Below are 71,643 nucleotides of genomic sequence, written 5' to 3'. Positions count from 1 at the left end.
GTAAGGATTAATTTTGTGTTTTGTTCGAGATGTGGTTCGTGTGCGTCATCTAAAACCACGTAGTTAGACCTTTTGTTAGGTGTTAAAAAAGTAGCTATTCGTGATCGCACACAGCGTAAGGTAATTGCAAAATTTTGTGTTCGTTGGAGAAGTGGTTAATGTTCGTGATTTACGCCGCGTAATGTAGGCGAAATCTGCCTATAAGTATTTATTTTGTCTCATCCTGATGGAGTGTACGAAGTTGTATATAAACACCGAAAGTAGGTTCGTTTAGTACTACGTGTTTATAGTCACTTTTTGTATATTGCGGCACTTGTATATGCCAGTTTGGTTGTCTTGCGTAATGTGTCGCCCAACTCAATTTTATGCTTCAGTGTAAAGAAGGGAAGCTACAGATTATTGTTGATTGACGTAGCCGAGCTCTGTGAGCTAGCTATCTCTAGGTTATCTTTCAGATAAGTGTTCGTATATCTGTGCACTTCCATGTTATCACAGCCTTCATTTTCGCAAGTTTACGTGCGAAATGTTATGCTTTTCAAAGAGTCGTATAAAGATAATATGTTTTGCTGTGCCGTCGTATCGGTCTCGTAGTTTTGACTTTATGCTGTAGACTGTGGCGAAAGATATGTGTTGGCTCGGTTGCCTCGTACGGAAGTTGTAGCTGAGTAGTTTTGACAAATGGTCATGGGAAAAAAGGGGAATTCCTTTTGAGTTCCTGTTGGCTTCGTCGCTCGTTTGCGCCATCTGCCTCATAGAGCTCCTATGGTGCATTCATGATTCTTTTGCACTGCTGTAGTTGTTGTTTCAACAACACCCGAAATTGAGGCCTGATTCTGAACTTGTGCCACGAGACGAGTGCTTCGAATCGCTTCAATGGTGTAATGTTTTAGCAGGCAGGTTGGTTTTGTTTGTTACCAAGGTCTGGTATCCCGAGTGGTGTTCAGAGGGCGCTTTCCGCATCGAGTGTGGTTCGACAATGGTTGTCCTGCCGAGTTCGTCATTTCTGCAGGAGCCTTGTGTTCATGCCTTCTGTGGGTTCACGGAGGAGACCAGAGAAAGAAAGCAACACTTCGGAGAACTCCGCCTCAAGCACTGGACGGACCTATTGACTACCCGCATCATTCCAGCGGAGCCGCGATGAGCCGCTCGTCATCCTGATGCATTGTCTGGCGGCAGGGGTGTTCTTGCGACGCTTTTACGCAACCCGTTTTCTGCGTTCGGGTGAATCACGGAAAACCTGCCGTCGACCCTCCCTCATCCACTTTCCACTATCCGGCGTATTCACAGTGGCAAACTATACGGCTACTTGACAATAGCCTTTCAGTGACCTCGTGGCCCCTCAAGCGCCAATCGGCCAGCGGCGGTGCTAACAATAGCATTGCTTGGCGTCCCGCACTGCAAGCACTTCGGAGGCGTGCCCGCGCCTCATTGTCATGCCCTTTTGTGGGGTGTCCGACGATGCTGGAGCGGTGTTCTACAAGCCACCCGACGAATATCCCGACAGAGGGATGCAAGACATCTTCATGGTTGTGCAACATCCCCAGGACAAAGGGGTCTCCGACCCTAGGCGGATTGTCACGGCAGCGGCAACCTAGCGCTCACCTGCGCAGGAGAGGAGCGGGTCTCTCGTGCGTGTGCGTGTGTGTGTGTGTGTGTGTGTGTGTGTGTTTGTGCGTGGGGGCGCTACTATCAGTGCCATGAATGAGTGGTGCGTCCTGACGTCAGCCGAGAAAAAGGGTGAAGGGGAAGGGACCCATCGCGCCTATTCAATCTCTCGCGCGCAGGAGCACACTGCCCGTTCTCGGATACCGAGAGGTAAATACTTGTATATAAAGTTTTCTTCTCCGTCACCTTCGCCATCATGACTGCCCCGGCACTACACCAACCTCGGTCCACATTGACCACGCTACCGTGGTTCGCAACAGTGGAGACAGCGGTGGAATTCGCAACACGCATTTCACAGCTAAAGAAGACCTTTCCACAGGGCCCACAGGTCTCCGTCTTGGTCGTCGTCTTGGTTACAAAGTCATGCTGCTTCGGCATCAGCTTCCCCGCAGAGTTGGTCCTCCGCGCTGGGTCGAGGGGGTGGATTCACTTGGGGGCGGCGAGTGGCTGCCTCGCTGGCACGCAGGCGTGTTGGGCGCTGACTCTGCGACGATGTGTAACAAGATAACACAACACACACAATAAAAGCAACTGCGCCATTCCCAAAACCATCGCTCTTCGCGGACCACTTCGGGGTTATGAAAACGAACCGGTTGCCTTCAGAGCCCTGTGCAACTTACCGCTAGTGAATCGGGGCGTGTGTGAGGATGCCTCCTTTGTTGTTTCCAACGCCGGTGTTTCTTATAGGGCTCTGCACGGGTGCACGTGCGGGTTGCGGAGGTGCTGATGGGCCAGGTACTGGGTGCGGCTGAGACGTGTACACCCGGGAGGTGGCCAGCAAGTCCTCATTCATGGGAGTCACCGGTGGCAACCCCGCTGGCACAGCCTCCGTCACCGTCGTCCTCCTGCATTCCCAGAAACACCACGGGGTTTTACGAGGAAGAGAGTGAGCGAATCTTCAGTATTCACAACAAGAAAATAACAAGGTGCAGCTAAGACCTTCTACCTGTGAGAAGCTGACGCTTGGTCTCCAACCTTCTGGCTTCAAAACAAGCATAGCACTTACACCTCGGCAAAAACTCATTACATTTATGGATTTGGTTTCCAAGGTTGCCTAAAACAAGGGCTGACCAGTTCGCAAAGCGTGCCTCTAAAAGCATCAGTCAAAAGGAAAGATTTATAACATTGCTTTGAGTTATACCTAATATTTAAGAAGCAATAAAAGTGACATGCATAATCTGTATCATCACCCATTCAAACGTTAAGGATATGGTGCTGTGAATCGACAAATACCACTAAAATGATCCAAATGTGCATTGTTGATGGGCAAACAGAAACAACGCAAATACATTGCCTTCTCTGGTTAACCAGTACAAAAGGGAACGAATCGGTTCACAAGGACTAAGCAGGAACTACTTACAACCAATCCCCGTTTCCAGAGCACACGGAAAATGCATACAATACGCCAAAAAACATGCGACAAGGATGTTTTCCTATCGTTGAGAAAATCATAGACACTAGAAATTGATGAAACGGTGGTTCTGTCATGCTGGTCACTACTCCGTGGTTATTGGCCAATATTCCCAAGTGAGTGAAGAATCGCCACCTGCCCTCTTCATTATGAGCTTCACTGCACAGCACTCTGTTATGTATGAGTAGCATCTGCCGCTTCTCACTCCTTGCGCACGTTCCTTATATGAATTTCTTTCCAACGCAATGATGCAGCTTCGCCCTAATTTGCAACCTTGATTCTGCAATTACTTTCACAACAACCCTTTGGTTTAACAAAACACAAAGGAAAACACAATGCAAGTTTGGTTCAGTCGAAAGGTCGCCATGTGAGATGCCAACTTTAACAGACTTCAGACTCCTCAGCGAGATAAACAAGGGCAGATGAATGACGATTGATCAGCTACTCTCTCAGACTGCGCCACGTTGTCAAGGGGAAATGTTATATATGTGCAACTGACAAGAGCTCATTCCGATGAATGCCATTGTGCAATTGTATTGGTCCCCGTAATTGAACGTGATTGATGAGCTTCCGCACTTCATGGCGTTACAACGCTCATTACTCGTTGGTACCACTGATTACATAACTGCTTACATTGCTTAGCATGAAAGGTGAAAAGGTAGTAAAGTTAGGAATTTCCTGTAGCTGTGTGAAAACAATGCCTTTCGGGGTTATAAATAAGTTGAGCGAGTAGTGAAATACGTCCAACTGAAGCAAGTTGTTTGTTGTAGTGTGGCCCTTCCAAAAACATAGGCATTACACTCTCCTACCTGTCGACAAAGATCGAAGAGGTTTCCCCAGTGCACAGTTGAACTAGGTTAAAATAAAAGCTCCCTCATTCCCTCAAAAGCTAATCAAAAATTTATATTATAGGGTTTATAGCGCACCCAGCATTTTTCTCGGGGGGGGGGTTGAAATTTTGAGAGCAAATATGAAATATAATATATGGAAATATAAATATAAAAAATAAATAAAAATAAATACGAAATAAATAATATTTTGAATAAATAAAAATACATCAAAATAAAAATATAGCGACAATTAAAGAGTAGCTGTCGAGTTTTTTTACATTTTCTCATACAAAAATTAACGTCAAAGCACCCGCTATAACATTTAAAACTCACCTGCAGGACTAATATAATAATGGACACACGTTTACATAACAACAAGAAACGACACGAGAAGCTTTTTTGCTATTTTCGGAGCTTCGGACCCGAATTTAGAAGTGGAATGAGAAGGAAGGGGTGATGGGAGATCAGCGTGGGAAGGAACTACAGATAAGGCATTCCTCAATGCTTTCTTTTATGATGAAGTCACGAAAATCGTAGAGCACGTGCAGCCTCCTCGTTACCATTCTTTTTTTCAAGAATGTAGACAGAAAAACTTCGTAGTACACTTTACGATCATTCGCTGGTATAGCAGGTACAAAAAGGGCTTTTCACCTGTCTACAAATTGTAAAATGTGGTTTTCACAGCGAAGAAGGTTTCGAGAAGCAACGCCAGAGCTAAAACGTGAAATCTGTCTGAATGCGCAAGTTTACCCAAACTCTATCGGCCTTCATGTGAACAAAACCTCTTAGTATACGTTGGCAAAACTTGCGCTGTGTTGTAAAATTAACCCATGCTTCTGGAGGCCTATTCAGCACGACATCATTGCCATCCGTGTTCACTGGTTTACCTAACGTTTCACGCAACATCGCCGCTTTCGTCGCTAGGATGTTTTCAACTGAGGCAGTATATATATGAAGGAAAACGGAACCTTTCCATTTAAGGGGAGAGGGGGTATTTCTGCTCGTACAGAGCTTAGCATTACAAAATAAAGTTGTTTTGGCGTCCAAATAAAATAAAATAAATTCTATCTGATCTTCTTAAATTTTATTTGACGTCAGAAGGCAAGCTCGGCCGTACTGAGCCCAACATAAAAAGAATTAGGGCCCTTTTTTTAGATGTCGACTAATAATTCAAATCTGGTGACAGCAGTTGCGCACAAAAATTCAGGAAGCGGTGTGACCCTACAAAAGTTGTAAGAGCCGTATATTTACGTGGGCTACGAGGCGCACCTTGGGGGGTGGGGTGCGGGTGCGGGTTAATTTAAACCCCCAGAGTTCTTGAGAGAAATGAGAAATGTTCTACCCACGGACACTTTTTCTGTCACTAAGAAACTTTCTCGATCTTTTTTTTAAACTGCTTCAAGTGATACTCAAAGTTTGCCGGGGAGACTTAAGAGCACATAGTCTTTAAAACTTGGGCTCCTGCTTTCTTTGTCTTATTTGTTAATACCAGTAAAACAACTTTATTTTTCCAGACTTAGCTTAAAATTTCCAACGATAAAGGTTTCGCAACTATAAACTTAGCTCGGATTGCCTCTTCGTAGGAAGAGGGGGAAGGGGGTTGGGTCAACGGACTTCAGGGGAGGGGGTCACAACCCCCCTGTAGGTGCGCCACTCACAAGGTTTAACATGGCAATGTTACGCCTGAGCTATGAGGCATGCTGTAGTGACGGGCTCTGGAATAATTTCGAGCTGCCGGGGATGTTTAGCGTAAGCCAAAATGTTGACACCCTGAAGAGTTAACCCGGATCTGTGTTTGTAAAACGTTACAGCGCCAATGATGAGGCTTACAAACAAAGGAAGATTGATGGAGCATTGCACCATACACCAACTCGCTAAGCGTTCACTCCTGCCACATTCTGCCTGCTCACAGCACAGACATGTCATAAACAAGACTCGCAACTTCTAAAGCTTAATACTGAATTAGAGTAAACTGGAGGCCCTTTTATACCAAATTCTGGAGACGATTGATTGATTGATTGATTGATTGATTGATTGATTGATTGATTGATTGATTGATTGATTGATTATGAGGTTTAACACGCCGACGATACACAGGCGATGAGGCGCGCCGTAGTGGAGGTCTCCGGATTAATTTTGACCCCCTGGGGATCTAACGTGCGCCGAAATCTCGATCACACTGCAGTTTTCGCTTTTCGCCTCCATCATAAAATCGGCCGCAGCAACTTATGGAGACGAAAGGAGAGACCAAGCGGAATTTTGTGTACAAAACACAAGGAACAAGCTGTCGATCGCACAAGCAAATAAATGGGTGTTTACACGTAATTCACAATCGAAAAAGAAAAGGGAGACCTGGACAGTACTCGAAGACGCTCAGAGCATAAACAACGGTCGAAAGACGGAGAGAGACGGAAGCTAAGCATCCGACTGTTGTTCCTCTCTGTCCGTTTGCTGTGCTGTGAGCGTCGTGGGAGAAATAGAATCCAGCTGCAGAAGTGCCCCACCTTAGACTCTGTGGTGAAGCGTGCTCTTGTAGGTGACCCCTGCTCGAACGGCGTTTCCCACGCGAGCTCCTCTTCCTCATCGCTGGGATTGGAGGCAGAGACAGTGCAGGATTAGGAAACTTTGGGACCTGGGGCTACTGCCTCCTTGGGGCCCTAATGATGATGATAAAATTTATGATGATAATGATTCCGCTTTATTATGCTTAAATTTTCGAAACCCATGTTATGATTTCTGATCAGTGATAACATACATTACATAACCTTTCAGTCACAAATTATTATATTCACTGCAGAAAAATTCCGTATTTGGAGGTTTAGCAGTGTCAAGTGTCTAGACGTAAGAAAAAAAAGTTACGTCTCTCTAAAATACTTATTATGCAAATGGCGTCGCGTCCTCATACGGAGACATCATTACTCAATCTCGCTTTTTCCTGTACAAAATAATAAATATCCTGAGGCCGTTTACAAACACGGAGGTGAAATAATAATTTCTGCGCATGAAAGAGGTGTTTTAAAGCAAAGCTTTTTACCTCTACCCCCCAAGGGTTCTTTCGCGACCGTTGGTGTCACCAGAAAACTCCAGCGAACAAATAAAAGAATTTACTGGCACCGCCGGGAATCGAACCTGGAACTAATAGACTAACAAAGCGAGAGCCCGTTGTCTTACCAATTTAGCTACGAGCATTTTTTTTTCTTTATTGCCGGTCTTCGACAGTGCAACACAACATAAAGGTACTACAGAAAACACACAATCTACAAAAAGGCCGCCATGCCATGATGGACTGGCGTTGTCATTTAAAATTCCCTAAGCCTGGCGAGGGGTTCCACCCTTGGCAACCACTCAGGAACAGAAAACTTCGCTGTCTGAATTTCAATGAACTTGGAAACAGTTTCGCGGAAATATTGTCTCGTCGGCCGCGCGTCTACATCACAGTTGAGCCATGCCATGCGCGACCGCCAAATACTGTGCAGGCCCAACAACATGATGAGATCGTACGGCACCCCATCCTCTCTCTCGATACATAAAAACCGTATTCCATGGGGGTTCAGTGGAAAGTCCTTTCGCAGTGTCCTTTGGAGGACATCCCATAAAAACACTGCTGCCCAACAATGGAGAAAGACATGCTCCACCGTTTCCGGTTGTTTGCAAATAGAGCAGTCAGTTCCCCATGGCATAGAAATCCCCTTACCCTCCATCCATGTAGCAACTGAAAGCGTACCCGTGTGTAGTTTAAAGAAGAAATATTTCGCTCCTGGTGATACTTCCATTCTCTTTACCCTTTTTAGAACATCTTGTCCTGAGCCTGCACAGTATAAAACTCTATACATTGGTACAGGTATGACCACATCGCATACATCCTTACATAATTTTTTCCGCGTGACATTAGCCAAATAGTGCATCGAAAATCGAGCAAACAAAAAACGGGATGACACAACAATTTCTTCAAAGTATCCATAGATGCCCCCTGTCATACTACTCGTAGAAACTACGAATTCGGGCGAAGCCCGCATTAGCCGCACTTGAAGTACTGTGCGCAGAAAAGGGTCTTGAACGTCCCGCAAAAACAGAAATCGATTCACAAGCTGTCTTACAAAGAGGTGCGTCAGCCCTAAGCCACCATCGCGGGTTTGTCGAAACAAATTCATTCGACTGGTCCTCTCCCAAGTAGAAGCCCACACAAATACAGCGAACACGCGGGGAAGTCGTTGCATATTCACCCGAGAACAATGCAGCGCTTGCATAACATACCATAATTTGCTAGCCAGAAAAATGTTGCACAACGTTGCCCTAGCAAACATAGACAAACCATTGGCTCTCCATCTGAGCTTGCGCACGCCAGTAGGGCTCACTGTCTCTGTAAAACTCCAGTGGAATACCAAAGTATTTCACTGGATGGGTGACCCAAGTGACATTGGCGAAAATGTCTGGGGTTGTCAGCCACGCAAAGACGGGGAAGACAGTTGGTGTACTCACCAAGCACATCTACGGGTTTACCCCCTGCGTTCTCGCTGAATGCCACGTGAAAGCGTCACGCGACCACTCACGCCCATCTAGCGGCCCTGTGCGCACCTTGCTCATTTGCTAAGAGTTACAAAAATTAAAGCAAGCTCACACCAGTGCAAAGCATCTCACTTCTAGTGCGCCACTGTGCTAAAGCCTGTGGCCTCCAGTGTTCACGTAAAAAATCACAGCTCCTTGTCGTCCGCCCTCACGCGAAATCAAAGAATACATTCAAATACTCCTTGATGGCCAGGCCATCACTCCAAGCACCAGCGTCAACATCCTGGCCCTACATCTCGAGGCTAACACCAAGAGTGACGTCTCCTTGCAGCGCCTCAAAAACAGCATTAATCAAACCATACACATGATCGGGCGAGCTGCCACCAAGAAGAGAGGCCTAAAATATTCCGGCACCTTTCGATTAATTGAACCTTTTGTCCTCTCGAGAGTCACTTACATCAACCCCCTGTCTTCTTCTCAACAAGAAAGCCATAGAGATGCTTTATATAATGAGTAAAAAGGCGGTCGAGCAGGCCATTGGTCTTTTCATGAGTGCGTCCACCTGAGGCTGCTTAGCACGGGGCTCCACAACACGGTGGAAGAGCTGATAGAAGGCTATCTTTCTAACCAGAAAATCCGACTCACAACTGCGGTGGGTAACCGCATGCTTCACCAGATTGGCTGGGCAGCCCAGAATGTCACTCCGATTGACGTACTTCCAGACTCTTGGCGCCTAAAACTAAAGAAGCTCCCTTTGCTTAGAAATATGAACCCCTCACATGACGAGAGTCACCGAAAAGCACGGGCTCAAGCGCTAAACACCACACTCGGTGGGGATCATGCAGTTATCTACACAGACGCCTCCAAACATCGAGGGCAGCAATACGCCATCATAGTGGCTACCTCCAGAACCAACCTACTTGCGTCTACCTCACTTAGGACCCCAGAAATGACGGCAGCAGAAGAGGCAGCCATCACCCTGGCTCTCACTCAACCAGGGGTTCGGAGGGCAGTCACCGATTCCCAGCAAGCCTACTGGAATTATCAGTCGCGTTTGGTGTCCTGACCTGCACTGTGTGTTCTAATAAACCACTCCCCAAATGGCTCCCTTCAGCTCATCTGGACACGCCCTCTCGCTTCAATGGAGGGAAACAAATGCGCCCACCCAACAAGCCTGCGCTCTTACCTCCCGTGCTATGGAGCTGCACGAGGACAGTCACCCGCTTGCCACGTTCAGGTAGATAACCCAGCATTATCGCCTTCTGAGACAGACCGTACCTTTGCCTTAGCCTGACGTTTCCAGAGAACAACAAACTACCCTACGGCTCATACAATCCGGGCTCCTTCCCACAGCCTACGTGTCTTCACTTAATGCATCCGAATCGCTACGACGCTGAATGTAAATTTTGCTCAGAAGTAGGAACACTCCACCCCGTAATCGCGATGTGCGACTTTAGCCCCGAGCACGCTCCTCTCTTTCCGTCAACTACCCAACATGAGCAATGGGAGATGCTGCTGTCCAGGCCCTCTCAACCTACCCACCTTCAGCGGATGGACAGAACACAGGCCGCGCGGACTGCATATGGGCCCCACAGAAGAAGGAATCACTCCCCAGGTCTTTACACTGGGCCGTTCAGAAATCTGAATAGAAGTATTTCTTCCTCCTCCGCCTCCTCCTTCTCTGCCGCAAATCTCGTCGCCTCCGTCCACGGCGCAGAGACGGAGAAGTCAGATCGTCTAACACTGGGTTGGAGCTTACTTCAATTTTATGAAAAAAGTTTCAACGCTTGTGCTACACCAATACAACTCAACCACACACCGTCATGCATCATGCATTGATTTAACCTTACCAAGAATATCTCTTTGAAGTAATAAATGGCGTGGTTAAGTGCATTTCACTTCTCCCTGGTTTTACTATTTGTAGAGCGATGTGGGTGAATTTAAGTGACGTCGCATGGGGAATCGTTATAGGTGCCGTTTACTGCTTTGCTTTCCAACCACATTCACGGGATGGATTGGCGGGATTTTTTTAGTCTTTATAAATGATTTACGCCGCAGTAAAAGAGAACTTAGGACGCCAACACACCGGAGCTCCCACAAAACTTGGTAGTGTCCATTTTGATACGATGTTTAGGAGAGCGGTTCCACCATTCCACATCCCATGGTGCTATCTTTCACTTCCGTAGGTTTCGAACACCAGCCGCACCGCTCTGCAGCATGAACGCTTTTCGTTTTCACACGGCAAACGACGAAGAAATTCGCGTCTCCTTATGGAGACACCACACGGTGACTAAAATAGATAATTTTACATTTTCCGGCAAATAATTTCCTTGGCTTGATGTGTAGTATTTTACAAGGGATATTATCAGGCGTAAATGTTAGTATTATTTCATTACCGGTCCATCATAAAGTCACAATTTATCGGAGTGACACGTCGGCCTGCACACGCCATTGTACAGAAAAGTTTTTTTTTTTGCAAGAAGCACACTTTTTTAGGCCGTCAAGGTTTTAGTTTCATGCGCATAAAAATCAAGAGGAGGTAGGTACTGTTGCAAACTGTAACCAGTAAAGTTATTTCCCGGAAGTTCGGCATCCATAAAAAAAACCAAATCGCCCCGCTCTGGCTGATTGGCATGGGGCTCGGCATGGAGATGGTGTTGAAAATTTTGGAAATTGAGGCCGAAGTGGCGAACTCGAGATGCTGGTAGGATATTGTCACGTGACCAAAGACGACGCAGTTTTCTTCAAGGAAAACAAGTTTATTGGAGCGAACTTGTGCTCCCTTAACAACTCCAAGATAACACAGGCGGCGAAACAGCAGTCAACAAAGTGACGTGCGTAGACTGGTGTCGACGATTCGAATGCCGCGGCATATGCTCAGCGGGAATTTATCACTCGGTCGAGCGTTTCTGGAATAGTCGAATTGTATCCAGAACACTGTAGATCAACGAAGATTATTCTAGGCTGTTCACTTGTCTGCTACTCTTCTTGAACATACTCATCATCATTCTACCAACTGGTAGATTCTTCTACTTCTTCATCGCCGTATCATCGTCATCAGAGATTCGGACTGGGGAAGATCGGTCGCGGTTGCTGGAATAAACGGTTCTGTGCCTCTTCCGTGCCTTCGCCTCACAATACAACTGTGTATGTTTACAAAGCTGAGTACAGGAGTTATAAAAGAAAAACTTCAAAAGTGCTATTAGACTCTAGCTTCGCGTGCGTGAAGACCCCTTGAGCGCCCCGAACTCAAACTCTACTCTCGTATGTTCCGAGTGCACACAAACCACTTGAGCGAAAACTGCCGGGACCCTTTTTCCCGCCGCGAGAATCTCAAATTGGCCGCCGTAACACAGCTGTATCCTTAACTTCCGATGCCATCCTCAATCTGCATCTCTCTTTGGTGGATTATAAATTCCAAGCCTAACATGCACAGTCGCGACCCCAAACACGAGAAGGTGTCTAGCTCGAATTCTCAGCCAAGACCCTTCTTTATGGCAAAACCTTGCATTTCGTTGTCTCAACAATGCCCCTCCAGTTCTCCTCCTGCATACATGGGAGGGCTCAAAGTCCGCGCAGGTAGCTGTCACATACAGACATCCGCCAAACAGGTAGCCGCCACGGCATACGGGCCAAAATCCTGTACGTGACGAGAAAGCACGCGACGTTTAGACTTCGCGCGCCGCCTGTGAAGGACTGGGGGGCAACGCAGCTCAGACGTGCCGCGCAAGGCAACCTTCCCATCACAGCACAATTAGAACAAATACGACAAGCGGAGAAATGTGGCTTTTTATTTTTTGGGCTGGGAAGCGGTCCGCTTCGGACGTGAGTTTGCGCATGGCCGTCGAGCATTCAGCGGTGATGGACTCCTGTTGCGGTGCTGTCATGGTCTTGCTACTCAGCAATAGTTACGCATTAACGGGTGCTCTTTGGGTTTGGAAGCGACAGTGAGTACGAGAAATAGCGTCAGACAACAGTTAAATTGGGGTAGAATGCCATTGCTAACCCTTCCGCGGCTGCTGCTCCTGTCGGTGCCGTACAACAGTTACAGTAGCCAGTAGTTCGATGTCGATCGGTCGGGTGGTCGTTCGGTCGTCACTGCCAGTGGAACCACGCTGAAACTCCTTGTCTGTATTTGGGCTCTACGACGAAGGCCAGTCTGGGTCGACCTCTCGATTTCGAGTCGTCACCAGGTCTGCCGCGTCCACTGTATTCCCCGGGCTCCTTCGTCGGTTCCTCCCCTCCTGCCGCCGGGCCCAAGCGACACCAGATCTGCGGGACGCCCTGTGTTCCGCGCCCTCCGCTGGCTCATTCCAAAGTGAAAAGCGCCTACTACAGCAAACAGCCTACCGTCCCCGAGTAGCGGCAGAGGTCCGTTTCGAAGACGGTATCGAAGGGGCCGCACGGAAGATGCGTTTTATGGGCGAAGCCCTTTATGACCTTGCAAAGTCCGTGACGATGTCTGGAGTTGTCCGTGCGCAAAGGGATTTACGTGCGCACAGCATTGTACGCCATCTATCAAGAGCGGCGCACATGATGATGATGATGATGATGATCTTGCGGTTATACCCTTTACGGCGGGCGGGTGAGAGACCTCTACCCTGACCATTAAAAAAAGAAAAGAAAAGGAAAAAAAAAGTTAAACACTCCGCATGCACGCACACACTGTAGTACTATACGCGCCATCTGGGGAGAGCGCCGGTAACTACAGTAAAAAAGAGCGCGAATTTCGAAGGGTACGAAAGCATAAATAAAGCAAATAATTACGTCATCTTCCCACAGGGGAACCCTGAGTAGTATGTAAAGCAGCCATGGGGTCGACTAAAGTTCCCATTAGCAGTGTGTCGAACCGAAAAAAAAAATACGGGTTAGGTTACGGTTCGGGTTCAGGTAAATTTATTTTGTTCCGGTTCAGTTCCGGTTCGACTCATTCGATCCGCGAACCGGTTCAGAACTGAATTACCCTCAACTCTCGGTACAACGAACACCACATTAACGAACTTTTCAGATTAACGAGCATTTAAGAAATTCCACGCGGGCTGCCTATAGTTTCAATGTAAAATTATTTCACTACTGCGTACTTCAGAATAGCGAACTTTTCAAAATAACGATCATTTTATTTATTTCCGTGCCATGTTAAGAACGCCTCAGTACAACGAACTCATATTTCCAAGGCAGGAGATTCTTAGATTTCCGTTAAACAATTGTGGCAACCGGAGCCGTATGCTAGCAGCTTACACGGCAAAGCGCAGCCCAGAAGAGGACATCTTGCAACTTGCTCCGCGAAAGCGCGAGCCGATGCGAGAGATAGAAAAAAGATGAGGACAAGAAAAAATTAAGCATGGGTCCCCTCCTCCGTTCAGAAAGCCGATACGCGCTATTCGCGCACCACAAGTATTTCTACGTTCCGCCGCTGCTCGGGTTGCTTGCTGGATCTTCACGGACATCAGCGGAGCTGACCCCAAAGGACAATCTTCAGAGCATGAGCGTTCAGGATGAAGAAGGCAGCGAGGACGGCATCAACGACGATGCCTCTGAGGGTGCCACGTCAGCACTCGAAGACTGCGACCAGCACGTGACGACTGCGGATGTGCTGGACAGGGTACTAAATTCGCACATTTCCGGAGAAAACCGCGCGGCCACGGAGTCAGCCCACAGGAATATGGAAGAGTTGGAGTCCTTCGTGCTAGCAAGCTTGGGCTGCCCGCACCAGAAGAAAATTGCCATTTACGTTAAATAAATGTGCTTTGTTTCATGATCACTTGCGCATTTCTTGTGAAAAATTACTTCAAGGATGCACTCCTGTACAGGTAAGTCGTTTTAGGCATTGAAATATTATTTGTTCTCTTAAATTTTGCGATTTTCGTTACAACGACGTTTCAGAAAAACGAGCAATTTTCCGCGGTCCCCTGAAGTTCGTTATATCGAGATTTCACTGTATTAGCAAGGTGCGAAAAATCAGTTTTGTATGCTTTAAATTCATCATAAAACTGAAGTATTTTTTTCTTTACTAGAACTAGTGTTTTTTTAATGAGCTGCAATACTACTGTCAAATTTGAAAATCTAGGCCAGGGGTAACAGAAAATACACCAGCCTCTTTTGCACTACCCGTACTGTCGTCCTAGAAACTACACAAAGCCACCGCCAAGAGACATGAGTGTGTCATTTATTGGTGCCCCTTGCTTCGTTTTATGGTACACTGCTTGGTTGCTGATAAGTCATTGCCCACTTTGCTTGAATTACTTCTTTCTTACGCCACGGTTTATGCTGGGTGGCAGAAAATCTGAAAGTTTTTTTGCTGTTTCTCGCCACTTCTTATGAAAACAACGTCCTTAACGAGTCACCAAAGGCACATATTTCAAATAAGGCAAGGTAGGGCTTCGTTTTCAAGGTCCATTTAGTATTGTGGGGATCCTGGCGCCCGAGCCATTGTGTGTTCGCTAGGTTTGTGCCGTTTCGCGGCGCTTTTCCCCTCTCTCCCCGAAATGCCGGCTCGTCTCGGCGCCACTGTGCACAGCCGAGCCGTCTTAAACTCCTGCCTGAGGTGAAGGCTGCAGCGACCAATGCGGCAATAAAACACTGTCGCGCAGCAGGTGCTCCGCCCTGGTATAGTGGAGCTGACCTCACCCCCATTGGCCCGTTTGAAGGATTCCCGAACTCCCCCTCTTACCGGGACGCGAACGCGCGCACTGCGCGGGGGTCCGTTCGGGGAGACGCTTATAGGACGCCGAAGCCTTTGGCCGAAGGTATGTGACGCTTTCTTTACCAGCCGGCTGCAACTCTGTTGCGCCGGCGAAAGCCCACCAGCCCTCCCGGCTGCCGGCCCTTGCCTTTGGCCGCTCCTGTTGACCCTAGATCCCATATAGTAAGGCCGTACCTAACACTTGACAATCACGCCGTGCGGTACGCGCCTGTGAGCGAACGGGCCGCGTCTCCCTCGCTGCTGCGAGCCGATCTGGCCAGCACGGCGATGCGGGCGCACAACGGTTGCGCTGCGCCTCGGATTTTGCCCTGACCGAAGAGCCCACTGGCTTTGCGCCGAGGACGCGCACACTTGCGCGTGGCACCCCATCGCCCCTCTCAACTAAAGGGAAGTACGTACCTGTACCTTAGATCATATAACTGGGACGTTGGTGTGAAATAAACGTATTCCCTTCGTACCCTGGGTATATTCCTTTGTCGCCCCTATTCCACCTGCCCAATAGAGGCGGTGTTGAGTAGACGCGACAGCGTTTCAGTATCGGGAGCGTGCTCAACTAGCTCGAACCCACGGTGGTTCCTCGCAGTTTGCATGAGTGCCTTGTGCAAAGCTAGGGTTATGTATACTGTGAGGTATAGTGACCACAGTATCCTTGGCCAAGCATGTTAGAAGACGCGGCGGAAAAATATCGCCGACCATGGGCCGCGGCCCCTTCGTTATCAGGCTTACTGCGACAATCAAGAGCGAATGCTGCCTGCATCCCCACTGCAAAAGAATGAACGAAGGAAACTTCCACGTAAAGCGCGCAAACACACGCCCACGCACACACCATGGCGTTTTATTCGCCTGTGAAGAGCAGCTTTACCTGTACAGGAGACTACCAAAGACGCTAGTGGAAAACAGCGAAACCAAACGTAAGGTGCCCAACGCTGGGTACACCTGTTAATTCAAAAGAACACAATCTCTAGAATTTTGAATAGACGCGTATCTTCGCTTACCTCTCCCGCCTCGGTGGCTCAGTGGCTAAGACGCCGTGCTGCTAAGCCTAAAAACGCGGTTTCTATTCCCGGCCGAGGAGGCCGCTTTTCTGATGGAGGCGAAACGCGAAAATGTCCGTGTGTTCGAGACTTCGGCCCACGTTAAAGATCTTCAGGTGGCCGAATTTCATCCGGATCCCTCCAATGCGCCGCACCTCCTCACCTGTGTAGCGTCGGCGCGTTAAACCTCATAATCAATCAATCTTCTCTTATTCCCGTGTATTACGTTTAGAATCTTATTTCTCCGGCCACTTCGCCCTGTTTTCCTCTCTTTCTCGATTCGTGAGGATCGCCTCGCTTTTATAAAGCCGATGTCCTGAACCAATGACAAACATATGTGTGTCCCTTTCTTCCTACGTCCCGTTTGTGGCGCTGTTCTAATTCTTGTGATTATGCATGTACCTAAAAGCCAACATTTCAACACTCTTTAGGTGCTGCAAATAGGCATAAGCAAATGTAAGGCTTCAACCTTGGCTGGTACACAGTGCAACAGTCTCGTGGACTGATTGCACTTGCACCGTCCCAATGAGAGAGCGAGAGAGAGAGAGAGAGATAGAGAGAGAGAGAGAGAGAGAGAGAGAGAGAGAGAGAGAGAGAGAGAGAGAGAGAGAGAGAGAGAGAGAGAGAGAGAGAGAGAGAGAGAGAGAGAGCGATAAATGTTTTATTCAGCCTTTAAAGGCCCCTTGTGGGGGCGTGGTGACAGGCGAACCGGCGACAGCGGGAGGAGGAATTCGGTGCTTCAAACATCGCGCAGGCTACCAAGTGTTTGACATTTCTTCTTCCCAACCCTGCGCCCTGCTTGCTGGACCACCAGCAACATACCGTTGCAACTAGGGGCCTTAATTGCTATACTGGTGTGCAGTGGTTTCACCACGTTGTGGCTACGGCGTTGTGCTGCTGAGCCGAAGGACGGGGGCTCGATTTCCGGCAGCGGCGGCCGCTTTTCTGATGGAGGCGAAAAGCGAGAACGCTTGTGCGTTCGAGATTTCGGGGCGCGCGGTAAAGATCCCCAGGTGGTCAAAATTAATACTGAGCCCTCCACTGCGGTGGTCCTCATCGCCTCCGTTGCGTCGGCGCATTAACAAGCGTCACAATGAATCAAATAATCAAATTGTCACCATGTTATCGTAATAAGCGCGGTAGGAGTGTTTATTTATTTTGTAGCGTTACTGCTAGCCTCTTAGTGAAGGCTTTTGCAAGGATTGGGTGATACATTCAGAACAGTGACATAGCACACGTCAATTAAACTTTCATAGCACACTTCGCGTTTAAAACAGAGCAATGACGTAGCACATACCAGAAAGAAATTCAAAGCACACTTCGCGTTTACAATAATCTATTTGCAGAAGAGAAACGTGAAACATGAAAAATAAGAACCATGTAGGAAAGCTGCGGCAGTACACTATTCAAGATTACACAATATACCATTTTTGTGAACCAAAATTCATCCTGGGGAATAAAGATGAGAACGGGTGAACGGTATAAAGAACACGAACATGCGCATGCGCACATAAATGACAAACTGAAAACCACAATAGACAAGTTATACGGGCACTGCTCAGACATGGTCCAGGCTTGATACTGCCGACATAAAAGCATCAAGGGTTCTGCATGCAACCACGTTATCTGGTAACGCGTTCCAGTCTCTCATTTCTTTGGGAAAAAATGAGTACTTGAATGTGTCTGTGTGGAATCTATATTGGTTATGATTCGTTTTGATTCATTCGGCTATATTCGTTTTGATTCATTCAATGGGTAAAAGTGAGCGAGAGATTGCGAAATTGATTCCGCTTGAAAGAAAGAAGCCCCTAATGACACTTACCACCCGTTATCCATAAGCGGATGGTAGAACCGTTTTGCCGAGAACCGGAAACCGTTATTTCTTTTTTCGGTTCAGTTCCGGTTCGGGTTCAGCCGGCTCAAAAGATAATGGTTCGGGTTCGGGTTAAGTTCCGACAAAAATACCGGTTTGGTTCCGGTTTTTGGTTCAGTTCGGTTCCGGTTCGACACCCTGCCCATTAGTTTTCAGTTCGTCGTTTTCGTTGACGTTCAGCTTCGGGTGCCTTCGTTGTATCAGTAGCTTCTTGACGTAGTTTGAATGAGTGAAGGACATAAGGCACGTTCGTAGCCCATGCTCCCGTCTCGGTGTATAGCGCAGTGGGAAGAGCGCCACGGACCTCCCTTGCGGCCAGAGAGTCGTGGGATGGAAACCGGGCGCCGCCTAACTATTTCTTTTTATAGTGGCCTGCGCTGACGTCAGCCCAAACGCGGACGGGGCTGAAGAGACGCGCATGCGCAGTAGAGTGCGGACGGCGGACAACGACAACGAGGGAGGGAGGGACACAGCGCCAAGCATGAGATGCTTAGGATCTAAAACTCTAAACTATCTACCGATAATTCTCGGGAAAAGACGCCGTGAACGATGCCGGGGGTGCGAAGTACTGGGACGCGAATTGTCTTTAGTGTGGCGCTTGTCATTTACAGTGCCTTTACTGCACCTCAGAATTATTTAAAACTCAGAGTGCATCAGCGTGCACGGACGATGACGCTCATCACACAGGCAATACACAACTTGCGTCCCAGTGCTCCACACCCTTGGCATCGTTCACGGCGCGGAGATGTCCGATTTTTAAATGGACGCAGCTTTCGTCGTCCCTAAAGGAAGCAGGCGTTCTTGCTTCGTCTGGCGTCCACACCTGAGCTCTTCCCAACGCCTAGACCTGCTGATTCGCCAGCTTGAAGGGAGCCGCTAGGAAAGGACTGGACGGGCAGCCTCGGCGTACGCACGGAGTGGGGCCTACACTGTAAACGCAAACTAGCCGGAAATGGAGTTTTAATCAAGTAATGTGCCCTGAAAAGTACTTATAGCAAAAAATTTACTCCCTAGGCATGGTCTAAAAAAGTGGACGAACCTCCATGGTAGTACCGTTGCCCATCCGGGTAGCAAAAGGGAGGATTTAGAACGACTTAACACCATTTGTGAGATGGCGTTCGGTTCCTTGTATACAACCACGTCCACAATAAACTCCCCATATGGGGTAATCATCTCAAGCGGGCGGTCGCCATGTTAGTCTTGTGTTGTTTCCGTGTGTCAGAACTTCAACCATGGACTAATGCTAATTAGAACGAGAAAGCAGGACGCGACGGTTGCATGCAGCTACAAAACCGACACCGTACGTATACCCGTATAGATGCTTCAGCCAGCGCGATCACAAGCAGACAGCGCGGCCGTGTTGTTTCAAGCTGTTTATTTTGGCGGTAGGTGTTGTCAAACTGTGCTGCTAACAAAGAGACAGTTCTCGCCGTTGCAAACAATTGCAATGTTTATCTGCTTCGCTTGCTTGCGCATATATAGACAATTTAAATTCTCGTGCCAACGGGCCAACGCACCCGACTGCAGCGACTCAACTTGCCCTGGCGGCACGACTTGCTGCCCGGATGTAAACAACCTCCGTGCTATGAATGCAGCGTGGCCGGTGACTTGGTGCGGCCGGAGCTTCAAGCGCCTCGCCTTGGGCCATCATTTTTTCTTATTTGAGAAGGACTAGTAGTGCCATTTGGTGGAAAGATTTTTATGTGCCCCTGTCACACGACGAACGGCCGCTAACAACATTTGGATACGGCGACAGCTGTGGACAGCTCGCTGGTAAGTGGTCTGTCATCGGTCGATGCGTTTGTCAAACGTTTGGATAGGGTTAACTGCGAAGTACCCGTGCCGCACACAGCACGTACACGCACGGGCAAAGAAAAAAGCGCACACTCGTTTCATTGTACTTGTTTGTGGCTTTTGGGGTATGCATTCGCATTCTTTTGTAGACCAGTCTGTAACAGGGCATTCGAGATGAAATCGTTTGTCGCGCGCGGCGTCGTTTCAAAGCAACATGACGGTTACTCAGGTAGCCGAATCGCCTCCGACAGCAATGCATCATCGGGCCCGGTCGGTGAATATTGTGGGACTCTGTCTCTCATATGCATCGAACTGCTTGTGTTCTTTTTAGTTAACTGCTCTACTTTGTAATATCTATTTGTTAACGCTCCTGATGGCTTGCCTGTCCAAATATAAGTATTTGTGTTGTTTTCGTTCAAGGCTCTGACTCATTCTTAGCGCTCTGGTCGGCGAAAGCCAAAGATCAGACGGCCACCCCCTTCGAAAACTGTGCCCTGTAGATTCGGTGGGGTTGTTTGCTCGCTTGAGTCGACTCTTCACATCTAACAGCGTACCCTATTAAGGAAACGGTGACATGCGTAAAAGATGCTATGAGCCTATCGAACGATTAAATGCATATAGTGTGGACCACGACGGCGACGTGGTTCGAAACCGAAATGTTTTTATTCCCTTTCGGATGATAATGAGGGGTCTGTACACAATCGGGACCCGTCATTCGCCAGCTAAGGCCACGTAATTAAAAACACAAATTCATGCCCTTATGGAAGAGAACCGAGTTTGCCGTAGCATGACACAAGACTGCCAGGCATAAAAAAGGATATAATTTTTTAGAAGAACAATGCACAGACTCTTCTTTTGTTGGTAATAACTTTGTCATAATCAATAGTAAGACCATACACAACAATTACTCGATTCATCTGACACTCGATTTTGACACGGAGCTTGCAGCTCCAAAAAGTGCACTGTGGTTTTGCGTGACGGAAACTTCTACAATCTCTGTAAATTAACTAAGGCAGGTGTGTGTGGCATGCAGTGTTGGTAAGTTTGCGAGAATAGCGTTTCCATTTCAGCTGTTTTTTTTTGGTTGCCATGCAATCACAAGTATTTTGGTGCCATGAACGAAGTTTACGTTAGCTAACAAGGCTGTAGTAACGGTTGCGGCTACAAATGACCTTATGCACCAATCATGCTTGTCAGCTCGGTGACACAGAATATTAAGGTGTCAGAATACGGATGACTGAGTCGCCTAGTTTATCACTACTGTAAAAAAAGTGTTTTCTGACCCAGTGAAGGACTTTCCTGTATGACTAGCTGTGTTATGACAGATGACCATACTTGATGAGACAAGCCGTAACAAATTAGCTTTGGATGTAACACCAGGAGGGAAATAGGTGGAGGTATCTGCAAGTATAACTGAAACAGTGGGTGCCTCTCCGGCGTGAATTCATTATTTGCTGACACGATTTTCTTCTGCAGATCCTGATACATGATCGAGTTGAATGACTGCATATATCTTAAGGCAGGATAGGCTGTGCTGTACAAGGCAAGGCTGCATTCGGAAACCAAGTTGGCCCCTCCAGCAGAAGTGAGTATTGCCACGGCTTGCAACAGCCGTCCAGCTCGAAAAAGCTGCACTTTTTCTATGAAAGTGAGCCACCATGGTAGAGGAGAGGCAGTGTAAGGGTTTGCATCTTTAACTGTGTGCCCACTCACTTGAATAGATGCAAGCTGGCATCTTAAAGCAAGAAACAGCAGTTAACAAAATCATGCAATACCAAAGTGTTTTTCAGTCAAAAACAAAAACTAATCTATGAACCTACAGAGACTTGCATTTTATCTTCACTGTCATTTAAGGTTGTGCTCGAGTATATTGTGCGGAAGTAATATCTTTTTTATTGCTGCAAAAGCCACGACGGTTAATGTACTGGCACTTGGTTTTATGAAGCCTTTGCATTCCTAATTTAGGTACTGGAATTCGCAGGGAACCGGGCCTTACAATTTTATTACTGCACCGAATTATTAAGTTCATTTAACCATAGTGTCTGTTTTGAATTTTACGTGTGGCGCATTTTTTTTCTTTTTTGCATTTTCAGGCAGATGTTCCTCTGACTCCCTGCCTGCATTCCGTGAACGGGGAAGTTAGCCTCCACATCGATGGCCAGCGTGTCTTGACTGCATCATCTTTACTGGGAGGACTGTGTAGTCTGTTTCCATCGTTCTGGGTTTTCAACATTCAATATCCCAAGAAGGCACACAGAGCTCTAACGTTTGTGGAACATGCCTTTTTGGACCTTTCCTGCACCAAACCACGTGTGAAGGATTTAGAACTAATTAACTTTGATCGCATCAATATCGCTCACTAATATTTGTTTTCAATCCTGTAATCATTGGATAGTAGTCAAAAAGATTTCCGTATTATATTTCTGATTTTTCTTTTTTTACTGAAAAGGGGATATTTGATGGACCGTTCTGTATGCTGATAATACAGCTATCTTTCAGTGAAGCAATAATATTAACAAACTAATTTAACTTGAAACAATTATCTAAATAATATTGGCAACTGGTGCGAAAGGAATCAACTAAAAATTATCCGAAAAACACGAATTTCATGGCTTTTTGTTCTCACTCTAAAGAAGCTGTCGCGATACCACCCATTTTGTTCTATCATTGCAATTAACCCGTCAGACTGGGTCACTTTTTTTGGCGCATTTGTGTCTTTATCAAAACGCACTGGTATTTCCCGCAGCATATTTTTCATTCCTTATATTACTCATTTATCCATAGCCATCTCACTGCAGTCTGTCTCCTACATCATTTATCTCTTGTGCCTTTACCACCTACAAAATGCTTGTTACCTTTCAATATCAAATCGTTGCACAGCTCTCGCTCATTTCACCACAAATTGAAAAATTGTTTTGTAGTTGTAAACCACTGCAACCATTTTTTCTTCACTTTGTGTACTTAGTACTGATGCGTACTGATAAGTTCTGATAAATACTGACGCGTTCTCGATCGCCTAGTATTATATAATGATTTCACTTACCATGCGGTTGTGTTTGTGCCTATCTGTTTTTCAAGTATTTCCAGTTCTTGTATTATTATTGTTTCTACAATTTGTTCAACTAGCAGACAGCTCTCGCTCATTTCACCACCTACTGAATTTTTTTGTTGTTGTTGTAAACCACTGCAACCATTTTTTTTTTCACTTTGTACTGAGCGCTGATTCGTACTGATAAGTTCTGATAAGTACTGACGCGTTCTCGATCCTCTAGTATTCTATAATGATTTCACTTACCATGCGGTTGTGTTTGTGCCTATCTTTGTTTTTCGCGTATTTCCAGTTCTCGTAGTAATATTGTTTCTATGGTTTGTTCAACTAGCATCGTATTTCTGTGTTCAATTCCTAACTGGCGTGTTATTTAGCCATGTACCATTTGTGATTTCTAATATGAGGTCGCCATAAGTATTTATTTCGGAACCTCCTTGTGTACACCATGTACCATGTAAACTTGTCTGCGAAAGTTCGTTTGAAATAAACCTGAAATCGAGAAAAACCGTGTGAAATCAGTACTCCCGCATGGAACCAGAAATTCTCCCTTGTGGCCTTGAAAACCTCCTTTCGGAAGGCCTACAAAACTCCCCAAGCTTTCGTCAAACTCCATTCAAAAGAATTAAATGCTTCCCTTGAACCTCCTAAAAACGCCCCTAAACTAACATAAGTACTCCCAAAGGGAGCCATAATAGGCTCCTATTGAACCGCCTAAAAATTCCATAAACATCACCTAAAAACGCCCTTCAGGAAGTAAAGAATACTCCATTTTGACCTCCTTGAATTCTCCCGAACATTTCTTAACACTCCCTAAATACCTCCTTTCTATAACCTAAAAACGCCCTGTTTTGAGGAGGTAAACAAAACCTCCCTGTTCCATGCAGTAAAAAATCTCCTACAAGGAGGACCACTAGAGGACAGGTGAAAAAGAACCTCTAGGGAGTATATGGGAGGAAAAAAAGTTTAGAGTGTAGAGTCTACGCCACGAGTGGAGTCACGTGGACGGGTAGCTTCCGCAACGCTTGTTCCTCAGACAGCCGGCAGAGGCTACACCACAGGGGCGCGGGTTGAAGCAGAACGACCCCACAAGTGGCCTACACAACCTTCGAACATTTAAATAACCATACGCTTACTATTGTCGCAGGTGCAAATGCACCCCAGCATACAAAAATATACAGGGTTTGCGCATATCAAGCAGTGAACGCCAACTAGAAATCTTCGAGGCGTTTCGCTTTGGCGAAGAGGCGATGGCTGTGTCTGCAACCCTTCGCGGCATTGTCCAAAACAGAAGTATGATTCCTGAATTGCAGATTAACGAACAAACGTGTGAAATGAATGAGGTTTCCCTATTGTTCCGTTACGTTGCAGGGTATTTTTCTCCTTTTTTTGGAGCCCGTGCAAACGTGGTAAAATGTGTGTGTCTAGTGAACATTCGCAATCAACTTCGTTGCAAAGCGTTATATACTGAAATTTTCGGCAGAAGCGATGTACGCAGATATCTGAGCCCGTGGGCAGTCTTAAATTTTCAATAATTATATTTAGCGTCCCTCAGGTTTAAACAGTTTACAGTGTTCTTCAGACATTATTTCATTATTCGCACGCCTTACCCTTCCTCACACCGAAACGTGTGCGCGCCGAAACATCCGCGTGCTTAGAGGTGCTTGTTCCGGAAAGACTACCGAAGCGACCTGTGCCGAAAAAGACTAGAGCCGAGCTCGGGGCCTTTTTATGTGGCTTCTTCGGCCCGTTCAAGCTGTGTACCCGCCACTTTTGGTCCAAGATGTATTTCCGGAAACATCGGGAAAACGAGTAGGAGGACGAGGAATACCTAAATTGAATTGAAATGTACTCGAAGATTGTCGACCATAGTGTGCGGGGCTCGCCTCTCTTCCCCCCCTGTCGCGATTTAGTCAGCTTCGGTGTGCAGGTGAGCTTGAAGCTCCTACCTTCAACTTTCGATACGAGCAGCAAGCACACTTAAGAACTTTATTTATATTGTCGAGCGGGGCCACTGACAGCTGGGGGCCCGGCGCTGCAGCTTCCGTAGCTTCCCCCTTAATCCGGCGCGGGGGAGAGAGAACGAACCCGATGGGCTTTTCCATGGTCTGCAGTCTGCGATGCCAAGAAACAAAGCAGAAAACACCGGAGGATTAACACTCAGAGTGACAAAAAATCTGCAAATTCCCAAAGCTCCTGCTAAGTGCTCCCCGTTTCTCCCTTCTGTCCTCTTCGCCCGCTGCTACGCGCACCCAAGCTAACCACTAGCTGTAGTCCAAGCGTCCATTAACGCCCTTGTATATTACTATCAGGCGCAGCATGTCAGCGGCCGCTACTGTGGCGTGGCGGGTTCTACCGCCTAGTAACCAGCGAACGAAGGAAACAGAAGACAGAAGAAACATGGAGAAGGAAAGAGTGGCCAAAAGGTGAAGGGGAGGGCTGTATGCTGAGGCGGCGCCACAGAAGCTTACCACGTGGCCTGATGTATGTACATAGGTCCTTCGGCGTCATCCTCGTTGCTTCTTTCGCTTTCAATAAAGCACCTCTTTCTGTCTCTATCTCTCTCCCTCTCTCGCCGTTTCGTGGCTCATACGGACAACGTGACATTTGCGCGGGAGGTTAAAAATGATTTAAAACAACATGCTCGGCGGCGGCGGCGGCGCACTGCCAGATAACAGCAGGTAGCAGCGCGCGCCATCCTGCGTTCGCGGATCCCGCGATCACTTCCTGAGACGCAGCAGCTATGCGCCGTGACCGAGAAGACTTCGGTAGAGCGGCGCGCATATTTCGCTTTAGCGAGTTTAATAGTTATCAGCCATATTTTTGTGAACAATCAACTGTCATGAACTCAATAGCACTCTGTGCTAAATTAGTACTACAGGACACTGCCTCCCTGTGATGGGCGCAACTACATTAAAGGGGCCATGAACAAATACAAGTTTGTTTTATTTTGAAAGATTTCGTTTTCTATAGTGCCCCCAGCGCTTGTCCGGAAGCAAACGATGCTTTATTCACTGCGATATTAATCATTTTAGCTAAAATTTGATCCCCGCGCCAAAGAGTGCGTTTGAACGACGTTTGCAATGACATCATAAGAACAGGTGTTTCAGCTGAACTTGGCGTGGAGCGGAGACTTGCTTACTGTTAGTCAACCTAGATGGCGCCACCACACCGCGGCAAGCCGTTTTGTGCTTTTGGTTTGTTTGTGACCGTATTTAAACCGGTCTGGCTCTTGTTGATGGAGAAAATAATCGTTCTGTAAAACATGGCGCTCGCTCGACAAATATGGTCCTGTAAGGTGCCGTCGCTGGCGTCAGTCGGCCAGTGTCGTCTGAGACAACACCAAAGAACTGCAGTGCTCTGCATCTAGACCAAGCACAGTGCGCGCAGTACCAACAGCAGTGCGCATTTGGTACTTCTGTGTTTACGTGTGCCTTCGTACCGTCCACTGCTTCTCCCACCATTCTTATAGATATGAAAAGAATGTGCCCTAAATATAAGCGCAAATAGCTTGTTCAGCAAGCTTAAAAGTTCTGCGTAATTTGCGTTTGCTTTTCCGGCCTCCGCCAATCGCAGAGTTGGCTGGCATGGCATAGGTTCTGTAGCGCGAAATGAGATAGGGGGTCGCATGGTCATTCCTTTTTTTCCTAATTATACAGCTTATTTGAGCGTATTTTACGTTAAACGTGGTGTCACTATATATGATTCTCACGAGGCAACCTTTGAATGAACCAACCTTGCATTTTGTCTTCATGGCCCCTTTAAACTGTGTATCCAGCGCTAACAAAATCCTTATACGGAATGAAACTAAAATAACAAAACTCCACTGAGAGAGACTGAGTAACGTGAGCTGAATTAAGATGAAATATTTGGGACCACTAGGTCAACTTCTACTTTCCAAATGCTTTGTATGAACCACTCCCAATAGCGTAAAGGGACATGCAAGTATGTAGCATTGGGAAACAGGGCCCAACGCTTTTTACCTTAGCAAGGTGATAGATTAGAATGAACAAACTAATCTCCTCCCAAGCGAAAGAAAACGCCCACACACCCCCGAATGAGTGGGCTCTTCCGAGCCTTTCTCAGTCAACTCACTGCCTGGTATGGCTTCATGTCATCTACCTCGTGGGGAAACACCAGGGCCTCCTCACGGTTTTCAGTTCCATTCATCATGAACGCCCGGATCTGGTCTAGTTGCTGTTCCTGGAAAATAACAGTACATGGGGGGGATGCAGAGAACAAAACACCAAGAGCAGAGAGAGAACTGGCGTTTCCAGTGCACGCATGTGTGTGTGTGCGGAAACTTCTGCTTTGACCCCTTACCTTTAAGAGCAGTTCTCGCTCACAGTTCTGTCTCGAAAGCACCTCTTCCGCTAAGACACGTCTGGGGAAGCAGAAAAGCGTCCAATCGTTTAACGGTAATTTTACACAAAAGATAAAGATCCACAAATGTACAGCCACGTTTGTGTTCTTCAGAAGCATCAGCGACTTCAGGCAGAGACAAAACCAACCGTTTGTGCAAGCAAACCAGGAATGTCATTACCTATGTTAACCTCGTCACGGACTATTTCTGCAGCAGCAAAGCAGCGCTAGAGAGCCATGAGCATTTGTCTGCAACAACGATGACTACTGCAGTTTTTAAGCGTCACACTTTGCTTACCGAGCTCTTTTTTTTTGAGCCTGCGTGAAAAGCTGTTAAACCAGAGCGTTCTTTTGAAAGCCACAAACTGAGAAGACATTTGCGCTGAATTAAGGCTCAGTCTTACAGAAAATGGGGTTTTATTTACATGAGTGAGGAAATAATGAGCAGTATTATAGCAACACATAGTGAGATTAACAATGCTGACAATTGCCCCAGATTTATAATTAGCAATCATGGGCCACTCAAGAAGTTCGAGAGGACAAAAGGGCAACGTTCAAGGATGGTGCAAAGGGACTTTTTAATGTGGGCTGCTAATTTAGCTGCTTCCCCTGTGAGCCACACGCAGCTTCGGGGTTACCTGGTTGCCCTCAAGGCTTTATAACTTTAAAACTGAACACAAGGAGCTTTGTGAACTTCAGTTCACTTACCTTAGGAAATATTTTTAGGGCCTATTCTAGAAAACATAAAACCGATGCGAATGCTCTGAAAATTTTCTTTACAGTGCATGCCATCATGGCACTGCAGCCTTCTGCATGTGGGAAAACTGCCTTCCTCAAAATGTGTATTATGATGACCTTAAAAAAGGTGCTGCGATTTGAGGCTATATAAACTAAGCCCTGTCACAGCGACAAGGACACACAAAAATGGACAGTTTCTTTCACTGCCCCCTTTAAACTGAACGGAACAATTTACCTTACAAGCCCTAATGCAGCAAAATACCCATTTAAATGAGATAGGCCTTGCGGGCGAATCTTACAGAATGCAGGAGAGTACAGGTCGGACTAAATGAATGCCCTGAACAGACTACGACCTCTGCACAATTCATAACGATACGGAGAGGGAATCTTTACTTAGTGTGCGCCAACGTGCTTGATAGTTCCGTGTTGGCGTCTTGAAGTGTTGCAATCTGCCTCTTCAGTTCAGCATTTTCAAGTTTAGCAGCGAGCCAGCGCTGCCGACATGCCTCCTGGTTTTGCACAAAGTCCAGGAACAGATCTGCAAATGCAAAAGTGGTCTCAGGAAAAAGAGCAACTGCAATTAGGGCTGAACGTTGGGCTTCTTGGTATTGTCCTTGAATACAGTTCACCATGGAACGAAGAAAGAAGCACACAGGGCAATCACTGGACTTCAATTGACAATTGTTACTTGGAACACGTAGCACATAATACCAACAAGACGATGCTGCCATTGAAAAAAAAAGCGATGTACTGTGATAGTAGCGTACAACAGCACGCACGCCTAGCTGCGTCTAGCGTATGCGCCATTGGAGGCAGCTTAGCTGTTTATCTGTAATAGTGATGGAAGGCACGCACACATTTTCCATCCTCTGAATATAAATGCTCTCAAAAACCTCTCCATTTACTTCGTCGCGTCTGCTTCCTAAACACGAACGGCCTCAAATGCTGGGTCCCATCTACATCTTGTTCAATGTTAGCCTCGTCTTTCCTTACGTGTCCTGAGTAAAAATTGTCGGTTGAAGTCGACCAATCGTTCTACCTGATTTTTTCTGCGTCCATGTATTTTTCGCTGGTAATATGTATTGAAGAGCTACACCAACAAATGTTTTCGGATAGATAGCCTCATGGTGCACAATTTTCGAACAGTTGAGAAGACGAGGATCGGCAAAGCCATGTGTGCAACGTGAATAAATAGGAACGACTGCTCATCACCATTCAGTAGTATATGGCACAAAACCACGGCATCTGCACAATATCAAATCCCTACGCAGCACAATTATGAATACAGTATCTTCAAGGAGGAGGTCGCCAGCAACCCGATAGAATATGAGATTTTTCAGCTCGCAGTGTGAATACAGTAGAACCTCGTTGTTATGTTCCTCACTGTTGCGTTTTCCTGCCTGTTACGTTGTATTCCGTCGTTCTCGGCATAGCTACCTTAGGATACAATGTAATGCGAACCCCGCTGTAACGTCGCAACTGTGGGCCCATTCCCGTATAATGCGTCACAACCTGACACTCCGAAGCGGTTTGGGCACCGCCATTTTGGCTTTTTATGAGTCTTGGCCAGGCTTTCTTCCTGAACTGGCTACAAGAAGCCGCAACCGAGTTAGGGAGGCCATCACTCGATGGCTATCCATCGAAACTGCTATCACGATCATCCCTGATCTTACAACAGAAGATAAACTTCGAAACGCCGGAAGTGCGTGTTGTTAGCGCCGCCGCACTGTTATGGTGCCGTGCAGCGTTTAGATTAGGTCAGTTGGCAAAGAGCGCGGCCTTCCAGCACCGCCTATTTCAACCCCTCATGTGGAGTGCAAACCGCATAATGCATCATAACGGCATTCTCGTGGTTTGGATTACCTGCGATAGAAAAAGCGTCGGGGGAAAGGGGTGGCCTGGAGGGCGCTCCTTGGTGGCGACGCATGAAACAAAAGTGAGGGGGAGGCAATGAGAGAGATGACCCCATAGCCAAGCGTGCAGCCTTCCTCCTTACCCTTCGCCAGACGCTCCTCTACGTTTTCTTTCTTCAGCCACTGCTGCGTTCGTTCACTCGGTTACGCGGACGCCGCCCCCGCGAAACCCGGGTAACGGCTGTCAGAGTCTCTGGTTGTAAAGCAACGTGTGTGAATTTGAAGTGACGTCGCATGGGTACTCGTGGGCGTCCTTTACAGCTTCGCAGTCCCACCACCTTCACAGCGTGGATTGGAGCCAAATTTTTTTCAAGCATCCAAGTATTGACATGCCCTACTGCTTCTGAATGGCACTGTACCGTTATGGTTCATTTTCGTTATTCTGGACTGAGATGGTGTCCCCTTACGGTTCGAATAACGACCTTTTACTGTAGTCGCGCACGCCCGGAGCATCCCGTCAATAGGGCGAGTAGTAACGCCGGCTGCACTAAAAGTCGCTCCTACGAATAGAAGGTGTTCTCATAAAACAAAGAAGCGACAAAAGTGAGCTCGATATTTAGTCCAATGGTGCCTATTGTAACCTCACATAATTGACTGCTTGACTGATTAATTAGAAGGTGTAAAGTGCTGACTACACAGGCTATGAAGCGCGCCGTAGTGGAGGGCTTCAGAATAATTTTGAACACCTGGGCATATTTAACGCGCGCCTAAACCTCGAACACACGGGCGTTTTCGCCTCCATCACAAAAACGGCCGCGGCGGCCGAGAATCGAACCCGCGTCCTTGGGCTCAGCACCTAACATAAACTACCATAAGCTACCCTACCCAAAGCAACGCAGCCCAATTAAACATAACGTAACCTAGCGAAATCTAGCCCCACTGACACGAGTGTAACCTAACCCAGACCGACTACACCAAAAACAACTCAATTGCTCAACTCTGATGTCATGGGCTTCCGTCGCATCATATTTGTATGAATAACCAGAAAAAAAAATCGATAAAAAAATCGCATGAACATAAACTTTTAAATTTTGGGAAACGAAGAAGAAATCCCGGGCCATCTTAACTGACGCAAAACCTGGGTAGGAGCGAAGCATGCAGTGTATAAGTCTATTCAAAGATTGCAAGTCTCTCTTTCCACACTGCGCGTGCTGATTGGGCAGCGGAGAAGCACCGGTGGGAGGAGAAATCACACGTTTGCTGAGGCGGTGTTGCCGTCTCTTTTGTTGAACCGGAATTGGGTAAATAATTGGGAGGCAGACTAGCCGTAATTCGTCTTCGTGTCACATGACACTAGGTGTCGGAAAACGAGTGTCCAGGTGCATTCTTTTAGTACGTGTTTTTGTTCATGGAGATGAAACTTTGTAGCACAAAGCGTTGGAAAACGAGTGTCCAATTGTTTTAGTACCGTGGCTACATGAGACGAAAGGAGACTCCGACAGCCCCAGCCCCTAAGGTGCTTCGCCCCTAAAAACGTCCCTACGCAATATTCAAACCCTGGTTTTCCGGTCTGATCATCATCATTATCATCCTCATCATCAGCCTGTCTACGCCCACTGCAGGGCGAGGCCTCTCCCGTAGATCTATAGTTATCCCGGTCCTGCGCTAAGTGCGACCAATTTATCACCGCAAACTTCTTGATCTGACCTGTCCACATAACTTTCTGTCGCCCCCCGCCACGCTTGCCTTCTCTCGGGATACAGTCTGTTACCCTTAATGACCAACGGTTATCCTGCCTTCGCATTACAATCCCTTTCCACGCCCATTTCTCCTTAATTTCTACTAATATGTTCTTAACACACGTTTGTTCCCTGACCCACTCTGCTCTCCTAGTCCTTAATGTTACAGCTATCATCTTCCGCTCCATTGCTCGCTCAGTCGTCCTCAAATTAGTTGAACTGAACTCTTTTAGTGGGCCTCCAAGCTTCTGCCCCGTAGGTGAGTACCGGTAAAATGCAGCTGTTATACACTTTCCTCTGCAGCGACAATGGAGGCTGCCCTTCATTATCTGAGAATTCCTGCCGAATTCACTACACCCCATTCTTTATTTCTTATTATCTCTGCCTCATGACTGGGATCCGCGGTCACTACTCGGACTAACAAGATATATTCGCTGACCACTTCCAGTGCCTCACCACCTATCTCAAACCGCTGTACTCTCCCGAGGTTATTACTTATTACTTTACTTTTCTGCATACAAATTTTCAGGCCCACGATTCTACTCTGATTGTGCAGTGCGGTATTCATACTTTGCAATTCATCCCCCTAGTTACTTAGCAAGGCAACGTCATCAGCGAATCTGAGGTTACTAAGGTATTCTTCATGAACCCTTACGCCCACCTGTTCCAAATGCAATGTTCTGAATACCTCTTGGAAACATGCTGGGATTAACATTCGAGAGGTCGTGTCTCTGTGTCTGGCGCCCTTGCTTAGAGGTATTTTACCGCTCTCCTTATGGAGGACTATGGTAGCTGTGGACCCATTGTAGATATCCTCTAGTATTCTTACATAATACTCGTCGACACCTCCATTCCGTAAAGCCTGCATGACTGCTCAGGTTTCGACCTAGTAAACTGGATTCTCATAATTTATGAAGGCCACGTACAGGGGTTGAGTATACGTGGCGCATTGTTCTCTCATTTGAGTTATCGTGTGAATATGGTGTATTGTTGAACAGCCCACGAAACACTGCTTGGCATTAGATTGGCTGAAATCTAAAGTTGCAGAAATCCTGTTAACGATTACCTTGTAGACGACTGACACTAGGCTGATCGGCCTGTAATTTTTGAAGTTTTTCGTGTCACCTTTCTTATGGATTATGATGGTGTGCGCGTTCGCCCAAGATTCTAGTACACTCGTGGTCATTAAGCATTGCGTATACCAGCATTTCTAGTACAATTTGCCCGCCATCCTCCAAGAGGTCTGCTGTTATCGGATCCTAACTAGATTCTTTGTTCCCTTGCATTTCTTACGAAGCATTCTTTAATTCTGTCGTGACTGGTTGGACGTCTACCTCCTCTGAACTAGTCCCTCGTTCGGTATTATCCTGGATGTCGCGGCTACTTTACAGATCTTTATAGAACTCATCGGCTACTATAATTGTTTTATCCCTGTTTGTGATGACATTGCCTTTCTTGTCTTCAAGTGCATATGTGATTTTTCCCCATTCCCAGGCGCCTCTTCACTGTTTTCAGGCCGCCTCCGTTCTTTAAGTATGCTCAATCCTCTCCAGATTATACTTCCGTATGTCAGTTGTCTTACGCTATTAATTACTTTAAAAGCTCCGCTAGTTCTATTCTCTCAGCGGATGTGGAGACTGTCATGCGTTGCCGTTTCCTAATTAAATCTTTCGTCTCCTCGGAAAGTTTACCAGTATTCTGTCTTCCGATCTTACCTCCGACTTCTATTGCGCACCCCGTGATAATGCGTGTACGCTTGTCGCTCGCTTCCAGTGCCGTAACCTCCGATTCCTCGTTTAGAGATGAATATCGGTTCTTTAGAGCGATACTGAATTCTTACTCTTTTCGTCTTACTGTTAGCTCATTGATCGGCTTCTTTCGTACTCGAGCTTGTTTTGGCTCCTCCTCAAATCTAGCCTAATTCGAGATCGTACCATCCCGTGGTCACTACACCTCACCCTTTCGAGCACTTCCACGTCCTGCACGACTCCAGTGTCATCGCATAGCATGAAGTCTACTTCATTTTGATGCTACCCATTTGGGCTCCTCCACGTCCACTTACGGTTCTATGGTTTTTGGAAGATATTCATGATGCGCAGATTATTCCGTTCTGTGAACTCTACAAAAGTCCCCTCTGTTAATCGTACAGCCCAGAGCATAGTTCCCAACTGCCTTGTCCCCACCAGCCTGCCTTTTGCCTGTTTTAGCATTGAAGTTTCCCATAACTACGGTACACTGTGTCTTTACGTTAGCCATTGCCGATTGCACATCTTCACAGAAGCGTTCAACTAGGTGGTCGTCATGGCTGGATGTAGGCGCGTAGACAGGTATCACCTTGAATTTGTAAGTCTTATTAAGCCTAATTGCGAAACCGGTTACCCTTTCGTTAATGCTGTAGTATTCGTCTATGTTGCAAGCAATGTTTTTATTGACTAGAAATCCAAGTCCCAGTTCTCTTCTGTCCACTAGACCATGGTAACATAGGACGTGTCCATTTTTCAGCACAGTAAAGGCTTCTCCTGTTTGATAGAAGACACTATACCAGAGCGCCACAGAAACAGCTGCAGGAGTGAGTCTTCGCGGAATGTTTGCCCAACAAAGCTTCGCGTGGCGTGCCTAGCCAATAGAAGGCGAGTGCCGTGAGAATTTCGGAAGTTAACGGTGACGGCTGCCGTGGGAAGAGACACTTCCGTGAAACAGAAAAGCTCATTTGCTAGCCAGGAGAACTCTGCACCCTATGTAGGCCTGGATGTTAACGTTGTAATGGATGCAAGGGAATCCGTAGTAACACTTTTGCCCAGGCCGATACACTCTCGTGCTGTTTGTAAGGAATCGGACAAACCTTCATTTTCGGCGTCGTCCCTCAGCTGCCGGCACAGATCGTCGAACTGGGCGACCAAAGATAGCTTCGGGGGCGTCGCATCCATGGCGGCCTGCGGGAAGAATGAAAACATTGCGAACGCAATAGCATACGCCTCGAATGACACCGACTTCGATGTTGATGCATGAACCTGTACGCACAGTTTTGGCGTTTCTTTAGTGTCATGAGCGCGCGCGGAGTTTGACCGGCGAACTCAATACTCCCCTTTGAAGGAGACCACTCGACAACAAACGTTTATTGCTTCAAAGACGCCCTACCAGCCTGACCGCACGCTTGCGAGCAGGCTGATATGCCTACATTTTTGTGGCACCAGGCCGGAACTAGACCCCTCCACGTTGCGAGCAAATGTCAAAAGTCCCTGGCATGTGATATATCGAAGGCCGCCGAAGAGAACGCCGCTAGCCGCCTCCCATCTACGAGAGAGAGTGCGCAGCTTTCGTCTCGTTGTCAGAGGTCGAGTTGAGAGGGTAGTAACTGCGGTTTCTCATCGCGCGTAGCTTTTGGTAATAGCGAATGGATTTTCACAATTCTTGCGGGACGAGATTGCTGGGACAATATACATTACGCCAAAATACATTTGGAGTATTCGATGTTGAGTGCTGCAGGGTCTCTTTAACGCACCGACGCTACACAGGCGATGCGACGCGCCTTAGTGAAGCGCTCCATGTTAATTTTCACCACCTGGCTATCTTTAACGTGCGCGAAATGTTGAAGCGGCCGCCGCGGCCGGGAATCAAAACCGACTTTTATGTCCAAGGGCGATTAAAAGAAATACGAACAACGGAGCACACAGCTTTCGACGCATGCCGCATCGTCTGGTTGCACTTTCAGTAAACTGCGTGCATGCGTACTTCTTCTAGAGCGTCTGAGAGTGTGGCGGACTGCTAGAAGAAAGGTTTGATAAAGAAGCGTCGCCGGTCATTTATTTTGAGGTGTCTTTTAATGCCCTGTCACCACTCAGCATCCAAGAGCGATGCGCAGTAGGCTGATTGCGGCTAGCATGTGCCCTTCAACGATCATCCTGCTCAGTGGTGACGCAGCGTGAAAAGGCGCCTCAAAATAAAAGTCTGGCGTTGCTTCATGATGAAGCATTTCTTATAAATTTATAGGTCACACTTTCAAACGCTCGTGGAGAAGAGCGAATGCGCACAGTGTACTGACTTTGCAGCCAGATAATGCGGCATACGTCAGAGGCTCTGCACTCCGTTTTTAGAATTTCTTGTAATCCCCCTGTATGTTCTTTAATAGTGACCATGTCGGGACATACCATGATATCGCAGATTAGAAAACGTTATATTCGTCGTTATGAACTTAAATTTCCGGAGTGCAAAACATTTTAAGTGCAGAACACTTTAGGCGATCAGTTTGTCGTCGTAGCTCGCTCCACGGGGTACCGTCGTCACGGTACAAGCTTCGGAAAACAATTAGTTTATATAGTCAGTCATAGCCGCTCGAAACTCGGGAACCCCTGGCGCTTGTCATACATCTCCCCGTTTTTCAGAGCGAAGAAAACAAGAAAACTGTAGGTACAGCCACCGGCAAAATAAACCGGGGCACGCGAACGAATGACGAAATGCGTCGCCGCGCTATCTGACGTTGCAGTTGTGGTGTCGAGACATCGATGTGCGCGTGCGCGTCCAACCACGCTCGTTATCCTGCCTTTTTCTTCGCTTCAAGCGGCAAAGCTGATCAAATTCAAGAGGTCGTGAAGAGAAAATGCATTCACAATTCATTGCTTCTAGAATTTCGGAGGCGCCTTTGGAATTCTCGTTTTGAGCCGCATCGCAAGCGACCATGCGCGCGTCGTCGGTCCGCAGCGCAAACTAGCAGTGACGTCACGTCATGTACATTCGAGAGTTCAACGCGTTCAACGTTCTTTGTGTTTATTGTTATGCAAAGCTGCAAACCCGATATTTTAAAAATAATTCATCCTTTATTCGTTGCCAAAAACAGTTTACTACCCACGTGAGCGGTGTCGTGACCGGTTCACTTGTCTGGCAACAATTGTAGCAGAACTCAGACCTACTGGGCTGTTTGTACAGTTTGTAGCCGGTTTCCCTGCTTCATTTGACGTTTTTTTTGCCAAATTCTCTTCGGAATCTTACCCTTTTTATGAAATGGCACAAAACCGCTCAAGCAAACAAAAAAAAGGGCACCGCGTGCGATCCGTACTTACGGCCTCCAAGCCAGCCTAACGTCACGGCCAGCATAGTCGGACACTTTATCCACTACACTATCGACGTGAGAAGCGCGCGCGGCGAAAAACTGCTGCATAAAACCCGCTTCGCAATTGTAACCTAGCACTCATTCGTGTTTTGATCATTTCTAATCAACCCAGAGCTTTAACCTCCCACTTATTCCCGAACGTTTCTGCAGTAAGCCAAAGGGGGGCGTATAAACAGCATTGTTTATTCGAGGAAACAGGAAAGCAATCAAAGATGGTGGGACTCAGCGATTCGGCGCTGTATCGCTGCTTCTAGCTAGTTATTTTTGCGCTTGATGAGTATTTGATGGATGGGTCTCGGGTTCCGACTGCTGGAAACTCCTTCAATAAACGTGTTTATGTAATACATTCTCATTTTAAGCGTTCTGTCATTTACCTAGTCAGTTCAGAAGTTTCACGTTCGCGCAACTCACATAGGCTACGTTAGACAGAAGTCGGCATACTTGTGCAAGAACGTCGGATAGAAAACGACAGTGTAGACACGTGCGAAACTGGGCAAACAGTTTACGAACGCCCAGTTTAGATTAAACGTGGTTAATTGTGCCTGCGCAGCTCGTTCGCGTTGTTGCCTGAAAGTTCGACCATGTTGATCAGTCGTATCAGAGATCAGACATCTCCTGTTCAGCTCTGAAATGTCTGATCCCTGATACGACTGATCAACATGGTCGAACTTTAAACGTGGTTAATTCTGCCTGCGCCTCTCGTTCGCGTTGTTGCCTGAAAGTTCGACCATGTTGATCAGTCGTATCAGAGATCAGACATCTCCTGTTCAGCTCTGAAATGTCTGATCTCTGATGCGACTGATCAACATGGTCGAACTTCTCGCTGCTTCTCGCTAGTTATTTTTGCGCTTGATCAGACATCTCCTGTTCAGCTCTGAAATGTCTGATCTCTGATACGACTGATCAACATGGTCGAACTTTGCCATCGGCCAGCATTGTATGGCCGATGGCAAAAAGTTCCTGCGTTTTTGCAGCCGCTCCATTCCATAGGGGCGATTTCCCGTGCAAGCCGGGTGAACTTCCCAAGCGTTGTAGTCCCACACAAGGGCCGAGCGCCAAGCCGGGGAGTCGCTTGTACCTATTTTACCGGTAGGTGCCCGGCGCCACCAAGGAACACGAATTCACATGGTGCCTTCCACAGCCACGGTGGACGCTCAACTCGCAACCGCCTGTGGCAGGAAAAGCCGCCAGACTCTTTCACCCCCGGCAATGGCGCAACGCGGCATGATGGCCGGGGGCCCCGCCAGATGGACAAGGGTCAGGGGCCCCTCGATAGGGTAAAGGCAGCTTTCCAGACGTGGACTCCCCTTTCAAGGGTCCGCACTCGACCAGGGACGCCTGTACCCATTAAAGGAACCGGTGGGTGTCCGGCGGCACCAGGATTCGAACCCAGTACCTTCCGCATACGAGGCGAGTGCTGTACCTCTGAGCCCTGCATTCCGCCGAATGCCATGCGATAGCGCTTAAAGGAAGCCCACACCAACCCATGGCATCTCACTTCTAGTACGCCAATATGCTAAAACCTGTGGCGTCCATTGTTCACGTAAAAAATCTCGGAATCTCGTCGTCCGCCCTGACGCCAAGCGATACCGCAAGGAACATTCAAATACCCCTTGATGGCCAAGCCATCACTCCAACCCCCAGCATCAAGATCCTGGGCCTACATCTTCAGGCCAGCTCCAAGAGTGACGTATCCTTGCAGCGCTTCAAACACAGCATCAATGAAATCATACACATGATCAGGCGACTTGCCACCAGAAGCAAGGCCTTAAGGAATCCGACACCTTTCGATTAGTTCAAATTTTTGTCCTAGCAAGCCATTGGTCTTCCCATGAGTGCGTCCACAGAGAGGCTGCTTAGCACGGGGCTCTACAACACGGTGGAAGAGCTTAAAGAGGGCTATCTTCCTATCCAGAAGCTCCGAACGAACACAAGTGCGGCGGTTTCCCGCATCATTCCCCAGTTTGGCTGGGCCGCACAGAATGTCACTCCGCTTGATGTGCTCCTGGACTTTTGCCGAAAAGTACTAAAGATGCTCCCTTTGCTTAGAAATATTGCCGCAAAACATGTACGGGTTTGTTTATTTATTGTTTGTTCTAAATGCCAGGCCGCGCCCAGCTTTGCTATCTGTGTCCCATGCGAAGCGCGTGTTCTATTCCTTATTTTTATGCCGCACGGGCTATCTCATTCACATAAGCAGACTGTTTCGCCCTAACGTCGCTAGCCCAGAATAATCTTCTGTGATCTACAATGTTCTGGGAGTGAATCGACGGTTCCAGAAACAGTCACGCCGAAAGATAAAAGTCTGCAGAGCAGACGCCGCGGCATTCCTTTCGACGATACTCGCCCGCGCAAGTCAATTTGTTGACCGCTGCTTCGCCGCCTCTGTATTCTTTTGAGTTGTTAGGGGAGCACAAGTTCGCTCCAATAAAATTGTTTTCCGAGAAGACAACTGCATCGTCTTCGGCCACGTGACATCTGGTAGAGGCGCGGGGTACATGAACCCTATGTCCTCGTCAAGCCAACAAGGAAGTCCCACTCGTGCCAGCCGCCGACAACAAGGTCTTCAGCCGGAGTTTAGACTGCTTCCGGATAAAGTGAAGAAAGAAGACGTTGTGACCACCACCATGACAAACGCAGGCACCATGACCATCGCTCCCAGTCCTGCCCTCGTTCTTCAGCAACCCAGGAAGCCCCCATCATTTCATGGGTCCCCTTCGGAGGACCCCGAAGACTGGTTGGAGCAAGTGGAACGGGTCAGGCTGTTCAATCGATGGGACGATGCGGAGACAATGAGGCAAGTGTTCTACTACCTTGAGGACTCAGCACGGATCTGGTTCGAAAACCATGAGAGTTCCCTAGAGTATTGGAACAATTTCCGAACGCAATTTTTAACGACGTTCACAACGGTTGTGCGAAAAGAGCGGGCCGAAGTCTTGCTGCGGACGTCGACAGAACACCCTAACGAAAGCGTTGTTGTGTTCGTCGAAGAGATGAAAAGGCTCTTCAGGCGTGCTGACCCTTGGATGGCGGAAGAGAAGAAGGTAAGCTTCTTAATGCGTGGTGTGAACGAGGAATTGTTTGCTTGACTTGTCCGCAACCCGCCGAAAACCATCGCCGAATTTGTGACCGAAGCCAGCACCATAGAGAAGGCTCTTGGAATGCGTACTAAGCAGTATGACCGCAACTTTGTTGGCGCGGCCAATGCGAACTACGTCGACAGCATGCCGATTCCGGCAAGAAGGGAAGAAGTGCAGGGAAGAAGTGCAGCAAGCGCTGGGAACCTCAATGACCTCAGAAGCGCCCCGCGAGCCGCAAGCCATGTCCTACGCGGCTGCTTTTCGCCGGCCTCACCCAACTGCGCCCTACCGTCAGGAAACTCCGTACTGTCGCACCCTGTCTCCGTCCCAACCACCTCCGGTGCAACCCCCCCCCCCAAGGAAGATCGAGGTGTCGCGAACGCCCAATAATCGACCACTGTGCTACCACTGCGGAGATGCCGACCACATCGACCGTCGCTGCCCCTAGAAGAGGCTCGGTTTGGGAGGATTCTCCGTCGACGCACCACGCCCCCGAACCGGCCAGTGCCCTACTGAGATCGAAGACTACCTGTCCGACACCAACCGAGGACCAGCCCGATTCAACCGTTCACCGTCGCCCTACCCGTACCAGTCGCCAAACCGCCGCAGCACTGCTGACTTCTCACGTGGAAGGTCCCCCAGCCCACGCGGGGGAAACAAAAAGCAGCAACTTCTGGAGGTAAAGTTGCAGGACTGCGGAAAAATGAAAACCCTCCAACGACGCAGCGACTCGCTGAAGACCATGATTCAGGACATGCCCTTAGCCCGACGACCCGATCTAACCCTGGAGTGATGTCCGAACACGACCACAGCAAAACGCGGGACGCGTACCTGACACGACCGAACCTGCCGCTGAGAATATGGCGAAGACGACGACGGATAGTGCCCGACCGTCAACACGTACAAGCAGAGATACGACGCCACGACGCACCCGGAACTCGAGAAACGTTCACCTGCCCATCGACGAGTTTGATGTAGTCGCTCTCATAGACACGGGAGCCGACTACTCAGTAATGAGCAGGCCATTTGCGTCTTAGCTGAAAAAAGTTTTGACCACATGGGACGGTCCGCACATACGCACAGCAGATGGCCACCTCGTGACGCCAAGTGGAACGTGCACATCGCGCGTCACCATAGACGGCACGTCGTACAGATTGAAATGGACCTTCTGGGCCCGCTCCCTGCGTCACGATCCGAGAACAAGTGGATTGTCGTAGCGACAGACAACATGACGCGCTACGCAGAGACGGCTGCTCTTCCGAGGGGCACTGCACAAGAAGTCGCAAATGTCTTTATTAACCAAGTTGTGCTGCGACATGGAGCCCCTGAAGTCCTAATCACGGACCGCGGAACGGCCTTCACTGCGGAGCTGATGCAAGGAATCTTACGCTAGAGCAACACGGATCACTGAAGAACGACGGCGTACCACCCCCAAACGAACGGACTTACGGAACGTCTGAACAAGACGATCGCGGATATGCTGTCTATGTACGTCTACGTTGAACATAAGATTTGGGAAGAAGTCCTCCCATATGTCACGTTTACGTACAACACACCGACCCAGGATACTACACAGATGACACCGTTCGAGCTTGTCTACGAAAGACGGCCGACTACGATGCTCGACGCCATGCTTCAGCATGTGGAAGACGACGACCTCAACGCCGACGGCCAAGTGTACCTTCAACGTGTAGTGGAGGCCCGCCAGCTCGCTCAAGTTCGTATAACGGACCAGAAGGTGGTGGATGCCGGCCGCTACAACCTCCGACGCCGAGACGCCGAGTACCAACCAGGAGATCGTCTGTGGGCTTGGACTACCATCCGACGACGCAGAATAAGTGAGAAGCTTCTGCGACGGTATTTCTGACGCTACCAGATTCTACGACGGGTTGGCCAATTAACCTACGAAGTGATCCCCAAATGTGATTCCGGCACATCACGACGACGCACGCGACCCGAAGTCGTCCACGTGGTTTGCCTCAAACCGTACTTCGCAAGACGACGGCTTTTTTTGTTGTTGTTTTGTTGTTGCTGTTTGTTCGGACTGCCGTTTTATTTTATTATGGGGTCGATGCACTCTAAGAGTGGGGGTAATGCTGTGAACCATGTACGGGTTTGTTTATTTATTGTTTGTTTTAATGCCCGGCCGCGCCCGGCTTTGTTATTTGTGTTGCATGCAAAGCGCGTGTTCCATTCTTTATTTGTATTGCCACGAACCATGTATTGTTTATTTATTGTTTGTTTTTACTGCCGGGCCAAGCCCGGCTGTGTTATCTGCGTTCCCAGCTAATCGCGGCTTCCACTCCTTATTTTTATGCCGCACGGGCTATCACTTTCAGTTAAGCAGACTGTTTCGCCCAAACTTCGCTAGCCCAGAATAATCGTGTGGGATCTGCAATATTCTGGATGTGAATCGACGGTTCCAGAAACACTTGCGCCGAAGGATAAAAGCCTGCAGAGCAGACACCGTGGCATTCGAATCGCCGGAGCTCGCCTGCACGCGTCACTTTGTTGACTGCCGCTTCGCCGCCACTGTACTCTGAGTTTATAGGGGAGCACAAGTTCGCTCCAATAAACGTGTTTTTCTTGAAGACAACTGCGTCGTCTCTGGCTTGACATCTGGTGGTGGTGCTGGGTACGCATTGTTCATGAGCTCTACAACATAGAAAGCTGCCAAGCCAGTCCAACAAGAGCCAGCCCCCGACTGCAAGACCTCCCGCCCGAGTTTGGTCTCCTGCCAGACGGAACCCAAAAGAACAACCGCTGCAACCACCACCATGGTGCAAGAAGCAACATCACCAATCGTCATGCAGCAGCCATGGGAACCGCCATCCTTCCGAGGAGCCCCCGCAGAAGATCCAGAAGAATGGCTGGAGAAGCTGGAGCGCGTCCGGATCTTCAACAGGTGGGACGACGCAGAAACGTTTCGGCATGTTTTCTTTTACTTGGAAGATTCAGCTCGCACTTGGTTCGAGAACCACGAGAGCTCCTTGACCAACTGGGCTCGCTTCAAAAGCGATTTCCTGAAGACATTGACTACCCTGGTCAGAAAAGAACGCGTGGCACTATTGCTGGAAACTCGAACGCAGCACCCCAACGAAGGGGTCATGATCTTCGTCGAGGAGATGAAGCGACTTTTTTGCCGTGCGGACCCAGAAATGACGGAGGAAAAGAAACTACGGTTTCTGATGCGAGGTGTGAAGCAAGAGCTCTTCGCGTGCCTTGTTCGCAACCCCCCTAAGACCGTGTCCGAATTCGCGTCTGAGGCCGCCGCAATGGAGAAGACGCCCGAAATCCGAACAAGGCAGTACGACCGCCAAATGAATGCGCTGGTTTCAGAGACAATTGGTGCCGGCGCTATTAACTCCGACTCACTACGCGACACCATCCGTGCAGTGGTGAGGGAGGAGCTACGGGAAATTTTCCCTACGACGACACCACAACCTCAAGTCGCTTTCCTGACTGACGTGATCCGGGAAGAAGTACAGCAGGCTTTGGGAACTTCTATGCCATCCGAAGCACCACGCGAGCCAGAGGCTTTGACCTACTCCGCGGCTGTTCGTCGACCCCGCCCTGTTTCAACACGTCGTCAAGAGGCCGAGCTATACCGCCCCCCAATGTCGCCCGCCCGACCCCCTGTAACCCGAAACCAGGCCCCAAGGAAGACCGAGGTGTGGAGAACGCCCGATAATCGCCCGCTGTGTTACCACTGCATAGAGGCCGACCACATCTACCGTCGCTGCCCATACAAGAGACCCGGACTTCGTGGTTTCTCCATCGACGCACCACGCCCCCGACCCGGCTAGCGCCCATCTGAGATTGCAGAATATCTGTCCAACACCAGCCGTGGACCAGCCCGTTTCAACCGTTCGCCGTCGCCCTACCCCTACCAGTCGCCGGACCGCCGTAGCAGTGCTGACTTCGCACGTGGAAGGTCCCCCAGCCCACGCGGGAGAAACTAAACGCAGCAACTTCTGGAGGTGAAGTTGCACAACGGCGGAAAAACGAAAACACTCCAACGACGCAACGATTCGCCGAAGACTGACTCGAGACATGCCCTCATCCCGACGACCCAACCTAACCCTGACGTCACACCCGAACACGGCCACAAGGCGCGACGCGTACCCGACATGGCCGAGCCTGCCCCTGAGAAGACAACGACGACGACGCGCAGTACACGACCGTCAACACGCACAAGCCGAGATGCGACGCCCCGACGCACCCGGAACTCGAGGAAGGCGGCGTCCGACGTAGAGGTGTCCATCGACGGCTTTGATGTAGTTGCCCTCGTAGACACGGGAGCCGACTACTCAGTAATGAGCGGACCATTTGCGTCTAAGCTGAAGAAAGTTATGACCAGATGGGACGGTCCGCACATACGCACAGCAGGAGGCCACCTCGTGACGCCAAGTGGAACGTGCACATCCCGCGTCACCATAGACGGCACGTAGTACCCTGCCGCGTTCGTTGTCTGGCCTCACTGCTCCCGCGACGTGATTCTCGGAATGGACTTTTTGACGGACAACGGCGCAATAATTGATCTGCAGACCAAGTCTAACTTTTTCCTCCGATCAATCCATGACGCCGGAACTGAACCCCGAACACCCTGCAGCTGTAAGGATCGCCGATGATCATGTCACCCTGCCACCCCGCGCAAGCTTGATGATCACCGTCTACTGTGAAAGTGCTGCTCCTGACCTCGACGCTATCGTGGAGAGTGACCAAAGGTTGCTTCTCGACCGCGGTGTGTCTGTCGCAAGAGGCATTGTGCGGTTTAAGCAACGCCGGTCCCATGTTTTGGTCACCAATTTCACCGAGGAGTACAAGCATTTAAACAAGGGCGCTGCAATTGTGTTCCTCGAAGAAACGCAACAGGAAAGTGACGTGATCGCAGTCGCCGAGTTTCAACGCGCACCCGAAGATACCTTCAAGCTCCAGCATCCTTTCGGCGAGAATCCGGCGCTACCGCAAGAAGAAAGGAACCAGTTATTGGCTTTGCTTTATCGCTACAGCGAGTGTTTTTCGTCGAACTCAAAGTTACGTCAAACACCTCTGGCGAAGCACCGGATAATAACCGAAGATGGAGCCCGACCTATCCGACAGTCACCGTACCGCGTGTCTTCACACGAGCGCGAAGCCATCCGGACTCAAGTAGACGACATGCTCAGCAACGACATAATACAGCCATCTAAAAGTCCGTGGTCTGCGCCGGTCGTACTTGTGAAAAAAAAATGACGGCACTTTCTGCGTTGACTACCGCAGACTGAACAAAATCACCAAAAAGGTCGTGTACCCCCTGCCACGAATCGACGACGCCCTCGACCACCTCTGCCACGCGAAGTACTTCTCATCGATGGATCTGAAGACCGGCTACTGGCAAACTGAAGTGGACGAGAGAGACCGATAGAAGACTGCATTTATTACCCCGGACGGTCTATACGAGTTCAAGGTGATGCCGTTTGGGCTGTGCACGGCACCTGCCATGTTTCAAAGGGTCATGGACACTGTGCTAGCTGTCCTGAAGTGGCACACCTGCCTCGTATACCTTGACGACGTTGTGGTATTCGCATGGACTTTCCATGAACACCTTGCAAGATTGGAGTCTGTACTCGAGGCTATTCGCTCGTCGGGGTTAACGCTGAGGCCCGAAAAGTGCCGCTTCGTTTACGAGGAACTCATGTTTTTGGGACACGTCGGCAACGCCACGAGAGTCCTGCCTGACCCGGCGAAAACATCAGCCCTAGCGAACTTCCAAAGACCGAAAGACAAGAAGGACGTGCGAAAATTTCTCGGGCTATACGCATACTGCCGGTGCTTCGTCGCAAGCTTCGCACGCATTGCAGAGCCACTCACGCACCTGACAAAGGATAGCCCCCCTTTCGCCTGGGAAAATGCCCAAGAAAAAGCAATCTGCGAGCTGCAACAGCACCTGCAAAACCCGCCCGTGCTCGCTCATTTCGACGAAAATGCCAAAACTGGAATGCACACGGATGCCAGCGATATAGGTTTGGGTGCCGTCCTCGTCCAAAAGCAAAGCGGTTGCGAAAAGGTAATCGCCTACGCCAGCCGTGGTCTGTCGGAGGAGGAAAAAAAACTACTCTGCCTCCGACAAAGAGTGCCTGGCTATCATATGGGCCATTTCAGAATTTCGCCCTTATGTGTATGGCAGACCATTCAAGGTTGTGACAGACCACCATGCGCTGTGTTGTCTCGCCAATTTGAAGGACTCCTCTTGCCGTCTTGGGCGGTGGAGCTTGCGCCTGCAAGAGTTCGACGTTACAATAGTCTACAAATCCGGCAGGAAACACTCCGACGCCGACTGCCTGTCCCGCGCCCCAGTCGACCCACCACCACAAGACACCGATGAAGACAGCGCGTTCTTCGGAGTCGTGACAGAGAGCGACCTAGCCGCCAAGCAGCGTGCCGACCCCGACCTGCGCGTCATGATCGACTACCTCGAAGCACGCAACGTCGCCGCTCCTAAGGCGTTCAAGAGGAACTTACCAGCCTTCACCCTCAAAAACTCCGTCCTCGTGAAGAATTTCAGCCCCGGAACGAGAACGAATTGTCTACTTGTCATCCCCGCAGACCTTCGTGACGAAAGTTTGGAAGCGTGCCACGACGACCCGTCTTCCGGACATCTCGGAACAGCTCGCACTATTGCAAAAATCAAGGCGAAGTACTTCTGGCCCAGACTTACATCTGACGTCACCCACTACGTTCGGAGTTGCCGTGACTGCCAGCTACGAGAAACGCCGCCGACAAGACCCGCCGGATTACTGCAACCAATCGCCATCCCGTCGAGGCCATTTCAACAGATCGGAATGGACCTTTTAGGCCCGTTCCCTACCTCACGATTACAGAACAAGTGGATTGTCATAGCGACAGACTACATGACGCGCTACGCAGAGACCGCGCTCTTCCGAGGGGCTCTGCACAAGAAGTCGCAAATGTCTTTATTAACCAAGTTGTGCTGCGACATGGAGCCCCGGAAGTCCTAATCACGGACCGCGGAACGGCCTTCACTGTGGAGCTTATGCAAGGACTCTTACGCTGCAGCAACACGGACCACCGCAGAACGACGGCGTACCACCACCAAACGAACGGTCCAACGGAAGGTTTGAACAAGACGATCGCGGATATGCTGTCAATGTACGTCGACGTTGAACATAAGACTTGGGACGAAGTGCTCCCGTATGTCACGTTTGCGTACAACACGGCTACACAGGAAACTACGCAAATGACGCCGTTCGAGCTTGTCTACGGAAGACTGCCGACTACGATGCTTGACGCCATGCTTCCGCATATAGAAGACGACGACCTCAACCCGGACGTCCAAGGATACCTTCAGCGCGCGGAGGAGGCCCGCCTGCTCGCTCGAGTTCGTACAACGGGCCAGCAGCTGGTGGATGCCGGGCACTACAACCTCCGGCGCCGAGACGTCGAGTACCACCCAGGGGACCGTGTTTGGGTTTGGACTCCCATCCGACAACGCGGACTCAGTGAGAAGCTTCTGCGACGGTATTTCGGACCCTACCAGATTCTACGACGTGTCGGCCAACTTACCTACGAGCTGATCCCCGATGGTGATTCCGGAACATCACGGTGACGGACGCGGCCCGAAGTCGTCCATGTGGTTCGCTTGAAATCTTACTATGCAAGATGACGGACTTTTTTTGTTCGTTCGGACTGTCTTATTTTAGCATCGGGTCGATGCACTCTTAGAGGGGGGGGTAATGCCACGAACCATGTATTGTTTATTTATTGTTTGTTTTTACTGCCGGTCCAAGCCCGGCTGTGGTATCTGCGTTCCAAGCTAATCGCGGCTTCCACTCTTTATTTTTATGCCGCATGGGCTATCACATTCAGATAAGCAGACTTTTTCGCCCTAACTTCGCTAGCCCATAATAATCTTCTGTGATCTACAATGTTCTGGATGTGAAACCACGGTTAGAGAAACACTTGCGCCGAAGGATAAAAGCCTGCAGAGCAGACGCAGCGGTATTCGAATCGCCGGAGCTCGCCTGCACACGTCACTTTGTTGACTGCCGCTTCGCCTCCTCTGTACTCTGAGTTGTTAGGGGAGCACAAGTACGCTCCAATAAACTTGTTTTTTTCGAAGACAACGGCGTCGTCTCTGGCCGCGTGACAATAGGAAGTTTTAGCCACGTTTTAGCTGAGCGTTTTTCACGCTCCGCTCCGCGCCGTTAGCAAGCGGGAGCGCCATTGCGCATGCGTGGCGCGCAATGCCGCGAACGGCATTGGCTCGGGTTGCGCTGAGCGGGCCGCCGATACCGGAGCGGACCGTCGAAAACGGTCAGCTAAAACTCTCTAGTATGCCGCACGGGCTATCTCATTCAGATAAGCAGACTGTTTCGCCCTAATGTCGCTAGTACCGAATAGTGATCTACAATGTTCTGGATGTGAATCGACGGTTCAAGAAACACTCGCGCCGAAAGATAAAAGCCTGCAGAGCAGACGCCGCAGCATTCCTTTCGACGATACTCGCTGAGCAAATCAATTTGTTGACCGCTGCTTCGCCGCCTCTGTATTTTTTGAGTTGTTTGGGGAGCACATGTTCACTCCAATAAACTTGTTTTCCTTGAAGACAACTTCATCGTCTTTGGTTACGTGACCATATGAACCGCCTCACACGACGAGGGTCGCCGACAAGCATGGGCTCAAGCACTCAACACCACCCTCGGTGGGGATCCCACAGACGCCTCCCAACATCGAGGGCAGCAGTACGCCACCATGGTGGCTACCATGATGGCGTACGTCCTTGCTTGTGCCTCACTCAAGACCGAACTCAAGACCGAAGACATGAAGCAGAGGAAGAGGCAGCCATCGCCTTCGCTCTCACTCAACCAGGGATTCGGAAGGTCGTCACCGATTCCCAACAAGCCTACCGGAATTACCAGTCGAGTTTGGTGTCCCGACCTGCACAGTGTGTGCTACACAACCTCTCCCCAAATGGTTCCATTAGGCTCATCTGGACACCCGCTCACGCTTCCATGAAGGGCAACAAATACGCCCACTAAGCCTGCACTTCTACCCCCTGTGCTATGGAGCTGCACGAGGACAGTCACCCGCTTGTCTCTTTGAGGGACATAATCCAGCCTTATCGCCTTCCGAGACAGATTGTACTGTCGCCTTATCCTGCCCTTTCCAGAGAACAACAAACTACCCTACGGCTCCTTCTTACACCCGACGTGTCCTCCCTTAATGCATCCGAATAGCTATGACGCTGAATGTAAATTTTGCTCAGAAGTAGGAACACTCTGCCACATAATCGGAGTGTGCGACTTTAGCCCTGAGCACCCCCATCTCTTTCCGCCAACTACGGAACAAGAGCAATGCGAGATGCTGCTGTCCAGCCCCTCTCTGCCTGGCCAGCTTCAGTTTTTGGACAGAGCACATTTCGGCGCGGACTGAATATGGGCTATAGTGAAGAAGAAACCACTCCCCTGTGCCGCACTCTGGGCCGTTGAGAAATCCTAATAGATGTATTTTGTCCTCCTCCTCCTTTTCCGCTGATCTCGCCGCAGCCGTCAGCGATGACAGAGACCGAGAAGTGAGATCGTCTAACACCGGGTTTGAGCTTGAGTTTTATAAAAAACGGTTTCCACTCACGTGCTACACCAATGCAACTCAACCAACAACCGTTCATGCATCATGCAATAATTTAAGCTTATCATGAATATCTCTTTGAAGTAATAGAGGGTGTGGTTAAGCACATTTCAGTTCTATCTGGTGTCAATATTTGTAGAGTGACGTGAGTGAATTTAAGTGACATCGCATGGGTAATCGTTGTGGGTGCCGTTTACAGCTTTGCTTTCCAACCACATTCACAGGGTGTATTGGCGCTAATTTTTTTCTCATCTTGCAAGACCGTTTCGCTGCCGCCAAAGGTAGCTAAGCAGCCGGGTGCACAGTCATTTAGAAGCAGTGGCAGGTGGTATACCACTCTCAAGGAAACAGCGTAGCAGACGACACTCTTACAGCAGATAGCCCTATCCGCATGCGCGTACTCTTGCTCGATTCGCTGCTGATCACCGTGATAAGGCGCTGACATGCCGGTCGTTCGACGCTCCCGCTATATTATTAGGCTGTACACTAGACAGGAATCCAGCGCTGGCGTCTATGCGACTCATACCAAGGCCGTCGGTGTCGTCACTGGCAGCCATTACATCGTCCGCTCGCCTTAGTTTTGTCGTTGATGACTTGGATCGAAACGTTCTAGTGGCCGTATATTCGAACACGGATCCACAAAAAAGCAAAGAATGGTGCATTATTATATATATGGAAAATAAAACAAGCTCATTTTTAAGCTCAGAAAAAAAGAAGCAAGGTGTATTTTTGCCGGAACGTTTCTGCATCTATTCTGCTGGCCAAGCTGGTAATTAACAACGATGTTCCTATTCTTGGGGAAACTCAATACCAACACTTATTTTGTTTATGTTTTCATTATTTTAAGTAATAAGTTGTTTGAAGAGCTTGGAAATGTTGCTGAGCGTGCCTATGAAAACGTGGTGAAGCAGTGCACCGACCGACAGCTGCAGTTTAAACTTGTTGCTCACCGAGTTGGTTCATACTTGCAAAAGAAAACGTGGCGTTAAATAGTCGCGGACGAAGGCAAGATGGGACGGATACAGGCGCCCGTATCTGTCGTATCTTGTCTTCCTCGATGTACGTTTGGTCTCTTTTCTGTTCATCAGCGCACAAGTTTCGGAGGGACTTATTACCCGCTCAGTCATACCTTCCTTCGGCTCCGGATAGACCAATGTCAGGTACAGTCCAAAGCTGTATGACAGTAAACACAGGAGCGAGTGTCGCTCAGTACATGCAGAGCGGTCTAGCGATGGGATGGCGAACTGTCGTAGTTCGTACATTTGGCGCATCCACCCCCTGACAACGGAAGATTGCGCTGTTGTCTGCAGCGGTAGATAGGTTAGATATCTGGAAACGATTTCAGATATTACAATTGCCGATGAGGGGCTTTTACAGCAAAGCTGTAAATGGCTAGGATCCAGCAGATCGTCTCCGGTCCCAGAGCGATGTAGACAGGAATCGCTAGCTAGCGTAGCGCCACGTTGCGGAGCCCACTCAAATCCCCGGAATGGTAAAACTGCGCGCCACACCGCCGGGGCATGGAAAAAAATCATACAACATTAAAAAGGTCCTAGGGCCTTCATACAGCATGCGCCGTGATTACCATACCCGCGCTATAATAAATTTCTGCCCACGATTCTTGCATGTTTTGTAGCGTAAGCTACACTGGCCGAGGTTGAGCAGTTTCGCGTCTATCGTGAAGGGCCGTTCTATGCAAGCGTGAGGGGCATTGGATTGAATTCTATTCGATTGGCTTGGCTTGGCTTGGCTTAGATTGGTTTGCATTGAATTGGAATGGATTGGATATGGATTGGATTGGAATAAACTGGATTGTGCTGGATTTTGTTGCGTCACAGCCGCGGCAGACGCACTGGCGCCGGCGTGTGCCCAGGTGTGCGCCTCAATTGCGGAGTAGCTAAGTCTGACGCTGCGTCGGGGCCGCTTGATAGCCGTTTCACGTGGGTCGGGAAGAGCCGTGCTGAGCATGCGCGAGGAGCAGTGACTGGACTTTCAGTTAATAACCAAGAACAATGCTCAATCGCAAATTACAAACAAACGTGTTTTGCTTCGGGCACCCCTTGGACTACGACCCAGCCAAACCTCACGTTGAGGCTCAGCACCGCAGCTTTTCTGGCCAGCCCTCTTCACGGGGTGGAAGGGCTCGGAATTTTTTATCAAGCGCGAAACGGAGCGAACGCATTAATACGCTGCCCGATTGGGTGATAAAAAAACCGCCCGCCCGCATCTTCCCACGGGGGGAACTCGAGTAAATGCGTCGCATAGGGGTGGTTGTATTGCGTGAAAGTTGCGTAATTGGGTAGTTTGTGGTTACCGTTTGGATGTGGGGAGGGTTTGGAATGCTTAATTATTTCTTTCGTCTTTATTATTCTTATTTAATGTCTCGTGATTTTCGGACACAGGAGGACAGGTGAAGGTATTGTCATCATTATTTTCTTTTATTCCTTGGTGCTGTCGTTGTAATGGGCGGAGAGAACGACTGCTTTATGGTCGCTAAACTGGACTATCAAGGGATCTTTGAGCAGAGGTCGTGCGTTGGAGTAACTGGTGAAGATGAGGTCGATACAACTGCCGTGGATGGTGGTGGATTGCTTGTTGTTGTTGCTGGTGGAGACGCAGTGCAGGCCGTGGCGGGTCCCCATGTACTCGACCAATCACTCGTTCTTGCGTATGTCAACGTTAAAGTCTCCGACGAGCACGAAGGGATCGGACTTTCGCAAGCGCGCGTACACGCTGTTCATTGCACGGTCGACGTACTCGGTAACTGTCCTTCGAGCGAGGCTGGGCGCTAGGTAGATTGTCGTGACGGTAACCCCGTCGCCGATGCTGTAGACCTTGGTGTGTAGAGTGCTGTCAACGTAGTTGCCAACGGCGATGGCGTGCGAGGTACAATCGGCGTAGACATTGCCGACGAGGGTGATGCCACAGTATTCGCCATCATTGTCGCTGTAACTCCAGACTTTTCTGCTGTTGTTGTTGTTGTTGTTGTTGGCGGCGGCAGCAGAGAGAATGAGGAGCGGTTGCAGTTGTTGGCTTAGGTGGTCGCTGAAGGGTACGTGTCGTTTGAGGTACACGTCCACACCGCCAGCACGGCGAGTGGGGACAGCGCGCGCACGCGCTACCGCGTCGAACGAACCCCGCAACGTCAACGGCGGTGCTAGTACCGGCGTTCCAAATCTCGGTCAGACACAGCACGTCCACTCCAAGGTAAATATAAATGGTAGCGAAGGCTCGCGCGAAAAGCGGTTCAGAACCTATTGTCAGCAACATCAGCATGGGGGCTTATGGGAGTAGCGATTGAAGCGCGACTAGGTGAGGAGGGAACAAACACTAGTAACAAAAAACCAAGTTTTATTCAACAATAAAGCAACATTTATATTTTACGAACTGTATTTATTTCTGAATCACATTTATTTAGGCACAGTGTGCAAAGAACTTATGAAAATGTTGTTCATTCTTAAAAACCTTTTTTGTAGCGCCCTCTGAAGAATGGCACATGTCATTTCTCTGTGATGCAGTCATTGTAGTGTTCGGAAAGGAGCACCTAAAGTTCGTCTGCTAGGAAACGCCCCTCGCGTGTTTTGGTGGTGCGCATTTGCATTCGTTCTTCCTAGTTAATTTAGTGTGCCCTTAATTTTTGATGTGCGTGGAGTTGCGAGGTGCGTCGTATCGTGGGTGAACACGTTTAGTACCGTGCCCGGCGGGCACGGTGAACTACGGGACGATGCTACCAACGGTTGGAGCGGAGCGCTTTCCTCGGTACCTACGGAAACGATGTGCTGTACAAGGTTTCAACAGCAACTCCCGTACGCCTGGCGTTTCACTGCACCATTTTCCTCTCTTTTTCACAGGTAACGCGAAAATATGGTACTGTTAATACGTGCACGGGGGTTGTGTTAGGGGACGTGGTGGTGCTTCGAAAAATAGTGGGTCTAAAGCTTTGTTATGTCACAGTTACCTCTTGATTTCACCTCAGGTTGGATCGGAGCAAGTGGTGTCAATTACTCTAGGACTTCTCAGCGTATTCACACTTGAATTCAAATGATTCACTTTAATTGTCGATCTCAGTGCCGCCTTTATTGCATTACAACGCTTGTAGTGATCGTTGCTTCCCGCAAGCATTATTCCCATCGAAGTACTGTGTTGTGCTGCTCCGTGCTGCTCCGTGCTGCCCTGCTGCCAGATCTTTCCTGATTTTTTTACTTATCTGTTGCGACACTTGCCTAAACAATGCAACCATGAAATTGCCGGCGTGAATCCTGGATGAAGTTCTGAGAAACCCATGTCTACTTGATAAGACGTCAGGACAGCTGCGGTGTGCTCGCTTCACTTTCGTGAATCCGCATTACTGCGGCCTGGTTTTCTGCGTCAAGATGCAGTGCCTAGTTCCTTCCACTTGTTTCGAAGTAGTTCTGCTGTTGAGGCTTTCATTGCTCATAATGCTATGTGTTACGGGTAAAGTCAATTTTTTGGCTCGTAAAAAAAATCATAATACATGTAGTTTCCACGAACATTTTGCACTTATTGTATACGTGCTGATTTTGTACAGTGTGTTAAAGTTGTTTTATGTTTATGCTGGAATAAAATTCAAATATCTTGGTTATAGCTTGACTATGCGTTATTTCTTCTCTTAGAACTGAAGCACACAAACCGAGCAAGCATTATATAACATTGATCTATACTTAAGGCACGCACGCACCTGCGTATGCGCGGCGCAATTAAACAGCCCAGTAGTGGCGTTTGTAGAAATTTGTATCGGGGTGAGGAGTGGGCACATTTTTTATATGAATGGGGCGGAGGGGGTCGGGGAGAGTGGTTGAGTGTCATTTTGTGCTCTGCATCCCATGGCAGAAAAAAAAATTCCGGTCGGGGGTGTACGTGCCCGGTTCCTGGTTTGCCACCCACTGCAATCAAAATAAACTGATTGCTTTTGTACAGCAGTTGAAGACATGAATACAGAATAAAGTTTCAGAGATAATGCAAGATGTTTTCAGCAACGCCGAGGTTGATCATACGACAGTATGCTTAAGTACGTTTCTGTAGTCACGAGTCTGTAAAGGCTGGCGTTGACTGGAAGCACACACGCCAACGGCACGCCAACTTGCGTCAGTTGGCAATGACATGAGCCCTGAGCGATCAGAGGCGCGCTAAAAATATTTTGAAGTCAAATTTTCGCGCTAATGCCACCAAAATGACGTCACTTCTTGACCGGATCTTGCTTCACATCCGGTTTATTTTTTGTTCCGCCGGAAGTGTTCCCTCCTCACACAGATGGCGCTAAGCCCCATGAGCAGCTCGAGAGCCGCCATTTTCTGAACGTATGGGCTTCTATGGAAGATTCGCTACCAGTTACATTTACCTTGTCCACTCTTCCAAGCACGGGATCTCGCGCACGCTGTCGAGGGAGAGGAGTATGGGGGAGAGACGCGCATGCGCGCACTTCCATACACAAGCGCACGACCTTTCCACGCCCCCCACCGCGCTGTTGTCACGCAGCTGTCACGCCGCTAGCACGCCGGTATCACGTGTACACCTGCCGCTGTTGCTGCTGAGCGCGACGGAGCGCACGGGGTAACTACTGCGCATGCGCGCGCAGACGCGTTCCCCCCGCACCGCCGCAGCTGTTGTTGAGAGCGACGAGGCGCACGGGGCAGCTACGGCGCATGCGCGCGAAGACGCGCTCCTGCCGCACCGCCCCAATTTGTTGTTGAGAGCGAGGAGGGTACGGGGGAGAGGCGCGCACCTGCACCTCGTCGTGACGTCATGAGCTGCGGACGCCTATGGACGGAGGAGTTGGCGAGCCTAAGAAATGCTGCGCATTTAAAATGTGTTATCCTCCGTGACGTAACTAATGCAGCAGGCAGCCGCGCGATAAAGCGCCTTCAGGGAGTGCGCCCACTAACCGCATGAACTGTGAGAGCACGCCAGCCTCTCAACACAGCGCTCTGCATGTATTTAGCGGCACGAGCTCCCCTGTTTACTGTCAAAGCTTTCGAGGTATCATCCCGCACTGTCCGCCTGCTCTTTCACGGAACAGGCAGTTGCCACAGCTCACTAGTACGACAGAAATGGGCCGCTTTCGGCTACATCGTAGCTCGTAGACGTGTTAATGCATAGTGAAAAAAGCGAATCCCAAAAACCGCTTAAGAATCCAATGGTTATGCCAAGCCCAAGCCAGAAGCGGGGGTCTTCCCATAGCCCCCCACGACGACATGGATTCCCAGGTGCAGTTTCCTAACTACTATACTTACTAAGAAACTATGCTTGAAGCCAATGAAAAGACAGGACAGTATATGGGGGTTGGACGCGCACGCGCACAGCGGTGCCTCGACACCAGAAGTGCAACGTCAGATGGCGCGGCGTTGCATTTTGCCACGCGCCTGGGTGCCCCGGCTTATTTTGACACAGGGTGTAAATGGCAGGTAAAATATACGTAATTAACCGGATGCCTCCGCGTTCATTTAGTGAAGAACTCATTGGGTTGGTTTTCACGACAGTAAGCAAAAAAAAAAGTGGTAGCGCAGGAAAAAAATGGCCCGTTCCAAACTGCGCAGTAAGGCGCCGGCACGTGCGGAATGAAAGCAATTTTACAAAAAGAAGAAAATTCTCGGTATCGTTGTTTCATGCAGGGTGCGCGCAAGCCCTGCGAAGGCTGGAAATTTAAAATACGTTGGACAACTTCATTCAATTCAATATGAGAGGACGGAGGGTTGCGTAGCCGTGATTGGTGATAGCAGGGAACGGATAACGGCGCCACAGCCAGTTATGGCGAGTCACTTCTCTGCACTTCAGACAGCTTTCCCGTTGAGCGGAACGGCTTTAATTTTTATACATGCGTGTATAGTTTAACCGGAAGATTGGCAGTATCAGTTTTTAACAAGAAAGTGTTTTATTCCTGGAAACACCAACATTTCCCTGAAGTCATATTCGTCACAGAAATGACGCCAGTACAACAAAGCAAGCGGCCTGTAAGTGGTGCACACAGGGTCTTCTTGCGGAGAACCAACCTTTAGCACTAAAGGTACAGTCGGGGACTTAATTTTGCAGACCACGCGAGCGCGTGGCAAAAGCCACCGATGCGCGCTCTGGAGGCCCGGCGCCTGTTGTCGAGACCGGCGCGGCGGGCATGAGTGTCCTCATAGAGAAAGAAATACTGGTAAGAGTGGACACTCCCATAGAGCCCTGCGGCCGAATGACTGTACTGTAGTGTAGCGCACCGAGCGGACGGAGAGCCAAACTACTAACCATACTTTCGTGCGTCCACTTTCGGTTTCGGTTTCGCGGACACCGATTTTGGCGGGTAGTTTGAAAGACTGGAAAGCGCTGCTCACAGCGACGGGCATCGGCACGGTATTCGGACGCTTTCATGCAATAATTAGTGTTTATTTGAATATATCATTCTCAGGCTTAGTGCCCGTATGCTTTTACAAAAAAAAAAAAACCGTTTTCTGAAAACGTGAAATTGCAATTTACAGTACCACTCACACTTGGTTAACAATTCTGTCGCGTGTTCACATGTTGCCGAGCCACATAAAAGAGACACACCATAAATGAAGAAATATTTATTGCATGGCACTAAACGGAACAAGTTCAAATTGTCATCATTCTTTGCAACACACATATAATAATAAACAGTGAGCAATACACAACAGAGACAATACACAGTAGTGAGAGGAAAATACGTTTCCAGGTATGAAAAAAAATGCACAAGTAAAGGTATCACAACCACACAAAGGATTTTTTCTCCACGGTAATTGAAAATGCAGAAAACCCAGAAACTCAGCCATCCACAGGTTTACTTGTATCTACGACACCCTCAGACTCTGTGCGCTGTTGCAGTCATAGAAAAATAGCAACCATAACATAATCTAGACACTCGGATACTTGCAACTGTTTACAACCACTATCTCCGCAGATAATTTTCTTAGTCTGGCAATTTCTCCAGTTAGAATGTGAAAGAAGGGAAAAACTTTGGCTTTGATGGCCTCGCTTATTTGATGAACGCTAATGAGATCTATTGCCTCGGGGCAACTTCAAATCAGTAGCAGTAATTGAACAGAAATCCCATTTATGTGGAGATGCACACGCAAAAGGTTAAGAGGAAAAAAATCCCCTTCCTATTGGTTCCTTGCAAGGGTGCATTTTCCCAAGAAGCCGGGTTACCTTCCGAAAGCGTTGCCTTCCCAGTAAAGGCAAAGGGCCAGGCGGGGATATTTTAGGTATGCGCACGTAGTCAACCGACAGGTTCCAGGCTCGATTAAGGCACACAAATTCATGCCTTCCGCTGTCAATACGAACAGTCTAATATAAGAAACAGGGAAGCAGTATATGCTTCTCGTGTATGAGACAAATGTGGCACATTACAGAATCCCATAAGCATTTGACAACGTAGGTCCCAACATGGTTCTCTTCATCTAGGCCAGCCCGACAACAGGCAGCACGTATGGTGACAAACGACATTTAGCATGACCTCTTACCCTGGCAGTCTTCATAATGTAAAAGGGTTTTTGTGAATGTACTGTTTTCACAATATTACAACTAGCAGTTACAATAACTTGCGAGTGGAGTTTGGAGACTGTATACGCTGTTGTTAGTGGTTTTAATGATATGAGGCATGTCAGTGATAAAAAACCGTTTGTTCCTCGAGTCAACGATAGTCTTTTCAGTGGTCACGCCTTATTGAGTGCCGAGACTTGCGTTAGATTTTAGGTGCTAATGGCAAGGTTCAATAGATGGAATACAGTTGCGGTATCCATCAGAAGCATCAATAAGGTAGCAAGAAGCATTGCAGGCAGTCATCAATACAACTGAATAACTCTGGGAGAACAGTTGGCACGGCCACTTTTGTGAGTCCTGTGAGGGCACGATTCATGAAGTGCTTGCACCATGTTTGGTATGACGAATGCAGCTGGCTGGTTGGCTCTGTCTTGAGGGCACCTGTCGACCTGCACAGGTGATAGGTGTACACAAACTGCTTGCAATGACAGATAATATGCGAATAGTCGGTAAATTTCACTGCAACTAGTATTCAAGTATTGCCTCCAGTGCATGCCACCTATTTAAAACCCAAGTTCTCTTATTCTATTCAGCAATCATGCGGTCAAGCTATTAGCAACACTTAAAATATGGGTCTTTGTAGTTTCGCAACACTGGTTAGGCACATTCTTAATGCAATTCACCTATTGTTTGGGTTAACAAGAATGATAACGCTGCTCACATAGCCTGAATCCCTTTGTCTTTTTTTGTAAAATCAGGACAAAGAGCGAGAGCGAGCTGAACGTTAAACAAACCTGTTGCCCCACGGGCTCGCGAAAGAAACGCATCCCGAGAACGCGCACCTGGCGAAAGTATATTTGGGCGCTGTGTGGGCACCATGGCAAGCAGCAGTGAGCGTCGTACTGAGTACTACTGACCGCCAAAGGCCATGCCTTAAAAAGATATGACAAGAAACACACAGTTCCGACTGAATAGGTGCAATCTGCGCAATACGTGTTTAATGAAACTAGCCAAAATATGACCAGAGAAAAGAGAGCAAACGCTTGAAAAAACGGCAAGTGTGGAACAGTTGTATGCAATGCCTGCGATACCGGAATTGATATACGATGTAGAACGAAGACCAAATTTGAAGGTTTCAATGCACTGCGCACTCACCCCGCCTCGAGCAAAGCTGTTATCTGCCGACGAAAGACGCGTTTTTACCGTACCTGGCGCGCCAAATCGAAGCGACGAGCGCGCGTTATCGGCGTCGGCGAGCGGGTTCGCTTTGTACGCAGGCAGCTTGGTATGCACCCATGTGTAAAACGTACGATGAGTGTACGGCTGCTGGTTATGCCCAGATAAGCCAAATTAATGCAGATATGGCTACTTCGCCGTGTACGTTAGCCCGGACGGATTTGCAGCGCATCACAGCCATAATAGCAGTAACAGTTGGCCAAGCTAGCAATGGCTAGCTAGTATAATACAACGCGGCCTGCGGCTCACGTAATTCAGTGCAGCGACAGCGCACAACGCCTGCTTCGCCTACGGACCGCCGGCCGGCCGGCCACTTCCGCAACTCACAGCCGTAGTTTGCGGCACGTAAACGCTACGTGCGACGACGGGTGCGTACCGCTGACATCCCTCAGCGCTAGATAAAACGGCACAACCAGCCTAAAATACCATTAAAAATACTTCAAATACTTATCTTAAAGACGGAGCACTAGCTATGCCTGATTCCCTGAGGTACGCAGTGCTCGCAGCGTTTGCGGTACAATGAAACGTAAATATGATACGCCACACCAGCACTTTAAAAAAGAAAGTCTCACCTTTCGTTCAGGATGCAAAACCGATGTCGCAAATAAAGCGCTAGGCGTTTCCTTCTCAACAACAGAGGTTAGCACGAGGCTGCAGAAACGCACGTGCAAACGCTGCCGAAAGAGCCAAATGGCGGCTTGCGCTTGCGGCTTGGCCAGGCTTGGCGCAAAGAAGCCACAAAAATCTACATTGACAGCCATTCAACTTATTACACAAATAAAAATGTGTAATCTAATGTGTAACAAAATTTTAAAAGTATAATATTGTGTGTTAGCTTAATTTTAAATATATAGTTTTTTACCACTTGCGCCGACTGCCGGACGGCGCACGAGTCAGGCCACTCGGCCGCGATAAGCCCGTGTGTCCACTCTTCTAATTTTTTTATTTCTCTATGGTGTCCTGTTTTACTCGCAGGCACGCCGATTTTCCCGCTTTGTGCAGCGGTGCTGCAATGGTCACTCAAGCACCGCATAGCGACGCCTTTGTAGCATTCCCTTTTTCTCGATGGCGCATTTGGGGCCTAACGTGACGATTGCGAGGGCTTTGGCGCAACTGCTCCTCGCATCCTGATAAACGCTTGCGCGCAATGTTTTATTTGTTTCTTTTGTGCTTTATCGTTCTTAGACGATGAGAGTAGCGGCTTGCGAACGGCGTCCCCGAATGAAGCTCGTACGAAGCGCAATCTCACGGTGCCGCGCTACCGACGACGAAATGCCAGCTGTGTGAATATGGAGCCTTTAGTGGGAGCCTTTATTCACCCTGTTTGTTTTGTAATTTGGCCACTGAACATATATACCAGCTCGCTCCCCGCTGCCCATAAAGTAGGCGATTTTCATTTTTTATGATATAAATTATTTTGGCGTTTTTGCTGTCTACTTCATTACTTAAAAATGATAAAAATACGTACTCACATAAATTGTCTGCTCGCTCTGCCCGGCGCATTCGTAAAAATGGCACCTCGGGATCCCATTGAGTGCCGTAAAATTATTCGCTACTTTTGAAAAGCTGTTTTTCAAAGGGACATTTGCCGGCTTACTAATAGGCCAAAAGATGCTGTTAGCCAAGGAATTCATGCCTACGAGGATGATTTGCTCCGAGGCCGGAGCAATTATTCAAGGTCGGCTTGCACGGATTGATTATGAGGTTTTAAAGCGCCGATGCTACACAGCCGATAAGGCGCGCCGTAGTGGAAAACTCCGGATTAATTTTGATTACCTGGAAATGTGTAACATGTGCCGAAATCCAGAACACACTTGAGCATTTTCATTTTTCGCCTCCATCAGAAAAGGGCCACCTTGCAGATGCCCAGCGGAGCGGAAGGACAAGGTCAACAACAAAACAGGAGGACAAGGTGATTGTTTTTCAGTGGTTAAACACCCGTTCATTAGTGACAAAAACATTCGGAAGGCCCTAAGTAGCGATTAATAGTACTGCGAAAAGTAGCGAATAATTTTATGGCGTTCTTTGATGGGAACCCCATGTGCCGTTTTGAATAATTCCGACGCGCAGAACGACCAGACAATTCATATCGGTATGTCTGTCAATCATTTTGAAGTAAGGAAGTAGACATTAAAAATAAAATGGAGGACTCCTTTCATAAAATTTGCAAATCGCCTACTTTATGGGCAGCGGGGGGCGAGCTGGAATATATGTTCAGTGGCCAAATTACAAAACAAACAAGGTGAATAGAGGCTCGCTATTCACACAGCTGGCATTTCTTCGTCGGTAGCGCGGCAGCGTGAGACTGCGCTTCGTACACGCTTCATTCGGCGACGCCGTTCGCAAGCCGCTAGTCTCATCGTCTAAGAACAATAAAGCACAAAAGAAACAAATAAAAGAATGCGCGCAAGCGTTTATCAGGATGCGAGGAGAAGTTGCGCCAAAGCCTTCGCAATCGTCAGGTTAGCCCCCAAATGCGCCATCGAGAAGAAAAGAATGCTACAAAGGCGTCGCTATGCGGTGCTTGAGTGACCAATGCAGCACCGCTGCAGGAAGCGAGAAAATTGGCGTGCCTGCTAGTAAAACAGGACACGCATGCGCGCCGCGCCGGTCTCGACAACAGGCGCCGGGCCTCCAGAGCGCGCATCGGTGGCTTTTGCCACGCGCTCGCGTGGTCTGCAAAATTAAGTCCCCGACTGTACGTCATACTTAGGGTTTTTCGTTTACAGGTTTTATATTTTAACACGAAAGTGTTGTGCCGGGATACACCAAGATTTCACTGACATCATATCCGTCACGGATATGACGCCAGTACACTTTTGCCGAAGCGACCAGCCAGCAAAAGACACCCACAATGCAGCCACTAACCCGCAAATCGCCGACCCGCAAATCATGCTCAGCTGCAGATCTCGCTGCCCATTTCACTTTCGTGTTTTACCGATTCCTATGATAGAGGAATCAAGCAGAGTTTCTTGCTAAAAAAGAGAGACCATAAGAATGCAAAAGCTTTGACAGAGAAGGAACACAGCTCAGAGGTGACAGACGGGAGGAGGACAGTTCACTCTTAAGCAACACGCATTAAAATACTTCGCACTTACGTGTTACTGTCGGCCCTAAGAACGAAGCAGCACGTCAGCGCAGCACAGACAAGACGGCACCATCAAGAAAGCAGGGACGTCACATCGGCTGCCCGCCAGTCACTCGAATGAGTCCGCCGCTCGCGGGTGAGGGCGCGCCATGCGATCCCAATCGTTTTTTTTGTTTATAATTCGTTTTAGCAATTGACCTTTAAACTGCGTAATTTTTTTTAAATAAAACAACATATTTTAACAAATGTCGCAGATGTTTTACACAAATGGAAAAGTTACATTATTGATCAGAGGCTTAGGTTTCGTTATTTCTGCTACTGAATCCTTCTATGTCGTCTGCTAGCATCTGTTTTGTATCAAAGATAGCTTAGTGATTCTACAGTGAAGGTGTAGATGGCTTGGACCCCGCAACGTTTTTCGTGTACGTCAGCAGAACACGCTTTGTGGTAAAGCAAACTGTCTCGCGAAATTTCTGATCTGAAACTAGACCAGATATCCCCGACAAAATCATAGTTCGGAATTGGCCACTGATGCTACCCTATTATCACGCAGAGTTTAATTTACTCCCTAGAAAGCGGTCTAGCGCGAGCAGTTTAGAGCCACCAGCCTGCTCTCCTCACCCCACGTGGCCTCTTCCGCCTTCGTAAGGAGCCAACCAGCTTAAACTTGAACGGTTTATTTTCAAGATCTCCCAAGCTACGAATATCCCACCCTCTACTCCCACTTCCCCCACATGACTTAGCGTCTTCCTGATGTAATAAAGGCTATCTCTCTCTCTTATAGCTAGTTAGTTCGTTGGGCATATTGTCACGGGAAGCGCAAGTGGGCGCTGGCGCATAGCTTCAGGGGACCCATTACCAACGACGACGAAACGGTGGATGGCACGGTCTCGAAGCTCGAGCGATCATGGCCTCTTGTAAATAGATCGCATTGCTCCATGGCAGCACCATGCAAATACACCGCTTGCATCTTCCATGTAAATGCGTAAATATGTCGTGATTTCCGTCCGCCATCACTACATGGGTTTCTACCGGAGGAGCGCGGTTACAGATGACGGATGCAATCATGCTCCACCGAAATTATCTCGAATTTGACTACCAAGGCGACTGCATAACAAGGGAGAGTGTTATCTCATCCGGTATCACGAATAAATATATCAGTCCCAGATTCAATGCAAATCACACATTTCCGTCGCTCTTCAATCATGTCTTCAAGCATGCGTCACAAAGACAGCGTGAAACGGACCGATTTTATTGTCTGCTAGAATACAACGGCAGCCCTTCCATATTTTCCCTGTGCTAGTTACCTTAAAAGGGCGCTTAACCACGACCACGGAGGACCGCAGTCAGGTCGCATCGGGCCGTGAGGTGTCGACGTTGAAATCTCTTACCAGCACAACTGGCGTGTCATGGGCGTTGTTGCTGTTTATTTATTCAAAGTTGAATTCGAAGGGAAGGATGCACACCCGACATTATTGACCGAGTCACACGTTACTCCTGTATACAACGCAGTGCTGGGAATGGGAAGATATATGGAATATTAAACATGTCAGGCAGAAAGTCTGTAGGACCGCGTGTAGCAGGTGTCGTCAGTTGTAGGCGGCAGAGTACAGCCCACACGACTAAGCAGGGAACACCTGAGCCATACAATGCGAGAAGTCTGGCTGCGCGTGCACGTACATCCCCCGCCTTTTCCGCAGGTACACGCATAAGTCGACAACGGGGAATGTGCGCATGCTAAGATGTAAATGACAACGGCCTAAATGCCGCTCTGGAAGTCCTTCCAGCTGGACGGATAAAACGCCGGCGATAATAGCTCTTGAGTGCCTATATTATTTTTACCATCCAAGGACACATTTTTTTTGCGCAACCTAGTCATAGGCAGCTTCGCTCTAAAAAAGCATATATTTTCAGTCCTAAGCAGCACAATAAAACATTGGGGCCACTCCACCAATGGGCGGCTGGTAAACTGGCTGTAGTCCCCAAACGCAAGTGCGAACAATGAATTATAGTAGCGCCGCACATCACCGTATTCGGAAAGCCAATACGCTTTTGGAGTTCATTTTGGAACGTTGGCTGTTGTTGCAGGTTGAAAGTATCAGCACTGTCGGTCACGAGGTTCCGGTTCTCACTGGATTTATATGCGAATATGTTGCTGCTTATTGCGTTTTGTGTACTGGCTACTTCGTTCATAGCTTGTTCGTTTAGGTATTCGCTTTGTAGTCTTTACGAAAATAAATTCTTTTGTTGGTACTTAAAATTTGGTTTTGCACGATTTTGCATTGGTTTGATCAGTGCAAGTTCCAGCAAAATATTTGTTCATACGTACGTCAAAAAGCAACTTCACCTCAATTATACCCTGCAGCTCACAGGGAGGATAGAGTAGCAGCTAAAAAGCAGGAAGCTCCATACGAATATCCCTTACGAAGCTGGGACGAGAGTTTAGTTCTAGTGTTGGATGTGTATATGATGTGTCCGAAGAAAATGTTTCTGCGTATGCAATGCTGTCACGACAAATCATTAAGCCATCCTTTACCACCCTCTCAGTGACCGGAGGAGGAGCGACTGCTGTCAACAGTGCGAAGGAATGACCTCATGTCACCTAGACGTGGCTCAGCACTTCTATGACTTCATGAAGTAATCGAAATTATTATGAATCGCTCCTGCTTGTGTTAAGAACCAGTTGCCATTGATTCCTTTTTACTGCGGGGCATGTCGCGGAGTAATTATTATTTGCGTAATGAGAGTTACCTTCTGAAAATCACATTGGCATGCCTAGTTTTTCTCACAATACATATTCTGATGGTGGTACTGCTGACGGTGGGCTTTCGGCTACCATACGTTAGTGCTCAGTGCTTTTATTAGCCCATAAATTATCATTAGCTGAACCTGCTGTAAAGCATCTGAGAGTACACGGAACGGCGAAACAAACGAAGGGAGCGACAGAGCATGCGTCTTCGCGAAAGGGTAAGTATTTGTGCTTACAACGCAATGTATAGACACGGAGAGAGCCATGGCAGTGAAGGGCTGTTGATTAGAATACAGGAAGCCGTGGCTCTTGAAAGCAGCTGTTCTCCAGACGTCTTCCATTGCGTGGATGAGTTGACTGCCTTCAGCATTTACGTGCCTCACTTTGTGCCACAATTTGTGCGCGCGGGAGCTGAGGCGTAAAGTCAAGGGCGGTGACATCAGACTTGTCGTCACACCAAAATCGAACATTACAGCAGACACGATAACAATCTGGCTTTTTGTGATTTGGGGGTGCCGTATCTGCGTTTCCGGTAAAGTAACGTTCATGACGTACGTTATTATAATTATTATAAACAATAATTTCAATATTATAATAAGCAATGACACCATATATTCTTCCGAGCTATTTTAAACTCAGTCAGCAGTGCCAAATAATCTTTACCACATTCGATTTACACAGACCTATAATACTGGGGCTACAAATTCTTAAACTCTCGGCTTTAGTTTATTGTTGCCTGGCTGGCTTCATTTCTTCAAGAGAACACACTTTCCAAGTGCTGATTTGCTAGTGCGTAATGATGTTTGTGGCTGTTTTAAAACTCGATGTGTAAATTTTTACAATAGAGCAAAAAATTATTGCAGAGTACTCACTGAATAAACATTTGTGGAAAAGTGCCGGAAGTATTGTGAAAACCCGCTCCCGAAATTTTATCTACAATTGCCGCACCGTCTAACCCGCTCTGTAACAGCCCAATTCGTGAAGATGTTCAGAGTGCAAGAAGCTAAGTTGGTACGCCGCCTTCCCGCTGAAGGGGGCGTGTCGAGGCAAATATTTGTTTGGGGGGGGGGGGGGAATCAATCCTTACCCTCCTTTTTTGTGTGTGTTCATATTTCGACGACCTTGAGCGGAGCGAAAAGAGAGCGGCAGGTTGGTTGGTTGGTTGGTTGGTTCCCTATGATATGGCGCGTACCCACGCGGGGGATTGGCCAAGAAGTTGCCAGTAATAATTAGGCTGTGACCCGGTTTATTTTAGAGAAAAAAAAAAGGAGTACGAGAAAAAACATTGAGAGTAGAAAAAAAAATCTTTGGATTGAACAGGATTGTCAGGAAAAAAAAAATAAAAAAAAAATCTTGCGAATGAAGGCATAGCTATCTAGCAGGGCATCCGGCCTGTCGCCGCAACAAAGGAATGGAAGGCGATCACGACATCTCTGTGGCAATATCCTACGACGGAAGCACCCAGGGAAAGAAGAACGGTTAAAGGGAAGGTGAAGCGGTTTTAGAATTAAAAGAAAAGTTGACTAGCAGCAAGTACACATTGAATAGTTCATGTGTACGAAATATTTTCGCAATACATGCAATAGAAGCGGCGCAATGAGCAAACAAAAGTGGCCCGATGCCCCGCCCCCATCTCGCCGCGCGATGCCGGAAGACCGAACAGCGCGGGCGAAAACCGGCTGAAAAACGTCATACCTGGACTTCCGGCCGGATCGGCCGCCTCGGCCATGCTCTTTTCGCCGTGTTTCCTTGTGAATGATAGTTGTTGTTGTTGTGGTTGATAACACTCATTTGTACAATTTTCGTGTTTAAAATTATGCACGAACGCCAAACGAGGCATACGTTATCATGCCGTATTCCTAAGCAGAATAATGCCACGCCGGGATGCTTGATAACATACGTAAGCGACAGCCGAGGTGGCTGTGCTTGATGACAGAGAATATACTACATTACGTTAAATACTTTGTACACCGCTCCAATGCGGTTTTTTTTTTTTTTTTTTTCGACGGACGTGAATGTTCACATTAGATTCCAGATTTAGGAAGGTTGGGGAATACTGCTGTACTTTGGCCGGGGATGTTTCATTCCATTCCAGAAACCAAGTCACATTTGTTCAGAGAATACTTGTTTCGTTAAACGCGTCGGTTTTCTTTCCCTATGGGCTCAGGACAGTGTTCAAAAAAACAATTTTTTGGCGAAACTAAAACAAGGGGCCAATCCTGATAGAAGTTCTCTCCCGGCTAAAAGGCAAACAGTATTCCTACAAAGTAAAAGAACCAAGACAACCAGATTACTCATTTTGCAAGTATACATGTCACGATAAGGTGATGTTTGTCTGGAATTAAAAAAAAAACACCACTCCGAACCACCACCGTGCCATAACTTGTGTTGACTGCGGGGGCCTAATTTTTTGCCCAAGATTCCGTGTGGCTGCATATTATAACCTGGCAAGCACTTGTTGTCACTGAACCTCAAGTGAGCTCCAGTGATAGTCGGTGATATATATATAATGATGATACTAAAAAAATTAGGAGCGAAGAGTAAATATACGGCCTCTGTCCGACTAGCGCGGTACTAGCTTAAATCTAGAAATCCTGAAACAGGCCAACGATTCATTATCACAAATGTTTGGTGATTGTTACCTAAAGTAACGTAACTACAACGTAACTGCCTTGTCCGACTGGTCTGTTAATTATAACGAGGTGGCCGTAATATTGAAGCAGAAGGCGCAACGCACAAGCGAAAATCAATCCCTAACAGCCAATAATGCTGAGCAGGCACAAGTATGCTGCAGTGTTTTCAGAATAAATGCATGTGAAGCAGTAAGACGCCACTCATCGAAGTGCAGTTCGCAATCGCGGAGGCGCCGTAGCGCCGCTGCCGAAATGGCGCGCGCGTGTGGGTCTGTGTACGGGGCTGGGGTGGGCGACAACGAACAAAGGAAATGCGGAAGCAGATTCTGCTTGTTGGTTTATGCGTGTACCGGCAAGATGTGTCTCGCATATACGTTTACAGCGCATGAACGCTATTTTTTCGCGCAGTGCAAGTACGTGCTTTTCGCTGGTAGATTGTTTATAAAACGCCCATTAATCTTCGGCATAAATGGTTTTGTGTATAATAAGCAACACTTAAGGCAGTACCTAATATTAACATAAGGTATAAAATCCCCCTATGCTGGTTGCCTAATTCAAAAATATTTTGATGGAACCCACTAGTCGACGTCACAGTCACTGCTTTGGGGTTCTCTGTCGTGTAAAGCAAATTTAAGCTCCAAGATAATTGAACCAACAGCACTGGAAATTATAAAACAAACTTCCAGTCATGTGGGAAAATTAAACTGCAAGCTAAATTGTCGCAAAGGCAACCGTACGATCGTTCGCAATGCTTGCGACAACCCGCGCGGCCGAAGGGTGTCCTCCTTTGACGTCATGACGGGCGCAACCAATCAGGGGCGTCAAAAGACGAAAAGCGCGCGTCTTTCAAACGGGCCCCGCTTTTTGTAAGATAAATGCCACTTGGACTCATGTACGATAAATTTCAATGTGATATTCAGAATCAGCGCGCAAGAAACTATATAACTGTTAATCTAACTCAAATTTTTTGGAAAGCGCTTCAGCTTCCCTTTAAGGTTCTCCCCTCTACTGCTCCCTGGAAAAAGGAGGAAGATGGGCTCCACGTAGCGTCAGTTTTTCGAAGCTTGTGGCAATACCAGGGTGCCGGACCGAAATGTTTTTCGTTCCGGTTTCTGTTTCGTTCCATAAATAAAAGTTCTGTTTTGTTACAGCTTCGGAACGAAAAAATAATGGTTCGTAACGGTTCATAACGGTTCGTGTTTGCGCGAGAAAAATTGATATTTATGAAATTTTTAAAAAAGCATTGAGTGTTGTGAAATTACGTTAAAGAAGATGAAGTGATGCTTAATAATTTTTTTGAAAAATATGTTTTTTGAAAAACTCGTATAGTGGTGATCTTATTGTTAAATGTTTAAAACGGTCTGCCTCATGGAACAAGGAAAAACTCCTGTTTTTAATCTTAAAATAAATTGTGTGCCAGTATGTAGCAATGGATTAACATCAGTAACTTCAGCAAACCCCCAAACCCCCACCCCCTCACTTCCACCGTACATATCCGAACGAAGCGATAACAGCACGAAAATTGGTGAATAATTATTGCGCACTTCTGCATTGCAAGCGTATTTTCCTAAAATACTATAATACATAGGAGTGCCCTGCCCGGCATTGTTGCTTCCGCGCTCCTTATGAAATATTTTCGCTGCGCACTGGCAGCACTTGCTTACAAGTGCAACATGACTTCTAGCTCTTTGCATTGAGTGGGCAGCTGTAATCTGTTTTTTGCGCTAATAGCTGCTAGTGGTGTATGCTGGTGTTCATGGAAAAGGTTGTACGCTTTGCTCATTGTTCTTAGGTCGTGTTTTAGAATATTCGTGTTTCTTTATGTTTACCAGCCCCTAAACAATGCGGTAAGGCTAATGTGGGTATTTTGCTAAATTAAATAGATAAATAAATAAGGACGTGACGTTTGCATCGAAGCCAGATGCCCGTGGCAATCACGCGTGGACCTCAGCAGCGCGCCTATCGGCACAAACGTAGAGAGTATGGAAGCAGGGAGCAAGCCTTCTGAAGGAGAGTGGGTGCCATATAGACGAAAGATGATTTCATGCCAGCAAATCGACGGCAATTTCGCATTTCGATGAATTGAAATTGAATGAATCCTGAAACACATGAAATTGCTACTCAAACCGAAGACCGGAACGAAATTTTTTTTGGTTCGCTCTTGAACGAAGTAATAAATATCGTTACGTTTTCGTTTTCGTTCCGGCCCAAAATTCCGTTTTTTTTTTTTGTTTTTCTTTTCTGGTTTTCGTTTCGGTCCGGGCAATATGCATGGCCTCCGCGATGCGCGCGCCGTCGGCAGCACATCGCGGAGGCCACGCGGAGCAGTTCGCAGGTCGCATGGCCTCTGCGATCCGCTGCCGTGGAGGCCATGTAATACACTCTTACTCAATTCCTGGTTATACGACCCGCATGCAGGCGGGCCGCCGCGTCATTTTAAAGCCGCTTATAAAGCGGCGGTTCAGGCGGCCTCGCGCGCAAGCGGCCCGCCAAATATGCGGCCCACCGAACACGCGGCCCGGCGTTTAAGCGGCCGAATTGAGGGCCGCCCAAGGGGCCGCCTAACCAGCGGGCCACCTAAACACCGGGCCGTGTGTTCGGCAGGCCACTGGCCGTAATTTTTTTACGCGGCCCGTTATGCTAATCTATCCCCGCTTACGAAGCGGCCCCCAAATCATACGGCCCCTCAAATAAGCGGCCTTATTGCTTTCTACCAAGAAAAGAAGAAAAAACCAGCCATTCGGCCAGAATTGATTTTATCCGGTTTTTTTTTTTGCTTGCATTGCCAGGTCAACGTCAGCATCCCGTGACGAACGCTCTAACACATGTTACATCATGCGAGACACACAAAGTGCACATAGGCACATACACACAACCCTACGGAGACTCGAATCCGGGTCTACTACAACACACGAAGAGGCGGGTATCATAACCACTGCTCCACGACCCACGGGTTGCTGGGGAGTGCAAACGTGGGCTTATAAGTATTCTGCATGCTGTTGCGCGTCAAGCAGGAGTCTTAAATAACACATTCCGCTGCGAGTGACTTTCTTTAGACCACCGTTTTCGAATCACTCTACCAAACAGGCATAATACTACGGTTGGGAGGGCTTTAAGTACATTGTTACGAGCAGAAACCTTTTGTCATGCTGTGTGCCCATTTCAACAGTATGATGCGCCATGCGGTGATTTATTCCATCGATGCAAACGGAATTGATAACAATTCTTCTACCTTGTAACCAAAAGTATTCTTGGCCATTCGTGGAAAGTGCCTCCTATGACAATGAATGCAAATAACTAGCACGTAAGGCACACTGTCGTGCTGAACATAAGAGCTGTCTGGTCACGAGTGGCAAGCATACCAAGCATGAAATGGTGTACTGAATTTTTTCTGCTCGTCGTAGCTCTTCTGATGGTGCTGTTACATGCCTCAACCTTTATTTTTGTAAGAGGGGGCGGTAGTAAATTACGTCTCTGGTAATGTAAAGAACCAATAATAAATTACACGTTCTATATAACATTGTGTCGCGACGCCTGCAGAATTGCCGCGTCGCCTGAAGAATTGGTAATCGCGAGCACGCAAAGAATATCTCAGCGTTTTCTCGCGCAGACCGGATAGGCGCTCGGCCGTGTAACTTGTAACCCCCTGCATTTCCAGAAAAATGCAGTTTTCGCGGAAGTTCCACCTTTAATCGTTATAATATCGTAAAGATCATTTGTCGAACCAAATTTTGAGAAACCAAAAAATAAAAAAATACAAAAAAAAATGACAAACTGGCAAACAGTACAACACACTGCATTCCCACAATATTGCAGATTTTGCGGAAACTTGGAATTGTTATCATAACGTAGATCGAGAGAATTGGCCAAACATAACTTTGAAAAATGCAAAACCAAGAAAAATATAAAAAATACGAAAAATGGTGAGCCGTTTAACGCCCTTCATTTACAAAAAATGCAGATTTGGCGCCAGTAACACATGTGATTGTTATAATAGTGTAAATGGAGATAATTTGACGGACAGGACTTAGAAAATTCAAGAAATTTGGCTCTAAAAGACTCACACTCAA

At 48.1% G+C, this 71,643-nt stretch overlaps 2 protein-coding genes and 1 long non-coding RNA gene across 3 annotated transcripts; 1 reads left to right on the top strand and 2 right to left on the bottom strand.

The window, feature by feature from the left end:
- Positions 1-24,837: 24,837 nt before the first annotated feature.
- LOC144163867 (uncharacterized) lies at positions 24,838-62,300 on the bottom strand. The gene is made up of 6 exons (XM_077694549.1): positions 62,202-62,300; positions 34,397-34,487; positions 28,356-28,500; positions 27,186-27,246; positions 26,958-27,065; positions 24,838-24,977 (listed from the first exon to the last, which is right to left on the bottom strand). Exons 2-6 carry the CDS (start codon positions 34,479-34,481, stop codon positions 24,921-24,923), a joined length of 456 nt encoding a protein of 151 aa, XP_077550675.1. The 5' UTR covers positions 34,482-34,487; positions 62,202-62,300; the 3' UTR covers positions 24,838-24,920.
- Positions 39,160-52,409, top strand: LOC144167775 (uncharacterized). The gene is made up of 3 exons (XM_077696979.1): positions 39,160-39,408; positions 42,621-43,139; positions 52,218-52,409. Exons 1-3 carry the CDS (start codon positions 39,160-39,162, stop codon positions 52,407-52,409), a joined length of 960 nt encoding a protein of 319 aa, XP_077553105.1.
- On the bottom strand, positions 56,919-60,040 carry LOC144176207 (uncharacterized). Its single transcript, XR_013323789.1, has 2 exons — positions 59,676-60,040; positions 56,919-58,316 (listed from the first exon to the last, which is right to left on the bottom strand). It is a non-coding gene; the product is annotated as an uncharacterized LOC144176207 (long non-coding RNA).
- Positions 62,301-71,643: the final 9,343 nt, after the last annotated feature.

The sequence above is a fragment of the Haemaphysalis longicornis genome, unplaced genomic scaffold, assembly GCF_048455015.1.
Source record: "Haemaphysalis longicornis isolate Haplotype H1 unplaced genomic scaffold, Haemaphysalis longicornis Haplotype H1 scaffold_1, whole genome shotgun sequence".
Classification (NCBI taxonomy): domain Eukaryota; kingdom Metazoa; phylum Arthropoda; class Arachnida; order Ixodida; family Ixodidae; genus Haemaphysalis; species Haemaphysalis longicornis.
This window is presented reverse-complemented; position numbering and strand designations above follow the sequence as displayed.

What these genes read in the sequence shown, in the direction of transcription:
- LOC144167775 (XM_077696979.1), top strand. Translation starts at nt 39,160, where the DNA reads ATGAACCCTATGTCCTCGTCAAGCCAACAAGGAAGTCCCACTCGTGCC. An exon ending in CCGAAGACTGGTTGGAGCAA is followed by an intron (nt 39,409 to 42,620) that starts GTGGAACGGGTC and finishes TGGCTGGAGAAG; the next exon opens with CTGGAGCGCGTCCGGATCTT. An exon ending in GCGACACCATCCGTGCAGTG is followed by an intron (nt 43,140 to 52,217) that starts GTGAGGGAGGAG and finishes CTTGGTGTGTAG; the next exon opens with AGTGCTGTCAACGTAGTTGC.
- LOC144163867 (XM_077694549.1), bottom strand. Translation starts at nt 34,481, where the DNA reads ATGGATGCGACGCCCCCGAAGCTATCTTTGGTCGCCCAGTTCGACGAT. An exon ending in GGACGACGCCGAAAATGAAG is followed by an intron (nt 28,501 to 34,396) that starts GTTTGTCCGATT and finishes TTGCATTTGCAG; the next exon opens with ATCTGTTCCTGGACTTTGTG. An exon ending in ACATGAAGCCATACCAGGCA is followed by an intron (nt 24,978 to 26,957) that starts GTGAGTTGACTG and finishes TTGGCATCGCAG; the next exon opens with ACTGCAGACCATGGAAAAGC.